This window comes from Triticum urartu, chromosome 2A, assembly GCF_056163025.1.
Source record: "Triticum urartu cultivar PI428250 chromosome 2A, HENAU_Tu73, whole genome shotgun sequence".
NCBI lineage: Eukaryota > Viridiplantae > Streptophyta > Magnoliopsida > Poales > Poaceae > Triticum > Triticum urartu.
Window position 1 is genome coordinate 247,658,985 of NC_141874.1, and position 72,089 is coordinate 247,731,073.

Here is a 72,089-nt window from a genome sequence, read left to right on the forward strand (position 1 = left end):
GGATTCGATCAATCCCGTATGCAATTCCCTTTGTCTCGCGATATTGTACTTGCCCGAGATTCGATCGTCGGTATCCCGATACCTTGTTCAATCTCGTTACCGGCAAGTCTATTTACTCGTTCCGTAATACATCATCCCGTGATCAACCCCTTGGTCACATTGTGCACATTATGACGATGTCCTACCGAGTGGGCCCAAAGATACCTCTCCGTCACACGGAGTGACAAATCCCAGTCTCGATTCGTGCCAACCCAACAGACACCTTCGGAGATACCCGTAGTGCACCTTTATAGTCACCCAATTACATTGTGACGTTTGGCACACCCAAAGCATTCCTATGGTATCCGGGAGTTGCACAATCTCATGGTCTAAGGAAATGATACTTGACATTAGAAAAGCTTTAGCAAAGGAACTACACGATCTTGTGCTAGGCTTAGGATTGGGTCTTGTACATCACATCATTCTCCTAATGATGTGATCTCGTTATCAACGACATCCAATGTCCATGGTCAGGAAACCGTAACCATCTATTAATCAACGAGCTAGTCAACTAGAGGCTTACTAGGGACATGGTGTTGTCTATGTATCCACACATGTATCTGAGTTTCCTATCAATACAATTCTAGCATGGATAATAAACGATTATCATGAACAAGGAAATATGATAATAACTAATTTATTATTGCCTCTATGACATATTTCCAACAGGTACTACCTCAACTACTTCCCGAACCCACAATTTAATTGGATCCTAATAATGCAATGTGTGAGGGTTGCTCTAATGCAATAAAAACTGGGTAGTAGGAGGTATGATCAAAGTGTTACTTGCCTTGCTGATGATCCGTGAAACCTAGCAATTCGAAGTAGCAAGCGGCGCAATCCGGGTATTCTATCACAAACAAACAAGCATACAATAAGTACTGGACTAATGTGCAGGTAAAACTCGAATAACAGATCTAACCAGATAGTTCAACCTAAGAACTCCGGTTGGCAAAAAGAACCAAATCGAACGAAGCAACGGAAGACAAATGGCAATAGAAACAGACTTCGTTTACTATTCTGGATCTAGGGCAATTTTTACTGAGGCAAAAACTTGTTTGAGTTGGTTAAACGGAAAGAGGGTTTCGAGATGAAACTCCAGGCGCTTGAATCGCCTGATTCCGATAAACGAGCGAAAAGTTAAACTAAAACGAACATCGGATCGGAAATCGCGATTAGAAAAATCGCGGATTTAATCCGAGAAAAAGAAAAACGACGAACAGGTTAACAAATAAATGTTCGTTAACAGGAACTAAACGATGAACACGTTCGTTAAAACGAACGAACGAGCTAACGCTCGCTAAATAAATAAACCGGAGAAAAACCAATCTATTAAAAAAACGAAAACTAGGGTTTTCTAAAAAAACCGAAATGACTTTTCTCAGAAAATCGGCGACGACGGGTACCTCGGCTCGGGGCTCCAGCGAAGCTCCGGCGGGGCTCCGGGCGGCGGCGGGTGGTGCGGGGCAGCGGTTCCCGGCGGCAGCAGGGGCGGCAAGTGGTGCGGGGCGGTGGCTGCGACGTGCGGCGGCAGGCGGCGCGGGCGGCATGGGGAGGCGGCGGCGGTGTGGGGCTCCAGGGGGTCCAGTGGGTTATAAAGGGGGGGCGAACTTGGGGAAGGGGGCGGCCTCGGGAGGCGTGTCCTCCCCGGACTCGGCGGCAGCGGCGATCGGGACTCCTGCCCCGATCCGGACGGGAGGCGGCGGCAGCTGGGCCGGCCTGCTCGGCTGGGCCCTTGGCCCAGTCGGGCGCGGGTCTCTTTTTTTTAAAACAATTTCGCTGAAACTAAAAAAATATTCTAGAAAAATAAATAAAAATCTAAAAATGCCAAAACAAATTTTCACCGTCTAAATAAAATATTTAAAACAGGATGAACATTTTCTTGGCCCTAAATGCAATATTTGAAAACGTGCAATTTTTCCTAAATTCAAATAAAATAGCAAATAAAACCAAAATAAAATCTTATTTGATTCTTTTATTAAATCCTCAATATTTCTTTATTTTGGGAAAGTCATTTTATTCCCTCTCTCAGAATTTTATAATAGAAATAATTGAAGATAAAATAAATAAAATTAAATGATCCTATTTTTCAAAATTTGAGAAAACTCAAATATGAAAATAACGAAATCCCCAACTCTCTTCGAGGGTCCTTGAGTTGCGTGAAATTTCTAGGATCAACCAAAATGCAAATAAATATGATATGCAATGATGATCTATTGTATAACATTCCAAATTGAAAATTTGGAATGTTACAGAACGTCTGGCGGAGCAAAGCTGATGACTACTCGATAGTTAAGTGTGCCATGCTTTACGTCTTAGAACCGGGACTTCAACGACATTTTGAACATCATGGAGCATATGAGATGTTCCAGGAGTTGACGTTCATATTTCAAGCAAATGCCCGGATTGAGAGATATGAAGTGTCCAATGAGTTCTATAGCTCCAATATGGAGGAGAATAGTTTTGTCAGTGAACATATACTCAGAATGTCTAGGTACCACAACCACTTGACTCAACTGGGTGTTAATCTTCCGGATGATAGTGTCATTGACAGAGTTCTTTAATCACTGCCACCAAGCTACAAAAGCTTCATGATGAACTATAATATGCAAGGGATGGATAAGACAATTCCCGAGCTCTTCGCGATGCTAAAGGCTGCGGAGGTAGAAATCAAGAAGGAGCATCAAGAATTGATGGTTAACAAGACCACTAGTTTCAAGACAAGAACTTCAAGAAGAATGACAAGCAAGTTGCTGCTCAAGTGAAGAAGCCCAAGTCTGGACCTGAGCCTGAGACTGAGTGCTTCTACTGCAAAGGGACTGGTCACTGGAACCGGAACTGCCCCAAGTATTTGGCGGATAAGAAGGATGGCAAAGTGAAAGGTATATTTGATATACATGTTGTTGATGTGTACCTTAGTAATGCTCGTAGTAGCGCCTCGGTATTTGATACTGGTTCTGTTGCTTATATTTGCAACTTGAAACTGGGGCTACGGATTAAACGAATATTGGCTAAGGACGAGTGACGATGCGCGTGGGAAATGGTTCCAAAGTCGATGTGATCATCGTCGGCACTCTACCTCCACATCTACCGTCTGGATTAGTTTTAGACCTAAATAATTGTTATTTGGTGCCAGCGTTGAGCATGAACATTATATATGGATATTGTTTGATGCGAGATAGTTATTCATTTAAATCAGAGAATAATGGTTCTTCTATTTATATGAGTAATATCTTTTATGGTCATGCACCCAGGATGAGTGGTCTATTCTTGTTGAATCTCGATTGTAGTGATACACATATTCATAATATTGAAGCCAAAAGATGCAAGGTTAATAATGATAGTGCAACTTATTTGTGGCACTGCCGTTTAGGTCATATTGGTGTAAAGTGCATGAAGAAACTCCATGCCGATGGTCTTTTGGAATCACTTGATTATGAATCACTTGATGCTTGCGAACCATGCCACATGGGCAAGATGACTAAGACTCCATTCTCTGGAACAATGGAGAGAGCAACAAACTTATTGGAAATAATACATACTGATGTATGCGGTCGGATCAGTGTTGAGGCTCGCGGCAGGTATCGTTATTTTCTGACCTTCATAGATGATTTGAGGAGATATGGGTATATCCACTTGATGAAACATAAGTCTGAAACATTTGAAAATTTCAAAGAATTTCAAAGTGAAGTAGAAAATCATCGTAACAAGAAAATAAAGTTTCTACGATCTGATCGTGGAGGTGAATATTTGAGTTATGAGCTTGGTCTTCATTTGAAACAATGCGGAATAGTTTCGCAACTCACGCCACCTCGAACACCACATTGTAATAGTGTGTCCGAACGTCGTAACCACACTTTATTAGATATGGTGCAATCTATGATGTCTCTTACTGATTTACGGCTATCGTTTTGGGGATATGCTTTAGAGACGACTACATTCACGTTAAACAGGGCACCATCTAAGTTCGTTGAGATGACACCATATGAACTGTGGTTTGGCAAGAAACCGAAGTTGTCGTTTCTTAAACTTTGGGGCTGCGATACTTATGTGAAAAAGCTTCAACCTGATAAGCTCAAAACCAAATCGGAGAAATGTCTCTTCATAGGATACTCAAAGGAGACTGTTGGGTACACCTTCTATCACATATTCGAAGGCAAGATATTCATTGCTAAGAATGGATCCTTTCTAGACAAGGAGTTTCTCTCGAAAGAAGTGAGTGGGAGGAAAGTTGAATTTGATGAGGTAATTGTACCTTCTCTCGAAATGGAAAGTAGTTCTTCACATAAATCAGTTCTAGTGATTCCCACACCAATTAGTGAGGAAGCTAATGATGATGATCATGAAACTTCAGATCAAGTTACTACTGAACCTCATAGGTCAACTAGAGTAAGGTCCGCACCAGAGTAGTACATTAATCCTGTTCTAGAGGTCATGTTACTTGACCATGACGAACCTATGAACTATGAGGAAGCGATGATGAGCCCAGATTCCGCGAAATGGCTTGAGGCCATGAAATCTGAGATGGGATCCATGTATGAGAACAAAGTGTGGACTTTGGTTGACTTGCCAGATGATCGACAAGCCATAGAGAATAAATGGATCTTTAAGAAGAAGACTGATGCTGACGGTAATGTTACTATCTACAAAGCTCGACTTGTAGCGAAAGGTTTTCGACAAGTTCAAGGAGTTGACTACGATGAGACCTTCTCACCTGTAGCGATGCTTAAGTCTGTCCGAATCATGTTAGCAATTGCCACTTTTTATGATTATGAAATCTGGCAAATGTATGTCAAAACTGCATTCCTTAATGGATATCTTAAAGAAGATTTGTATATTATGCAACCAGAAGGTTCTGTCGATCCTAAAGGTGCTAACAAAGTGTGCAAGCCCCAGCAATCCATTTATGGACTGGTGCAAGCCTCTCGGAGTTGGAATACATGCTTTGATAGCGTGATCAAAGCATATGGGTTTATGTAGACTTTTGGAAAAGCCTGTATTTACAAGAAAGTGAGTGCGAGCTCTGTAGCATTTCTGATAGTATATGTGAATGACATATTGTTGATCGGAAATGATACTGAATATCTGAATATCATAAAAGGATACTTGAATAAGATTTTTTCAATGACATACCTCGGTGAAGCTCCTTATATATTGGGCATCAAGATCTATAGAGATAGAGCAAGACGCTTAATTGGACTTTCACAAAGCACATACCTTGATAAAGTTTTGAAGAAGTTCAAAATGGATCAGTCAAAGAAAGGGTTCTTGCATGTGTTACAAGGTGTGAAGTTGAGTCAGACTCAATGCCTGACCACTGTAGAAGATAGAGAGAAAATTAAACTCATTCCCTATGCCTCAGCCATAGGTTCTATCATGTATGCAATGCTGTGTACCAGACCTGATGTGTGCCTTGCTATTAGTTTAGCAGGGAGGTACCAAAGTAATCCAGGAGTGGACCACTAGACAGCGGTCAAGAACATCTTGAAATACCTAAAAAGTACTAAGGATATGTTTCTCGTTTATAGGTGCCAAAGAGCTCGTCGTACATGGTTACATCGGTGCAAGCTTTGATACTGATCCAGATGACTCTAAGTCACAAAACGGATACATATTTATATTGAATGGTGGAGCTATCAGTTGGTGCAGTTCCAAGCAGAGCGTCATGGCGGGATCTACGTGTGAAGCGGAGTACATAGCTGCTTCGAAGCAGCAAATGAAGGAGTCTGGATGAAGGAGTTCATATACGATCTAGGTGTAATACCTAGTGCATTGGGTCTAATCAAAATCTTTTGTGACAATACTAGAGAAATTGTCTTGGTGAAGGAATCCAGATTTCACAAGAGAACCAAACACATCAGGAGACACTTCAATTCCATCTGCGATCAAGTCAAGGAGGGAGACAAAGAGATTTGCAAGATACATACGGATCTGAATGTTGCAGACCCGTTGACTAAGCCACTCTCACGAGCAAAACATGATCAGCACCAAGACTCCATGGGTGTTAGAATCATTACTATGTAATCTAGATTATTGACTCTAGTGCCAGTGGGAGACTAAAGGAAATATGCCCTAGAGGCAATAATAAAGTTGTTATTTATATTTCCTTGTATGCTAGAATTGTATTAACCGGAAACTTAGTACATGTGTGAATACATAGACAAATAGAGTGTCCCTAGTATGCCTCTACTAGACTAGCTCGTTAATCAAAGATGGTTAAGTTTCCTGACCATAGACATGTGTTGTCATTTCATGACTTATACATGTTCCTCTGACTATGAGATTATGTAACTCCCAAATACCGGGTGAACACCTTGTGAGCTATCAGACGTCACAACGTAATTGGGTGATTATAAAGATGCTCTACAGGTGTCTCTGATGGTGTTTGTTGAGTTGGCATAGATCGAGATTAGGATTTGTCACTCCGTGTATCGGAGAGGTATCTCTAGGCCCTCTCGGTAATTGAAATCACTATGAGCCTTGCAATCAATGTGACTAATGAGTTTGTCGCGGGATGATGCATTAGGGAACAAGTAAAGAGATTTGCCGGTAATGAGATTGAACTAGGTATGGTGATACCGTTGATCGAATCTCGGGCAAGTAACATACCGATGACAAAGGGAACAATGTATGTTGGTAGGCGATTTGACCGATAAAGATCTTCATAGAATATGTAGGAGCCAATATGAGCATCTAGGTTCCGCTATTGGTTATTGATCGGAGATGTGTCTCGGTCATGTCTACATAGTTCTCAAACCCGTAGGGTCTGCACTCGTAACGTTCGATGACGATTTGTTTTATGAGTTATGTGATTTGATGACCAAAGTTTGTTCGGAGTCCTGAATGAGATCATGGACATGACGAGGAGTATCGAAACGGTCGAGACATAAATATTGATATATTGGACTATGTTATTCGGACATCGGATGAGCTCCGAGATGTACCGGGTAATTATCAGAGTGCCGGAGGGTTATCGGAACCCCCCCGGGGGAACTAATGGGTCCAAATTGGTCTAGGGGAAGGGGGCAGCGCCCCCCTTTCCTTCCCCTCTCCCTTCCTTCTTCCCGCTTCCTACTAGGACTTGGAGTCCTAGTAGGACTCCTGTCCCCTAGCGCGCCCTATAGGGGCCGGCCAGCCTCCCCCTCCCCTCCTTTATATACGGGGGCAGGGGGCACCCTATAATACACAAGATCAATTGTATTAGCTATGTGCGGTGCCCACCTCCACAATTTACCACCTCGGTCATATCGTCGTAGTGCTTAGGTGAAGCCCTGCGCCGGTAACTTCATCATCACCGTCGCCGCGCCGTCATGCTGACGAAACTCTCCCTCGCCCTCAACTGGATCAAGAGCTCAAGGGACGTCATCGAGCTGAACGTGTGCTGAACACGAAGGTGCCTTACGTTCGATGCTTGGATCCGTTGGATCGCGAAGACGTTCGACTGCATCAACCGCGTTACTAAACGCCTCCTCTTTCAGTCTACGAGGGTACGTGGACACACTCTCTCCTCTCGTTGCTATGCATCTCCTAGATAGATCTTGCGTGATCATAGGATTTTTTTGAAATACTACGTTCCCCAACAGATACTGGGGTAGCTTCTCTGCCATCTTCTTCCTGCGCTCTGCCAAACTTCTTTCACGAATCGACTGACATAAATTATACTACTAGTACAAACATAGTACTAAGTGCAGTAGGAACATGAAGATACAAGCAGTAGTACCAACTGCAAGAAGAACCGTAGTAACACATAGTACTAGTACTACTGTATGTACTAATTAAAGAGTTCAGATAATGAGAAAGAATATAAAGTTCAAATAACGAGAAAGAACATACACATAGTTCTGCTAGGGGCTCAGCACAACACACCCCTGAAATAAAACTAAGCAACAAGTCCGCTTGACACTGAACCAGCATGAGCGACGACACTGCCACCTTACTCGTTGTCCGAGTCCACGTCCTCGACTTCGTCCTTGTCCCTCTTCCTCTTACTCTTCGTTGATGCTTCTTTGCTTGAACCAGGCACTGGGTTGTGCTTCTTCATCCAACCCTTGTAGATATTTAAATAAAGGTAGGCATCCATTGCTACGTACATGATGTGATCTTCATCTATTGTCTTCGACTCCAATGATGATGAAACTCGTGGTGAGGTTTCTTCAGTTTAGCCTAGGAAGGATCAGTCATGGCTGCTGCCAGGGTCAGCATTTAAGGCTGAGAGGCGGACACCAGGCTTGCCTTCTGGAGATCGAAGGGCTTGCCTACAACGAGGCCTATCCGACCCAGTACATCCCTATTGTTCCTAAAGTCTACAGTAACGAATTTCCCTCTTTCGTCCTTGAGGAAGTTCTTAAAATCCTGGCACTCAACATCGGCATGGCATATGTGCTAGACCAAGCACACGTTATGTACGCAAACCAGGATCATAGCGGGCTTCTTCTTCTCTTCCTCCTTTAGAACCTTCTCGCTTTCCAGGACTGTGGTGTACTCAACATCTAGCCTAGTGACCCACTCATCCTTTAAACTATTGAACATGCGTAGGAAGCGAGCAAGGCATGCTTTCATCGTCGCGGATCCACGGGTGTAGATGACGATGAACTCATCGCCGGTGATGGCTCTAACCTGGTACTCTGCGGCGACCATGGAGATTTGGGAGGCCATTGATTTTGGAGGAGGGTTACGAGAAGTTGAACTGGTGTAATGTGAAAGGACGGGACGACTAGGAGCGAACTATTGTAAGGTAGAAGACGAGGACGAGTAGGGCGTGCGAACGACGTGGGGTTGTTGGCTTGCCCGTCGGATAAACGGCCGCAAGCCCCCAAAGAGTTCTCGAGTACTATGCGGGACCCACTAGATGTCATGTCTACTAGACCCACTTTGTAGGCCTGTAGCTTCTGCCTGTTCTCATGCCATGCCGGCGCGTGGATGTAACTTCACTTAATTCTGTCAACCGTCGCGCCTCCCACAACCTTCGCTTCCCTCACGCGGTCGCGCCTTTGATACTTCGACTAGCCATAACTGAGCAATTTTTTTGCCTACTCCGCATGCATGATACTCCCTCTGGTCCTTTTTTACCTCCGTCAACCGTTTGCAGAGTTTTTGACCAAATTTATACTAAAAATATCAATATCTAAAATATTGATTATAATGAGTATAAAAACTATGTTTTATAATGAGTATAAAAATATTGCTTTGACATTGTGAATATTGAAGTACATTTTTCTATAAGTTTGGTCAATGTAGAGGTACATTGACTTCAGACAAAACTTAAATGCACAATGCATACTAGTTCCTCCGTCCAGGTGCGTGCGATGTCCTATCTCGTCATCACAACAAGGTTAGCTATTAGAGTACTGCTACATCCCTTCTAGTTTAAAGGCCTCGATTCCAAAATTTCACCTACTCTTACAAAGATAGAGGTAGTGGAATAGTTTTTGTAGTGGTTTATAGATTCTGGACTCCATCTTCAGGAACCTTCACCGCAGCCGGCAAGAATGCAAGGAGATGAACTAGAAATGAAATGAGGCTGGAATGAGTAGTTCCGTATTTTATACAGTGGCAGAGGTGGGTAAATATATGCTTTACCTCCGGTGGCAAGGCCATGTGTCTATGCACACACATCTCAGCCGTTGGTTCCAAGTAGATCGAACGACTCATGTTGTCCAGAGGTAGATAAACCATCACCACCAACAGAGATTTTTATAGGAGTGGTCATGCGTGCATGTGGTGTAATTAATGCATCGGTTTACACAATTTTTTGAGAAAAACGAGAGTACTAATTAAGTACTTTTGCAAACTATGGAATTAATTCCACCATTCATCATCTACCTTGGTTGAAGAGATTTTGAAATTAAGCCCTATAAATCGTAAAGGAGGCAGTACCACATTACCACCACTATAATTTAGTGCACCTTGAACGCCTTCTTGACTCTCCTAATCCCCCTGGCAGTTCCACCACTCCACCCCGTGTGGAAAAAATCTGCATGCATGACTCTCCTCCCCTGCACTCGTTCAATCCGTTGTGACCAGCAATATTTCCACCCCTTCCCTCACACATAATTTACTACAACAAATATACCCACATAGCTGCTTCAGTTACTTAACTGCAGGTGCACTGGGTCACTGACATGTGGGCCCAACAGGCATCTTGCCCACATGTCAATGGTGCAACTAGACCTGCAGTTAAGTCAGTGGAGCTCAGTCCATATCTTACATAGGTGTGCCATTGCTTGCTATATTTGTTGGATGGTCAGGCTTCGTCGTTCTGTTCCTTGCCGCCACTAGTCGAGGAGGACGCGTCGGTGTTCCGCTCCTTGCCGCGACGCGTCGGCGTTCCCAATCTTGCCAGCATGAGCGTCAGAGGACGGTGGGCTCCCCGCTACGAGGAGAATGTCGCGCCACCCGCCGAGCCCCCCAGCATTGAGGAGCTTTGGAAATAAATGGATGTCGCCTTGTGGGAGGTTTTGCCTCCGGTAGAGCACACCAAAATAGAGGCGGAGAAGAAGGTCGAGGAAGAGAAGCGTGCCGCGGGGCAAGCTGCCTGGCAGGCCTATGTTGTGTCTGAGAGAGTCAGGCAATTGGCGCTTTGGCAAAAGTCTCATGCGAGGGCCGTGAGGGTGGCGGAGGAAACCCGTGCCAAAGAACTAAGTGCGGTCGGGCCCAGGAGCGTCATCTACGCTTGGCGGTATGTGGACCGGGTGCACGCTTCCAGCGAGGAGGAGTACCTGTTGGCGCCAAATCACCACACCGGTGAGATCGCGCTCGCCCGCTGGCAAGACGCCAATCAGCTCCCTGCGAGTTCCGAGGCTGAGGAAGAGGTGTTGTGTCAGCGCGCTGGGTAACGGCGGCGCACCAGGGCCCTCGTGGCGCGCCGCAAGCGCTCCTGCGAGTGTCGTGGCTTTTATTAGGAATGTAATTTAGTTTTGTAAGGCGGTCTCATTAGTTTTGGGACACAAATGATATATCTCGAATGTTCGGGAATTATTAGCATCCATAATAAAGTATGTAAAAGGAAAAGTTTGGAACCTTGTGTATCCAAACGCATTTTGTAAGTACGTGCATATAGCACAAACTTTACTATATACTATCGCACTACACGTATCTCTCTATATATGATTGCAGACTGTGCTACTCCCTCTGTCCAGGTGAATAAGTCATCTTTGGTTGTGCACCGTGACCAAGGAGGGAAGACTTATACACCTAGACGGAGGGAGTACTACTATTACTTATGTATGTGCAAATGCACATTTTAACATTACAATGCGGTTTTTGTAAAAGTAGAAAAACAACACTAGTCAAGCTTGTGAAATGATTCAATGCAAAACAAATGCAAAAATGCTTGTTTGGTTGTTTACTTTTAGCTTCCTTCTCTGTGGTTATTTCTCTATCGTACTTTGTACAGAGTATCTCACTGGTCGAGAAGGCATGCAAATTCCCAAACCGCTTCCTACACCCTGTATCAATTTTTTTGCCTAACAAGTTGTGCCGTGTTGGAATTCCAACTTGAGTACTACTACTAGGAGTACCAGGGGCTAGTTCTTTTAGGCTCCTAGATTAGTAATTCCATAACTACTACCTCTATCCTGGTTTATTGGTCCCCATTGTAATCTGTGTCAAATTTTGACCATAAATTTAACTAATGAAATATTTATGAATGTCCCATGCACTAACATTTTATCAGTTAAATCTTTGGTCAAAATTTAGCACAAATTACAATGGTGATGAATAAACCAGGACAGAGGTACTAGTAGTAGTTTAGAAGCCCAAATAAATGAGTGAGGCATGTTACTGTCCACGGTGACTAGTCTAATGGGAAAAGCTGGGGAAGAGACGGCTTATTTTTTAAGCCGCCAAAAGAACTAGCCCTAGGAGTAGTATCTAGGGATACTAGGAGTAGTAGCTAGGAATCGAGTGTGCAAGATGAACCAGAGAAAGTAAATGCAGAGAGATGAAATGCAAAAAAGACGGAGGGATGTGATGGTTGCTTGTCCGTTTATTTTACCAGGCCACTTATTATTCGGAGTGGTTGGGTTTTGTGATATGAAGGCTTTACTGCCGCTCCACGAGCGGGGTGAGACTCCCTTGCAGTGCTGCCCTCTACACTAGTACTACATCGGTCATGGTTTATTAGTCCCCCATTGAATTTGACTGAAGATTTAACTCACAAAATGTTAGTGCATGTCAACAAAAACTATATCATTGGATTCGTATTTGAACATTGTTTTCAATGATATAATTTTAGGTGACATGCATGAGCATTTATCGTACTATATATAATGTTAGTTAAATTTCTGGTCGTGCTAATCTATAGTAAGGTGCCCGTGCGTTATACAGAACAGTGAAATGCATTGATCGGGGATTTGTTTATTTTGATAAAGCATGTGGGGGTCATCTCATGTGTAACGGGTATCGATAGGTTTCTTTGGATATTATTTCATCTCTAGAGCTCACTAACATCCGGGTGAAATAGATACAAAAATATTTTGCAAACAAAAGCGTTCAACTGTTCAACCTGCATCCAAAACTTGTGAAGAAATAACACTTATTGTGTTTTGCAATAAATGATCTTTAAGAATTAGTTTTTGAGTATCGATTGTTATACATGTTGGCTACAGATGACATGTCACTTTCTTATAGTCAACAGTTGGCTGTACTATTAAGTATTAACCATGATCTTATACAGCTCGACGGAGGGATTAAATCAGGATGATTTGGAAGGGGGCAGAGGAGATGTTAGAAATGGTTCGTCATAAGTCATTCACCGGTACTGTAGTAAAAATTCTCAGTTAATCTCATAAATGGCAAGCGAGAACTCTAATGGAGCAAAAGCATACATGGAAGATTTTAGAATAAACCATAAATGGATAAACTTTTATTCAAGCGCGATACTCTAATAGAGAAAGATCATGCAAGGAAGGTTCTATACTATATAAATAAGGAGTCTCCACATGCTTAGACATCATATTACATTGAGCGAAGACTAATGATCATCATTTAACTTGGCAATGCATATGTCTTGGCGAACCTCCTTGGAGTCCCCGTGCACCATGTTGGGGGGGGGGGGGGGAATCATACCATGCGTCTTCCATGTCCACATCGGCGGGAAGGTCCCAGCTCGGCACAGTCCTAGTCAGCGTCATGGAGCAGGTGTGGCCCACGTACCTCTGAGGGGCAGTAACAGTGGGCACGCACCCATACATCGGCCTCGTGTCAATGTCAGCATCAGCGGCGTCGCTCCTGACACACACTACAGAGACGGGGCGGCGGCTTCCGCGGGCCTCGCTGTCGTCCTCCTCCGAGACTAGAAGGCGGCGGTGATCCTCCAGCGAATCCAGCACGGTGAACGGTTAGCACGTCTCATACTTGATGTTCTCCGCCAAGGGCCAGTAGAGATCGCCGTACGCCAGCGTGAGGTGATGCACGACATCCGCCGACGAGCCCCAAAACATCATCGGGCACTCATAGCAGTAGAAGAAGGGATCCTTGGAGGCATCGACCAGGCCAACCATGAAACAGGAATTGTTGTAGGGGACGTTGTGACAATTGAATATATGAGCAAGTTACTACGAGATTTAGTCTGAATAAGCACAAAATAAATCATGACGGCTATAACAGAGATTAAACTAATCATGTGGACTAGCATAGTACATGAACATATCGAATCTAGGACACGGACTAGAAACATGAATTCTACCATGATTTCGAACAGGAAAGACAGAAACACATACGGTGCAATGGGAGCAGCATCGTTGGCGTTGAGGTTGTCGCCCATGTCGTTGAGGAAGAGGTTGCCGAGGTCGGGGAAGAAGTCATCGTTGGTTAAGTCGTCACTGCTAGCAGTCGCGTGAGTGTGCTCCCCAAATTTCAATAGCGCCCGCCGAATGGAGCGCAGGAGGGAGTGGCTGTAGGGGATGTTGCAGCCGCCGAATGGAGCACATGAGTAGCAAACGAAGCAGTAGATGGTGCTCCTCCTAGTCTCTATCTCTACTCTTATCTCTATATCTACTACTATTCTTTCTTTTTTATAATATACTAGTAGCTGTCTAATAGAATAGTACTGCACCGCCCGCTGCACGCCCGGCTGAACACACCTCCTCGCCTCCATCAAACGCCTCCGTTAAACCCGCATGCAAACTGAGAAACCTACTCCGGTCCGTGGGATGAAATTTGCCGGTTGCCATTGGAGAATAATAGAGTCACGTCCAATCCACTTGAGTTAATTGCGTGTATGATTCTCCCTCTATAGAAAGATAATTGCATCCTTAATCTTGTATTCTAAGTACTCCGTGGGTTCCTCTATCAGTACAGTGTCCATGACTTGCAGGCTGGCTACAAATTCATATAGAAAGTTAAAAAGAAACAAAGCCATCCTTAATCTTCTATTCTAAGTACTCTGTGGGTTCCACTCCCATTACAGTAGCGAAAGAAGTATATATTAAAAAATATATAAAAAGCTACAGTTTATGACAGAATTCGAACTCAGGTCATCGCGCTGCAAGCATCCAACCCGGACCAGTACACCAGGTGTTCGTTGCGAACGATGCAAGAGAGAGAGCTTTATAGCAATGAGCCCGTCTGTTGCAACAGATCCATAGTAGAATAGGGAATACTATTAGGTACTGTAGGGAGTACCAGTACTGTGATCACTCAAGCAAGTTGTCCGGTATCAATATGACCCTACGCTGCTAGTATGTATCTCGTAGGTCAAGCGGCGTGCTGCCGTCATCATCACCTGTCCACTTCCCGCGGCACATATTCGCTTCTCCATCTTTGTCCGCACATAATCGTCCAATCTTCCATCCCTGCTAAGGCGCCTCCCCCCTCTTCCGAAACCCAAGCAGTAACAATGGCAGAACCGAGCAATGTCCACCGAAAGAGTGGCTGGAATATGCTCCCCATAGCTCATTGTTTTGCGTGTGGACAACCTCAGTACCATGCCGCTCGCCGCGTGCTTGTCGGGGCTGTACTATTTACTCAAAGCCCTCAGTCCAGAGCTTTTTAAGCCAACTCCTTGCTTGCTAATGCCGCCTGATCTTCAGAAACGGCGTGTCATGTAGCATAATGATCGTAGGGTGGTGAGCATCAACCCTCTTGACTGCGATCTGATCCCCATCACCCTCAACTACATTAACGGTATGTACTGGGTCAGCACGAACACGTCTTGGATGGTGCTCATTGACGGTCGCGGCAGCTGGATGCTTGTGGAGGTCTACACCCGGTGATTGATCCCCCTTCCTTCGGTTAACACTGCACTACTTTGGCACCGCGGCCCAGAATACTCGGAATCTTATAGTAACCAACATGATACCAAGTTTGATTTGCTCAAGGTTGTAATCTGCCAAGGCCCTTTAAGATCTGCGAATTATAAAGACTTCAGGTTAATTGCGTTCTTCAACCACGGTATCGCCTAACTAACAGGTCACTGTGGCAAGTGGATAAATATGCACGTCCATTGCAGGATCATACATCCTCCATGGTTCTCTGATGCCATCGAACACAAGGGCTTCATTTACGCTGTCGACTCCTTCTATGGCTGGACGTATTGCCGGCCTACTCAAGTCATCGCTATATACGGCTGTTACACCGGTATGTTACTTTCCTATGATATCATGATGGCTTGCTTATATTACTGTCAACACTTACTGAAAAATATACATGCTCATAACATGTTGTTCTTAAGATTGACTACATTAAGAGCCCTTTTTTATTTGACTCCAACTTGATATGATGTTGTCGGCCGCCTGGTGTCCATACTGTTCCTAATCCCAGAACCATTCAAAGAAAAGCGGCATGACAGTTGCAGATGGTTCATGGCTCGATCAGACGATGACGAATGATTGATGATCGTCCACACGTACCGGACGTGTTGTTTGGAGGAATACAATCACAGTCACTGCAAGGTCTTTGAGCAGGATCCTAGCTTCTCTGGGCCTTCAGGAATTTTTGACTAGAGGCTGGTAAGTAGCCTTGGTACACTCTTTATTTCTTGGAATGAATTATCCGATTAATAAGGAGATAACTGACGTCAAGGATCATGATGGCAACGCGGTTTCGTTCATGAGGCAAAATTGTGTGTACACAGCGTATCATGCGTCTCTGCATGCACCGTACCCTCATATGTGCCTCCATTCTCTGCAACCCAAAGTAGGAAAGAGAGTTGCAAGTATCAGACTTCGACCTACTGGCTAGAGTTTGCCCCGTCAGGCACCCGTATGGTTCAAGTAGCCAGCCAATCTCCACAGCTTAATAAATAGTAACGTCTAACTGAGAAAGTTAGTTAGATGCATACACTTGGTGTAGTAGGATCTTTATTTAGTTTGAGGCATACACTTGTTCTTTTTTGGTAGCCCTTTTGTAATGATGGCTGATGTTTGGTTTGGAAGAGAGAGCTGTTCCTTTACTCTTTTGGCCTGCTTACTGCTTCTGTTGCACCCCCAACCCTGTTTGCTGCTTCTGCTGTTTTCAATGTACAATCAATAGTACATTTCGTCTATTGGTTGAATAAATGTGTTTTTAGAATGACAAACACAATGTTTTGGAAGTCGTTGCACGGTCCGATCCTTTAGTGCCCCGTACCGTACATAGCGCATACTATTTTTGGTACGAAACACATTTGCCACTTGTTGATAACATGCAGCCCACTGATGAAGGCCCAATAGAGGAGCCCATAATTAACTGGAGGGAGGCTCTCACATGAAACCGGCCCAGGTACATGCTCATGGTCCCATAAACATAAATAAGTAAATAAATAAAGCTAAATGCTCATGCACCAGTTCTTTAAATTCACAATTTAACAGGGGGATATTATTTCCTATGATAGTGTCATTACATTCAGTCGATAGTATTCTTAGGCAAAGATAGCTACCAGTCTTCTTTCTCCCACCATTTTCTTCCTACAACCAGCGGACCCATGCAAATCATAGTCAACGTCGTAAATAGTTCCGGTCCTTTTTTCTTTTTCAATAAAAATGTCCAACCCAGCCTAGTACATTGGCGATAACACTTTATCCTCCGCCTTGGTGCGCTCGCCGCGGCGCCGCCGTCCGGACCTGTCAACATAGTGAATCGGGAGATGACTGTAGTTGTGAGTATGACAGTACAGACCCACCAAGTCCACTCCCGAACACAAGCAAGCGCCTCTTTTACTACTCAGATGCACCCCTCATTTTTTACTCTAATCCACCCTGCTGATATCTGGGACCCACATTGTTTTCAACGTATAGTCAATTAATGATAGAATTGCACAACTTTTTTTAGGATTTGTTTGGAGGAGCAGGCTATAAACTAGGTTGTGTGGTCTCTGTGTCCCATCTAACAACATGACCAACCCAGTAGTTTTTTCTTTCAGAAAATAGCTAACTATTTCTTTTTGAAGAATACCCAAGCTAGGCCTATTTGTTTTCTCCGACTAACTGGGTTGCAAATTTTTCAAGACGAGGAGGGATGCATTCTGGCCTGGCCAAAGAGTATGGTCAGTATCTGTTAAAAATAATATCAAAGGGGTTGGAAATTCAAAAAAATTATAGCAAATGGGGAATTAGTTACTTTTTTTGTTTTTGTTCTTCACTAATATTCTATATTTCATTGGATTTTAACATGACATAATACTAATTTACTTTTAAATTTGTTTTAGTATGGCTACTAATTTTTGGATTAAAAAATTTTGTTCGCCAGCAAAAATTTGCGAATTTTCAAAATTTTGCACATTTTTAGTTCAATTTTTAACCCTAATACTGACAAGAAAATGGGCAGCAATTCTAAAAATGGAAAATGGGCTGCAATAAATTCCATATGAATTAGAAAATGAGTAAAAATATAAAAATAATAGCAAATGGGATGTACACGCCACAGATTTTGAGGTTGGCTTGTTTACGCAAGGCTTTGTCAGTCAACATACGATTCTAGCATCAGTGATTGTTGGTTGTCCATCCAACAGCTGTCATGCTTCTTCAATCTCTGATCTTCCTGCTCGTGTAGCCCAAACTAGCGCTGGCGGGACTGCTTGCTCCTTACTCCCGTGGCCGGCTATGCTGCCGCCAGGCCATCCCTCTACCCACCTGCACATCATGTTATTTTTCGGCGATGTTAGCCTCACCCCGCACCCGACCAGTCAGCGCTCGTACTCCCCTCAGCGTGGGCATCCACTGTCGCATCTTCCCCGGCTCCATGTCTTTCCCTTCCTAGGCCTCGCTGTCATCCACCGCCCTGGTGCTCTCGGCGCGGCATGGTCAACGTGGTCAATGAATGACATCCATTGAAAGTGGACGGTATGTGGAGAGGCTAACATCTGGGTCCACAGCCGCACACAAGGAAATGTCTCCTTATTACGCGCAAAATAATGATTCCTCCACCTGACAGCTGGGACCCACCGGAAGGGCCTCTGTATTTTGTAAAAAAAATGGTCCTCCCGCTGATAGCTCAGACCCGCCAGCTATATCTTCGCACGGAAGGAAGTGCCTCCTTATTACGCACAAAAATGAATACTCCCCCTGCTAGCTGGGAGCCAACATAGTGGGAGGCTGACTTGTGGGCCTACTAAGTTGACAGGGACGGAGGGCTTTGTCAACTTAGTCAATATGAACGATTCTAGATCCAGTGACCGTACGATGTCCATCCAACGGGCGTAGTTCTTCTTCATCCTCTGGTCTTCTTGCTCCAGCCGCCCAAAGCAGCACCGGTCGTACCGACCCCTACTACTCCCACCGCTGGCCGGGCCATCCGCTCACCCACACCCCCTGTTATTCTGCAGCGACGGCAGCCTCACACCATAGCCGAACCAGTGAACCCTCGTACTCCTCTTCGCATGGGCTTCCACTACCGCGTCTTCCCCGGCTCCGCGTTGTCCCCTTCCTAGTCCTCGTCGTCGTCCATCGCCCTGGTGCTCTCGGCGCGGTGTGGTCAACATGGTCAAGGAATGACTTCCAACGGAAGAGTACTGTACGTGGAGAGGCTGACAGTTGGGTCCACGGCCGCAGCAAGCAAGTGGCTCCTTATTACATGAAAAATAATGATTCCTCCACCTGACAGCAAGGACCCATCGGACGGGCCACCGTATTTCGCGAAAAAACAGTCTCCCCTGACTGCTGGGACCTACCAACTACATCTTCACACGCAAGGAAGTGCGTCCATATTACGGGCAAAAAAATGATCCGCCCCCTGACTGCTAGGATCCACCAGCTACATCTTCACACGCAAGGAAGTGCCTAACAGTCAGGACCCACCTGGTCGAAGCGTACGTAGCATTGTCATTCTGGTCATGAACGTGTATGTACATACGATCGGTGTGTCTGCAGGCTGCAGCGATGACTATGTCCATGTAAGGACAGGCACGTGTCGTAGTATAGGTGCACATGTGTTGTAGTAGAGGCGTGCATGTAGCATGTCACGAAGTCCCGTTAATATCGTGTACATGTACGTACAACGGCCAGGGTGCAAGAAAGTAAATACAGCCACGTACGTACATACGGGCGGGGTCTCGAATGCCTACTCGCGCATACATACGGCCAGGGCTCGTGTACATGGCTGGGTCGGAATGGAGAAACTGCCTTGTCCTATTCATCGGGAGGCAACATAATGCCTCGTGTTCATCGGGAGGCAACCGAATATGTCATGTACATTGAGCCAACCTGCTTGGACAGAACAGTCGATCGAAACGACGCCTTGCGTACCGCAGAACGGAGGAAACAACCTAGTGTTCGACTGTCCACAGTCGAAACGAGATCCTGTTCATCTGGAGGGGTCTGGCATACCACAAAATGGTGGAAACGGACTTCTCTTGGTCCTCCTACGGTAGAAACGGGGTCCTATTGATCGGGAGGGGTGTGGCATACCGCAAAACGGAGGAAATAGACTTGTGTTGGAGCACTACGGTCGAAACAGGGTTCTTGTTCATCAGGAGGGGTGTGGCATACCGCAAAACTGGACTCCACAGGATACTATTCATCTCCACCGTCGACCTCCTCCAGCCTCCACGGGCTATTGTGCATCCACCGTCGACCTCCTCCAGCCTCCACCTGCGGCTATTCATCCATGGGCTCCTGTTCATCCAGCCTCCACCACTCCTCCACTGGCTACTGTTCAACCACCCCTCTCCACGGGGTCCTGTTCAACCACCCCTCCATGGGCTACTGTTCATCCAGCCCTCCACCGGCTACTGTTCAACCAGCGCTCCATGGGGTCCTGTTCATCCAGCCCTCCAAGGGGTCCTGTTCATCCACCCCCAACCGGCGATCGGGGTTCTGTTCATCCAGCGGCAACAGCCTCTTCTACCATAGGGTCCTGTTCATCCAACCCCCACCGGGATCTATTCATCCAACCCCCCACCAACAATGCTCACTGTTCATCCAGAGGTAGCATCAATCGGCTTCAGTTAGCAAGAGTAGCGAAGGAATCGTTCAATCGGGTTCAGTTAACAGCCATCGATCGATCAGTCGGGTTCAGTAACGCGTAGCCTTTAGTGCAATCACTCGGGTTCAGTTAGAGCCCAATGCCTCGCACCCACGCGCGTATGTGTACGAGTGAAATGTGCATCGCTCGGCCCCCGACCACCCACCGTAAATGGGAACTCCCCGATATTTTCCTCGCCCTCGCTTCTACCACGGTTTTTTCCGTCATGGACAGACCAAAGAATGTCATGTTGCTGTGTCTCCGACCCGCCCAGGACGAAAAGCCCATTTTTCTGTCATGATTTTGTGTCATAGAAGTAGGAGCCCACCACATCCATGATGATACCGGGTTTTGTCACAATTATCATCATAAAAGTGTCATAAGCATGACAGAAAAAATTTTCTTCGTCCCAAAATGTTAAGGATGTGTCTTTTTTTTGTACTGCCTCCAGTGGCAGCAGGGTCCATATTGGAAACAGAGGGATATTAAGGCCTCCTTTTAATAGAAAACCTGAACAAAGCATTAACACATAGTAATACATGAACTCATTAAACTACGGTCATCAATAGGAGAAGTTGTCACATCCCTAGTTCTGGTATGATCTAGACTAGCTAGTCAGGTGTGCATCATGTTTGAATTTCATTTAAAATTGAAATGGGGATTTGTGAAACCCTTAGAAATCATTTCTAGAAATAACCCAGATAAAAATTGCTCCAAAAGGTCCAAGAAAATGTTCATGTTACTCTCTGAAAATATTGGTCAGAGTTAAAATTCAAACCAATATTTTTAGGAGCTCATAGATATTTATTCTGGGCATTTGGAATTAATTCAATAAATATTTGAATTGGATTTATATTTATTATATATATAAATATATGTTCAATAATTCTGAAAATTGTTGTGTGACTTTGTATAAGTCCACTTAGTTGACACAATTATTTTCATGAAGTTTAAAATTGATTTGAAAATTGTTGTGTGACTTTGTATAAGTCCAATTAGTTGACACAATTATTTTCATGAAGTTTAAAATTGATTTAGTATTTTACTAAATCAGAAACAAATGTCAGAAAATAGAAAATAGAAATAAAAGACAGAGGAGAGAGAAACGGCTTACATGGCGCTCACCTGACATGGCCCAGCACGGCCCAGCCCACCAGAGCCAGGCGCCAGTCATCTCCTTCCTTGCCAGGAGGACGACGGCATTGCGCACGCACAGGAGGCGAAGCCACCTCCTGCTTCCACCTCCTGCTGCCTCCCCCGTCCTGACTCGAGCGCCACGGAGACGCCCGCAACCCCCTGGTCACTCTCCCCCTCTCTCCCGTGCCTAACCAGCGTCTGTCCCCCTTCCCCGAGCACCACCGAGCGAAGCTCGTCGCCGCCGCTCACCGTCGCCATAGCTACTGCCAACGCCGAGCCCCGTTGCCGTGTCCCACTGGTCCGCCGTCGAGTACCGCCTCACAAAGACGAAGGTCACATCGCCGGACTCCCTGTGACGATGCCTCCGAGCTCGTCACCGCCGCATCTACCGCCGGACTTCGCCCGTCAATCTGCGTCGTCCAGTGCCTCCCCGAGCTCAACGACGGCGCCGTTTGAATCTCTGTGAGCCCCGCCATCATCCCCCCTTCTCCCCTAGTCGTGGTCACCCTCTACGCAGTAGCCCCACCATGGCCGAGAGCTTCTCACCACCATTCTCGTCCATGCTGTTGCTAGCAAGCCCTAACGACCAAACCAAGCTCGTAGACTTCTTCCACGTGCTGCGTAGATGCCTCTACGCTGCTCAGCTCCCTCGCCCGCGAGCGCTAGCCCTCCCAGCCGCAACTACCGAGCTTCGGCCGCCACTTTTGCCATCGCCACCATCGATTCCGGTGGCCTCGCAACCTGCTGCTTCTCAGTTGCCGCAGCCGTGGCCGCTAGGGTGGATGCCGCCGCGCTTGTGTGCTCGCCGACGCTGAACTCCGGTGAGATGACGTGGCCTGTCATTAGCAGCTAACAACCCCACTAATTAACCCCTCCAGTGACACCGACATATGGGCCCCATGCCCTTAATTAACCATAGTATAGTTTCTGATTAGTTTTAACTAATAACAGCGGCCCCACAAGTCAGAGTTGACGTGCTGACGTGGCCGTTGACCGGACCCACCTGTCTGTGTCACTAACTGATACTGAGTCGATGACACATGGGTCCCACTGTCAGGTTTAACTCTGGTTAGGCGTTGTTGACCTGCTGAGGTCAGCATGACCTAATGCTGACACAATAAGTCTTTTTCTGGATTAAACTTAATTCAGAAAATTCCAGAAATTAGTATAAACTTCTAAAATTCATAGAAATTCAACCGTAACTCCAAATGAAATAAGTTATATATGAAAAATTATCAGAAAAATCCAAAGAATCTGAATATGGTATTTTCATGCATGTTTGAACAAGTTAACCTCACTGAATAGGACAATTCATGATTATGGAATAAATGCTAATTGGTTTTGGAGTTGGAATTTGCTGTAGGTTTGAATTCCACTGCAATGAATATGAATAACTGTTGCACTCGGTCAATTCAGTACCTTACACTACTAGGAAAAGGCCTACTAATGGCGCACCTAATTTGGCCATTAATGGCGCATTAGTGGTGCACCATTAGTAGCACGCCATTAGTATATTTTACTAATGGCGCACCACGGGTGCGCCATTAGTATCTGGTATACTAATGGCACACCTCAGATGCGCCATTAGTATATACAACAGTGCGCCATTAGTATGCCTCCCAGGGGGCCATGTATACCCAGGTGCTTTGGCATACTAATGGCGCACGACAACGAGATGCGCCATTAGTAAGTTCGGCATACTAATGGCGCACTGTTTAATGATGCGCCCTTAGTATCCTTTGGCATACTAATGGCGCACTATGATGATGCGCCATTAGTATGAATATTAGGTTTTTTTTATTTTTTAATTTTCTGTTTTTTGCACAGGTTACAAAATGTATAATTGGACAAAATATAAACAGCACACATCAACAACAGATTCATCAAATACAATAGAAGATTAGTCTCTGAATACAATTCATCATTTTAGTCTCCGAATACAATTCATCATATTAGTCTTCGAATTGAAAAGACCGAACAAAGATAGAACATTATATTACAAGTCTCGAGGCCGCGAGTTTGTCTTCACATTACAAGTCGATATCGATCATCTAAACTACCATCACATAGAAGAGAGCTGCGGTCATCACGATGAGCATCATCACGATGAAACTCGTCTTCATCCGGTTCCTCCAACGCTCCCTCCCCTCTCCCGCTAGATAGCGGGTGTATCTAGATTCGGCCTCGGCCCTAGTGGCGTACCCTTTGTAACTGTTACCACTGAATCAGTGAACCTATCTCCGACACTCCTCCCAGTCGTCGTAGACTCCGGGAACCTTACCCTTGTACACGACATACCACGGCATCGCTATGCATTAGCCAAACGAAACGTTAGTCCAATTCACAGACAATACATAAGCAATATATAAGTATGCAACAGAACGATCGGAAGAGAAAAGCAAGACATTAATAGCATCGATTACATCTTAAGTTGAACGACTCTCGAAACCGAAGAGGCATACTACAAGTTCATTAAATTTTAATTACAACATGAGCCAATCGATGTTTCAGAACTAGACACAGCATCACTGCTTTCGACTCGACTCAAGGGACCGGAGAGTGGATGAAGCCGCCGTCTATCATGGGAGTCATGAAAGAACGGGCGTTGTCAGCCTGCATTTGTAGGATTGTGTCGATGTCACTATTGGACGGTTGATTTCTAAGGTAGAACTGCCCCGAGGTACGAACGACATCTTGATGGATGATTTCCGCAAACTCCGACTGGATGCGAAAGAATTCTTGTCTGATGTCCGCGTCCTGGATTGCCGACACGCTCGCGGCCCAATCTTTGAGTCTACTCAGTAGCAGAAGGTGATGATGGTCCCGTACGATTGCCCGCATGTGATGGATGGCGTAGTAGGAACCCTTTTGACTGCCAGGCGTCTGCTTGACGCAGCAGAACATCGTATTGTGGGAGAACACGTGCTTGCCGTACTTACGAATAGGCCTAGTGAAGGTGCCTCCAGATTTCATGTAGCCGGGGAGAACATCATCAAGAACCTTCTTGACATTTGTGTAGTCTACGTTCGACTGACGGTCCGGGTCAAAATACGTGGCCATGGAATATTTGGGTCTTAGGAGGATGAGCGTGCAATGTGTGTCACTGCAGAAAACATGGAATGTTAAAAGAAAAACGATCGAAATCTAAGAATTCATATGTTACGGGGCGGTTGAGGGGAGGACTTACTCAGGAAAGTAAGGCACGAGGAAGTTATCCTTATCTTGGTTTGCCAGAATGACGCCTTCGAGGTAAGAACTCACGACTTGCCGGTCCCCAGCACTGCCCAAGATCTTGGCACACATGTAGAATGGGTCGACTATCACGATGTCCGGGGTCTTGTCGCGAATGATCCGCATCTCCATACTCAGCAAAAATAGCCGAACGAAGGTGTAGTGCAGCGGATGAAGGTTCAACATAGCGTGGATGTCATCAAACCGCAGGACGATCGTACCCCCGATGGAGTTATCCACAAAGCCCTTGCCCTCTAGCACCTTGGCCGCAAAAACCGGGTATGCCACATCCTTCTCTCCGAGACGCCGCTTCTCCAAAGAAAGAACACTGTCATGCAGACTCCGCATAGCACCGGTTGCAGCATCGAGCATATTTCTCGGTAGCATCGGCCTACCCGCCACATGCACCCTCCTCGAGATATCCTCAGGTGAAGGTGGCCCGTCCTGAGCATGGATCGTACTCGGTGCCGGCTGGCCCGCACCCTTGTTAGTCTTTCTTTTGCGTGCCTTCTTCTTCTCCTGTAATGGGACCGAGTTCTGCTCACAGACCGCCTTCTTGAGTGTGTTGGGGCTGATCATATTTTGCACCTCACCTATCTGAGGCTCGGTGAAGTCGGCAGCTGGAGGCGTCTCCTGAGAGCTGAACTGCAGACGACGCCTGTTGCAACTTGGCTTCTCCGCGGTACCAGCTTGATCGCGCATGTCTTTTGTTGGGTTGGGTTCTTGAGAAGGAGGCCCCATGAAGTCGCCACCGTACCCATGATCGGCAAAGTACTGATCGACGTTGGCAAATGTATCGTCGTCGTCGTCGTCGTTCTGATCCTGTGCCATATGCATGTTTGGATCCAGTGGCATAGGGATGTCCGGCACCGTTGCGGCGGTCTTGCCATGGGGCCGACTTGGCGGCGGCACGACTGGCGGTGTTGTCTTTGGGGTGGTGTCCCCCGCCCCCAAACGAATCTGGCTCTTCGGCCAAAGCAGGGGCCAGCTCAGGCAAGCGCTGAGGGTCATCACGTCATCATCGTCGGCCCCGACGGGTCGAATCGGAGGTAACAACTCGTCGCAGCCTGGCAGCACCCGAACCAGTTGAACCCTAAACAAGTTGGGTGGCATCTGGGTACCGTGGAACAAGGGGTTGCCTGGTTGAACGATTTTGCCCTTGGCGACATCGACCAACTCGTTGTTCATGAAGTGCAGGAGAGTGCATGGAACGTCGGCGGCGCCCTGCGAAAACATGTAGGGCGTCAGGGATGCCCAGTTAAAGGCAAGGAGATGAAGTCCTCGGCCGAGAGAGGCTTAATTAGTTACCGTGATGATGGCATCGAGCTCGGCTAATGTCGAGGCACCGCCAACGGCGGGCGTGCAGTTGACGGAGGGGCCGCTTGCTGCAGAGGTGCCGGCCGGCGTACACCCGGGTGCATTAAGGTCCCGTGCCGCCTCCGCCGGAGACACCAATGCCGCCTCCGCCGGAGACACCAATGGCCCCGCCATTGCGTTCTGCGAGTTGCTGGCCGTGAAGCTAGGAATCGGGGGCGGCCCCTATTCGCTGCCCGCAATCCACGCACTAATCCCCTGGATCAAGGTAGGCACAATGGCGGTGATCGTCGCTCCGAGTTGTTGTTGCACTTGCTCTTGGACAATCTCTGGAATCCGCACCACCTGTGCCCTGAGTTCTTGAACCTCGCGCGCCTGGCTTTCCGAGCTGGTCTTTTTCTCCTTTCGCCCACCAATGTTATAGTATGACGACCATTTTGTCGACAAGCCTTTGCCGGCCACACGACCAGCTGACGTCGTCTTACTGAGCTTATCCTTGTTCTTCATTACATTCAACGCCCTATTTAGAGTGGTGTCCCAAGGGTTTCTCTTAGTCGACCCCGCGCTACTGCTTTCAGTCGCCTGCGGAAGGAATGTGAACCATTTAGAAATTTGGCTTCATTAATTAGAATGCAACCATATGGAGCTAATTACGCGGGGGTGTATTCCTTACCAGAACAAGCTCAAGCACCCTGGTCTTCGGATCCGTGGTAAGCTCCTTTGTTTTCGGGTCCTTCTTGTACCGGGCCCTGACAAAGTTCCTGGTCTGCTTGTCACCGTATTTATCGAAGAGGGGCGGTAGGCCTTGCTCGGCACGGTCCGCCTACTCCTTGTCCCATATAGGCTCCGCCACTCTGTAACCGCCGGGACCGAGTGTGTGTTCCCCTAAGTTCAGCTCCCGCATTTCTTTCCCCGACTTACTTGATTCGGAGCTTGTGGTGCTCGAGCAATTGATCTTGAAGTCGTTGTAGTCATCTTCGGTGATCGAAGGATTTTTCTCCTTGATCTTCTCATAACTCTCACCTTTCTCGATCATTCTCTTCACATTGCTTTTTCAAGTAGACAGGGCCGTGCTCATCTTCGTGAGGGCAGCATTGTTCACTTTATTCCCTTTGAGGCTTGTGTTTTCAAATTCAGCGGGGAACTTGTATCGTTCGTGCAGCTTCGTGAAGAGGAGGTTGCGCAAATTCCCTCGGTCAGGATGCATGAGGTTCTCGGTGTTGATCGAGACGATGCTCCGGAGAATGCACCCGAGCTGAAGCGAGTACCCCTTGACTATTCATTCGGGCGCCGTTGGATTCCCGTTGGAGTCCACTTCAGTAACTTCCTCCTTGAGGGTGCGGAGCACGATCGGGCGCCGGTCCTTCCGTTGCCTCTTTGGTTGGCTGCCATCTGTGCGTGCGCCGCCATCATCAGTGGTGGCATCCTCGGCAGCACCATCAGTGGTGGCATTAGAGGGGTCATCCTCGGCGGTACCATCAGTGGTCTCAGGATCGGTGGGGAAGGCGGCGTCCTCATACAAGTGAGGTTGTTCCTCCATCTCCTGGGACAGCTCCCAGAATTTCTTGCCGCCCGAACCCCCGGCCTCATCGTTGTTGGCCATGTTTCTCTATAAATAGGAACAAAGTTTAGTCAAAAAGTTGGTTATTGTCAAGGAACAAGATCTCTAAGTTGACCAAATAACCTAATTCTCGAGGAATGTCGCCAAAAAGTTGGTTATTGTCAAGGAACAATTGAGAGATGTTTGTGATATTGCCTAGGTGTTTTGGGATAGATACTATAAGTGTGTTGTTGCTAAGGTCCAAGTCCACGTTCTCAGGGTAACCTAGTTCTTGAGGGGTGTGTCTAGAAAGTTGGTTGCTGCAAAGATACAAGGTTGTGAGTTTGGTCAAATTGCCTATGATGTTTGTGATATTGCCTTGGATCTTGAAGGCACTGTTGCATGATGCAGTGGTATAGCCAGCATGGGACCTCATCTTTGCAGGCTAATTTTCTAGATTGTAACACTGGGATTTGTGCACAAGCTAAGCTAGCTAAGACAGTAGCTTCCTTGCAAGCCACAAAAGACAAAGGAAAAGGGGTGAAAAGGGGGAGATGGTTAGCTTTGATGAGCAGGCAACATCTTCCTAACCCCCTTCTTCTTGTCTCCTCTCACTATCTCTCTCACACACATGGCAAGCAAGGGTGTCTGAGTGTGTGAAAAAAATACTAAACTAATCCAACCACTAAAGCAAATTAATTTTTATTTCGGTTGAGAATCGGGCACCTTCTAGGTCAAGAAAATTGGGCATGACCTTTGCTAATTTTCTTGACCTTGGAGTGCCCCATTTCTCAACCGAAACGGAAATTAATCAACGTTTCAGGAGAAAGGGGTCATTTTAGAAGATCACAAGTAGCAGCAGCATCACTTGACAAAATCACAACTAGCAGCAGCAACTCGCAGATAGCAGCAGCAGCATCACTTGACAAGTAGTACAGCAGCAGCAACATGCATGCACTGGTCCATGGCACAAAGTCCATGACCCAGAACAGAGCACTTTACTAAAAATGAAGAAGAAAAAAGGCATGCATGCACTGGTTATAGCAAATCATCACTTCTGAATCAAAACACCATGCTGGTGTAGCCATAGGCCCACATTAGTCTAAAATCCTGCTTTATTTTTCACAACAAAAAGGTCAAAACAACAATAAAAAGGAGAGCCCAATCTGGTCTAATTGATCCTTGGAAATTATAGAATGTTCATCTATGCATGGAAAAACAACAATTAGGACAGAGAAATTACTATGCAGCTAATAGTCTTTAAGCATTGACACACAGCTAAGGTTACAACCCAGAAGTGATGGTTAACACTTCTAATAAACATGGCAATTTTAAATTATGACACACAATGCCATAATTAATCAAGAGTTACTACTACAGTACTCATGTACTCCATCTTACAGAGTTACTCCATCACAGCAACAACAACCTTGCAGATCAAAAATGATTTGTGTAATCTGGTTGGTACTCTTATAGTTGCATAAATTGAAAAAAATTTGATCTGGGTTACAGTATTGGCAACCTTGCATTTCATTTTATACAAAGGAGCTCACAAAGGCCATGTCATGCTTGGCAATATTTGTTTACTGAAACTAAATGAACATTTTACTAGTAGTGTACTGATAGTGTAATCTAGCTATTGTACTGATATTTTTGTTTCTTTGAACATTTTACTGTCAATAAAAATGATGTACTGCTGCTTTCAGTTAATTCAAATTAGCTAAAACCTTTTACTGTCAAATAGTGCTAATGTTTACTCTATGAAATAAACTACTCCTCCTCTCTTCTCTTCTCCAGTTAATTAGGAATAGTTTTAGAGGTAACTAACTGAAACTATTTATCATGTTGACAACAGTAGCATGTGGACCTATCATGGTGATTTCATATCAAAATAGAGGAGTACTCCTATTCATTTGGAGAACTCATACAACAATTGTTATGCATCAAACTTGGGATCAACAGTAGCATGTGGCCTTATCATTCTGGTTTTTGGATGATTTAGTTAATCAAATTCCTCAATTGAGGAACACCTGGACTTGTCATTCCGGTCTTGGGATCAACAGTAGCATATGGACTTATCATTCTTGTTTCTGGATGATTTAGTTAATCAATTTGACATCAATTGACCTGGTTTTTGGATCAATTACAGTTGCTGCTGCTGTGAATCAACTATACAAAGGCCCAAAATTACACTAATAATTACAGTGTAAAAACCATGGAAATACACAGTAATTCCACTAAAAATGCCACTAGCAAATACAGAGCAAAAATCCAGTAGAAGTACATTGTAAACCCACTAACATTTACACTTTACAGTGTAAATTCCACTAACAATTATAGAATGACAAAACAATATATTTATATTACAACATATATAAAGAAATCTCCGAATATGGAGATCTTGTAATCAGAAGTAAACACAAGCAAGCTTCAATCCAGATAAAGGCAGTGGAGGCAAAGGCACTAAATCAAAATAGACACCTTAATTGTTTGTGTCCTACATATGTACACCGAAACAAGAATATGAATTAGCAAGGTGTTCCATGTATTGGTTGAAAACAGAATTATGTTAGTGTCCTCAAATTATGCAGAAACAGCAGTTGACCACTCTACTACTCTAGTTTGTGTTCCAGAAACAACAGGTATGTCCAACCAATGGAGTGCACTGACTTTAATTTTCACGCTATATGACACCCAAACAATATTGGGGATTTAAGATTAGCTATAATCGGTGCGCCGGGAGATGGGATGGGAGGAGGGAAGGGGATAGGGGTCGGGTCGGTAGCTTACCTTGGAGGAGCGGGCTGGGGTGGAGGAGGCGGTCGGAGAGGATAAGGATGCCGGGGAGTGGGGCGCGGGGAGGATGTCGGGGATGAGGTCCGGGTGGTGGTGGTGCTCCGGCGACGGTGGTGTGGACGGGGCGGCGTCCGGGCGGCGGGGCAGCGTCGAGGTGGCGGGGCAGCGGCGTCGGGACGGGGTCGAGGCGGCGTCGGGGCGGCGTCGGGGCGGCGGGGCAGCGTCGAGGCGGCGTCGGGGCGGCGGGGCAGCGTCGAGGCGGCGGGGCAGCGGCGTCGGGAGAGGAGAGGGGAAGGGGATCGAGGGCGAGGGCGAGGGAGAGAGAGGGGATAGGGAGGGGCCGGGAGGAAATATGGATGGGGGCAATGGCACAATACTAATGGCGCACCACCCCTCGGTGCGCCATAAGTACATCCATACTAATGGCGCACCTCACCGTGGTGCGCCATTAGTATTTTTTTTGATTTCTGCTCGAGCCAACAGGTTATCTTCCACCTGACCTGATCCACACCAAGTCCCCTCTACTATCTCGACTGGTCAGCAGCCAGTTCTTACACCAAGAGGTCCTGGGTTTGATTCCAGGCTCCACAAATTTTTTTTATGCATTTAAAATGCTGTTTGATACTTATTTGTGTTTAAATATGTTCAAACTTGTTTAAATCATAACAGCAATATTTTTTTTATAAGACAGTAATAATTTTTTAAATAATATCATCAAACAGTAATGCCGGCGGAGCGGGGGAGGGTGCGCAGGGTGCGGGGGGTCGGCGGCGGCGGTTGAGTAGGGGAATCAAGGGTGTGGGGGGTCGGCGGCGGCGGCCGGTGGACCGGGGGGTGCTCGGCGGCGAGGGGGACCGGATCTGGCGAGGTGGGATAGCGATCGAGATGGAGGGGGATCGAGATCGAGTGTCCATGAAATTTAAAAATATTCATGATAGTTCAAAAAGTGCCCATGAAATACAATCGAGAAATGAAGGCTACGATTTAAATACAATCGATCTTAGCTAGCTATCTGTTCACAATCTTCTTGCCCTTCTTTTTCGCAAATGGAGTTCTTCTGTGGAACGGACGTCCTTTAGGTAGGGTGGTCCTGCTTCTTCTTGTGGTGTATGCTGCTACTTCATCATCGTCGTCATGTTCGATCCTCGGGTCGCCGTACTTGTCGAAGTCTTGCTCATTGGCTACTCCATCCATTCCGATGATCTTCCTTTTGCCTCTCCTCACGACAACACGACTGGGCTTTGACGGGTCGGTAATGAAGAAGCATTGGTCCAGTTGGGAAGCCAGTACCCATGGCTCATTTTTCGCGGTGACGTTTGCACCCGCGGTCTTGGATTTGGCTTCGGGTATAACCATGGTGGTGAAATACCGGCCTTCTTTTAGGATGCTCTTGGCCCATCTGACACGGAACATCGGGACCTTCTCTCCAGCATAGTCAGCTCCCAGATCTCCTCGATCCTTCCGTAGTATCTGTCCTTGTCGTTACCGGTGTAGGATTCCATCGTTACCCCGGAGTTCTGATAACCATCGCTCTTCATGTCCTTGGCCTCGGTGTAGAATGTGTAGCCGTTGATATCCTACGCCTCATAGGTCATCAGGTTGTGCTCGGCGCCCTGTGACAACGCGAATATGAGTTGTTCTTCCACGGAAGAATCCTCATGTAAAGGGTACGACAGAAGCTTCTGCTTGAACCAACGCGTGAAACATGAGTTGTGCTCTTTGAGTATATCTCCGTCCGTCCTCTGTTGGCCTCGGTCATTGTACGTCTTCTTAATAAAGGTTTTGTGCTCTACCACCCAAGGATCGACCATGTCTATGTGTTGTAGCACGACTAGGTTTGCTTTTTCAAAGTCGGCGAGTCGACCCTCGAAGTCGACATGCATTTCGCGACGACCCTCATGGTGACCCCATCCAGCGAGCCTGCCGAGGTGCCTGTTGACGGGCAGACCAACGGGGTTCTCGATGCCTAGATAATTCGTGCAGTAGGAGATGCACTCTTCGGTCAGAAAGCCCCTGGCTATGCTTCCCTCTGGACGTGACATGTTGCGAACGTATCCTTTGATGACACCATTCATCCTTTCGAACGGCATCATGCTGTGCAGGAACGTCGGCCCGAGTAGGATGATATCGTCCATGATATGGACCAGCAGATGCACCATAACGTCGAAGAATGCAGGCAGGAAGTACATCTCAAGCTCGCATAGTATCACCACGATCTCTTCCTGTAGCCTTCTGAGTTGCCTCACGCCAACATACTTCCGAGAGATGACGTCGAAAAAGTTGCATAGGCCAAATAGGGTTTCACGGACGTGCGTGTCCATGATCCCACTGATTGCAACTGGAAGTATCTGCGTCATCAGCACGTGACAGTCGTGAGACTTCATCCCACAGAACTTCAGCTTCGCTGGGTCTAGGTATCTGCTTATCTTCCCCGCGTAACCGTAGGGAAGTTTTACTCCTACGAGGCAGGTGAAAAACTGCTCGATCTCCTCCTGACTTAGAGTGAAGCATGCGGGAGGGTAGTCATTTCCGGTCTTCTTGGCCTTTTTTCCTTCGCGACGACTTTCTGTGTCTTGCTTCGCCTCATCATCATCATCATTATCATCATCATCATCATCATCATCATCATCATCATCATCATATATAGCGTGAAGCTCCTGCCTGATGCCCATTGATTTCAAGTCTGCCCTTGCTTTCGGCCCATCTTTGGTCCTCTCTGGCATGTTGAGCAGGGTACCAAGGAGACTCTCGCACACGTTCTTCGTGATATGCATGACATCAAGGCTGTGAGGCACACGGTGGATCTTCCAGTACGGCAAGTCCCAGAAAACAGACCTCGTTTTCCATACCTTCAGCAGCGGCTCTGGCGCCTTTCGCTTCTTTCCCGGCTCTGGCGCCTTTTGCTTCTTTCCCGGCAGTGGGCAGTCTTTCCAATTTTTCAACAGCTCGTCTATTTCCTCGCCGCTCCTCGTACGCGGGCGTCCTCAGGGTTCGGTTTCACCATCGAACAGATCCTTGCGTTTTCTCCACGGGTCATCGTCGCGAAGCCACCTTCGATGTCCCATGAAGATGGTTTTCGAAGACCCGGGATCTCTATCTAGCTGGCGATACGTTGTGTCATCCATGCACCTGACGCATCCAGAAAATCCGTGGACCACCTGCCCCGCGACATATCCGTAACCGAGATAGTCGTGCACCGTCGTGAGCAGCGCGGCTCTCATAGGGAAATATTCTTTCTCTGCGGCGTCCCACATATTGGCTGGCGTTTTCCACAGCGTGTCAAGCTCCTCTTTCAGCAGCCCCAGATACAGATTGATGTTGTTCCCTGGTTGTTTCGGTCCTTCAATTAGCATACTCATGTGAATGTACTTCCTCTTCATGCACAACCATGGGGGAAGGTTGTACATCCACACAAACACAGGCCAGGTGCTATGTGTGCTTCTCTGGCTGCCAAACGGATTGACTCCATCGGTGCTCGCGCCCAGCACGATGTTCCTTGGATCGTTCCCAAATTCTGGGTCTTCGAAGTTCAACGCTTGCCACTGGCTCGCATCCTTAGGGTGACTCAGCATCTTGTCTTTTTTATCTATCTACGGATCATTTGCGTCATCTTCTCGCTTCTTCTCCTCCCTATCCGCGTGCCAACGCAGGAGCTTTGCTACCTTAGGGTCCGTGAAATACCGCTGTAGACGAGGAGTGACCGGAAAGTACCACACCACTTTTCGAGGAGCTTTCTTCCTCTTCTTGTATCGAGTGACACCGCACACCGGACATATGGTAGACTCCGCGTGCTCGTCCCGATAAATGATGCAATTGTTCATGCACACATGGTATTTCACGTGCGGTAAATCCAGAGGACACACGATTTTCTTCGCCTCCTCCAAACTGGTCGGGCACTTGTTCCCCTTGGGAAGACGTTCGTGCCAGAATGACATGTTCTCATCGAAGCATGCGTCGGTCATTTTGTGTTTTACCTTCATCTGCAGAGCCATGAGAGTTACTTTCAGGTGGGTATCCTCGGGCCTACATCCTTCATACAATGGAGTAACCGCGTCTAACTCAAGTTGATCCATCTTGGCTTTCTCTCGGGCGGCAGCTCTTGCGTTATCCGTCTGCTTGAGAAGCAGCTCTTGAATATGAGGGTCCTGCACCCAACCCATCGATGGTCCAGCGTCGTCTGCTCCGCCGGCATCATCATCTTCATGATCATGCCCGTCGTCTGCTCCGGCATCTTCCTCATCATCAGGCCCTGCATCTTTTACATGATGACTGTGTACAGCATCACCGTCGTGATCATCTCCTTGGGATTCTTCGTCTTCTCGCCCGCCCGAGCCGCGGTGGTTGTCTTGCTGCCCTTCCTCATTTCTTGCCCGGCCCCCATGGATGACTTCGTAGTCATCTTCATCACCTTGCCACCGATAGCCATCCATGAAACCACGCAAGAGCAGGTGGTCCCGCACCTGCCTGGATTTCGGGTCTGCAATAAGGCTCTTCAGCTTGCATCTTCGACACGGACATCTTATCTCCGTCTCGTTCTTTTGAAGCATCTCGGCCTTCGCGGACCTCAAAAACCTATTCACGATGCCTTCAGTCATCATGCGGACCATGGTCGCCTGCGGGGTAGAGCAAAACGATATTTTAGAACCAAGAAAAAATTTGGCATGACTTTCCCTAAAAATAGGACCAAAAAGAATGCTTAATGCCAAAATTCTCGCCGAAACGGAAATGAATCAACATTCTGGCAAAATACCTTTCAAATACCGGTACACCTCCAAACACAAACACATATGCAACACCAAAAACATATGCAACACCACGAACATATATAGATCTAGCTAGGCCATAAAAAGTGCATGTGCACATTGTTGTAGGGAGAACAACATAAATATAGCTTCCCCCCTTACTTACCTATCAAAACAAGGTAATTTAACCACTTAAATTGAATGAATCTATGGTGGAAATGAGGTGAAAAAGAGGAGGCACCTGAGACAAGGAGCAGGTGGAGAGAATGAAGTGGGGGGAAAGTGAGTGTGGGTAGGAGAGGCTGTCCAAAATATCTTGTTGCTGCCCACTTACTAATGGCGCACCAACTCTGGATGCACCATTAGTAATCCAGGTTACTAATGGCGCACCTTCTGGTGGTGCGCCATTAGTAGTTTTGCAAAAAAAATACTAATGGCGCACTGTCCCACAGTGCGCCATTACTAGTTTAAACTAGTAATGGCGCACTGTGGGACAGTGCGCCATTAGTAGTTTTGCAAAAAAGGGAATAAAAAATATAATAGAAAAAACAACATTAGTGGCGCACTTTCCGGCAGGTGCGCCATTACTAGTTACAACTAGTAATGGCGCACTGTGTCTGGATGCGCCATTAGTTTGTTTGGACAGGCGCACTAGTTAAAAAAATATTTTTTTGATACTAATGGCGCACCCTGGGCCAGGTGCGCCATTAGTAGTTTCAACTCTAATGGCGTATCAGAAGGTGGTGCGCCATTAGTATATACTAATGGCGCACCGCTTGTCTGGTGCGCCATTAGTGTCAATCCCATCTATAGCCCTTTTTCTAGTAGTGTTAATATGACATATCATTCATATGTATGTGCATTGCATTGATTGCGGTTCCTTTTGTGTTTGCCGGTGGTTGTTCCCTCTCAGTAGACGTTCGTTCCGACGATGAGTTCGATGACACCGATGAAGAGTTATATCATCTTCATAAGTGCCAGGCAAGGAAAACCCCCTTGTTCATTCCGATACCATCCCACTCTCTCGCTCCTGCTCTCTTTTACCGCATTAGGACAACAACGTTTCAACTGTTACACTCTGCGGTAGCTAAACCCCTTTCCTCTGCATGACCTGTCATTGCCACAATAAATATATGAAACCCACTAGCATGAGTAGGAGTTGTTTTAGCCCTGATGTGCCTACTCATTCATGTTTGTTTGTCATGCCTGCTACTTCTTAGAGTTGAGTCAGGTCTGATTCATCAGGAATGAATTGGAATGGTGATGAACATGTCCTACTGTGTGTGAGCTAAGTGTGTGAACACGATTTGGTAAAGGTAGCGGTGAGAGGCCATGTAGGAGTACATGGTGGGATGTCTCATTGCAGCCGTCCTTAGGAACTGAGTTCTGTGTTTGTGATCCATGAAGAGTTACTACCACACATTGGGTTCCGGTAACTCGACCCCTCTCGACTTATTAATCTACTCGATCTCTGTCCAGGAGTTGCAACTAGTTTCTGGTGTTTGTAGGTAGTGTTAGTAGTCTACCAAGTGGCACCCGGTACAGGTGGGCTTGGGACAGACTAGGCACAGTGGCACGGTGTACCAAGTGGCACCCGGATGGTGGGCTTGGGAACCCTGCACACATCGTTTGGGGCTGTGAGCGACACCCCGGCCGGATCTCGTTGCGGATGGAACCCGAATAGGCGATAAACCTGGACTAGAGACTTGTTGGTTAGTCAGGTCGTGGCCGACTCCCTCGCCAGGCTTCCGCTTGAAGGTTGCCGAGATACACGATGTGTACATGGTGGTAAGTGGCGAGAGCGTGTGTGAATAAGTACACCCCTGCAGGGTTATCATTATCTATTCAAATAGCCGGATTCCTCGGATATGGAAACCTGGACCCCTTGCATAGTTCATAGACAAGTGAAAGTGGATACTCTAAAACTCGCAAGATAAGCGTGAGTGCTATGGATGGCGTTCTCGCAGGGAGACGGGAGCGGATCTATAGTGGTGTATTGGTATGGTGAATTTGCGGACTCCTGTGCGCCACCTCAAAAGAGTTACTTGCAGTCGTAGTTCAGGTTAGCCACTGAGTCAAAGCTGCCTTGCCGCAGTTAAACTCCACCACCCCCTTTGTTGATACCGATGCATATGTAGTTAGTTCTGGTGTAAGTCTTGCTGGGTACATTTGTACTCACGTTTGCTTAATTTATGTTTTGCAGAGAGACTTCAGTCTCGCTAGTAGTTCCACGTGGACTTAGACGTTTAGCTTGTTACCTCAGCTACGATCTTGTACCCTTGGGAGGGTCTTGTAGATAGTGAGGCTTCTCATCCTTCTTCATTTGTAGTTGTCTGTACTCAGACAAGTTAAGCTTCCGCATGTGCTTGTTGCTTGTATGCTCTGTATGTTGGGTCATGAGACCCATGTTTGTAATATCTCGCTCTTCGGAGCCTATTGAATAAATACTCTAAGTCGTAGAGTCTTGTTGTGATGCCATGTTGTATTGCACATATTGAGCATATTGTGTGTATGATTGAAATGCTTGGTATGTGTGGGATCCGACAACCTAGTTGTTTATCCTTGGTAGCCTCTCTTATGGGGAAATGTAGTCTTGTGCTTCCATGAGCTATAGTAGTCCGCTACAGCCCGGTTCACCAGAGTCCTGCTAGCCCAGCACTACTGCTCCGGAACACTTGACTGGCCGGCATGGGATTCACTTCGTTCCTCTGTTTGTCCTTCAGGGAAATGTCACGCAGTGACATCTGGAGTCCTGCCTAGCCTGCTACAGCCCAGGTTACCGGAGTCCTGTTAGCCCAGTGCTACAGGCCGGATTCGTATGTTGCTGACCAACATGCTCGATGTTGATTCATGTATGCCTGTCCCCGTAAGTTAGTGCTACTTTGGGTTCACGACTAGTCATGTCGGCCCGAGTTCTCTGTCATATGGATGCTAGCGACACTATCATATACGTAAGCCAAAAGGCGCAAATGGTCCTGGGCCATGGTAAGGCGACACCCGTGGAACACCGTGCGTGAGGCCGCAAAGTGATATGAGGTGTTACAGGCTAGATCGGTGTGACTTAGAATCGGGGTCCTGACAGAAGTCCAGGTTTCTATCACTCTAGGTTTACCGGATCATAACACGTAGTAGGTGACTATAACTTGCAAGATCGGATCTAGAACATGGATATAATTGTGATAACATAAATGGTTCAGGTCTAAAATCATCGCACCTGGGCCCAAAGTGACAAGCATTAAGCATGGCAAAGTCATAGCAACATCAATCTTAGAACATAGTGGATACTAGGGATCAAGCCCTAACAAAACTAACTCGATTACACAATGAATCTCATCCAACTCCTCACCGACCAGCGAGCCTACAAAGGAATTACTCACTCCCGGTGGGGAGAATCATGGAATTGGCAATGGAGAAGGGTTGGTGATGATGAAGAACAGAGATCCCCCTCTCTAGAGCCCCAAACGGACTCCAGATCTGGCCTCCCAATGAAGAACAGGAGGTGACGACGGCTTCGTCTCGTGGATCATGATAATTCTTTCTCCTTGATTTTTTTCTAGAAAATAGGATTTTATAGCGTCGGTTTCAGGGTCTGCGGGGCCACCAGGTGGGGACAACCCACATAGGCACGCTAGGAGAGGCGGGCGCGCCCTGGTGGGTTGTGCCCACCCAGGTGCCCCTCTCCGGTAAGTCTTGGCTCCAAAAATTCTTATTTATTATATAAAAATTCCTCGCAAAGTTTTGTTCCATTCCGAGAAATTTATTTCTGCACAAAAACAACACCATGGTAGTTCTGCCAAAAACAGCGTCGGTCTGGGGTTAGTTTCATTCAAATCATGCAAATTAGAGTCCAAAACAAGAGGAAAAGCCTTAGCAAAAATAGATACGTTTGAGACGTATCACTGAGCACAAGTTGATGCATCAGCCGTTGGATTACGAGTATTAGGTTCTTTGGGGGAAGCACGCGAGAGCTGCTATGGCAAGGAGAACGTCACCGGTTGAGGGGCAACATTGGTTGCTCTTGGCTGGGCTTTAGGGATCTTATCGATGAACGCTATTTCCTTTCGTGTCCTCTGGATGTGATGTAATAGTGTTTCTCCCAAGGTCCTTTGCTCATCAAAGTATCCTAGGGCATTCTTCAGGGAAAATTCATTGAGCCTAGGCTTTACTTCAGTCACGTAGCAATTCACACAACCCGACTTTAATGGCACATTGTCCAACAAGAGGCCTTCTTCCAAGAAGGGTGGGAAAACCTAGGCCGTTGCACATTTTAATGTACATTCATAATGTGTAAGAACGCCCTTCAGTCTGTCTTTCATTCCAGACAGATCAGATATAGCATCATCATGAGCAGCTGCAGTCTTAGTGTCGCTGGGGTCAGCTGATGCACAACTACTCTTGTGCGGTGTTGTCGTGTAATAAGCAGCATTCTCTATGCCCGCCTCCCCTCCCATCTGCTGGCTATTTATCAGTGCTAGACTCTTCTGCATCATCATTGACTCCGTAGTATCCTTTCGAACAGTTGGATACATGTCCTTCCTCAACCTTTCTTACAATTCATTCTGCTTCATTTCACTCTTCTATGTTGAGTGTGAAAGCCCTCTTGTGCGGGACAATAACACCTATACCCCTTGCACGGCCAGGGGGCTCTCTTGTTTCCAGAGCATCAGACAGAATGTCACATGGCCCTGAGTTCCTGTAGAACCTTCCAGGGATCTTGGAAGCCTTTAACATCAAGCAATATAGTTCTTTGTCACGTGAGTTTTCAAAGTATTAAGTTCCGTCATCACGCCTCCTTGCATTTTCCCACAAGTAGTCTCTAGCGCGTTTGCCCCTAATTTCACTAAAGGCCAGTTTCCCACCCGCCACTACTGCTTCTTTGTCCTCCTGGTCCCATATCAGTTTCATGTCGTAGTATCCTGCTACACCCATACGGTTGGGGTGTGTGTTCCTCTTCTGAATTTCCGATTGCTTGGCACTCATCTTAGCAAACTCTATAGTTGCCCTGGCCATTTTGAATTCTTCCCAGTCTACCTTTGTAATCTGGGGTTATGAGGGGATTGGGTCCTTGCCTTCACTCACGTACTTCTTGTACAACACGTGCTTCCAGTTTTTCCAAGCATCCCTAGCCTTCTTTAGTGCGACGTGTTCCACCTGCATTCTCCACTACTCTGGAACATTGAAGTGATCCATGATCTCCTGGACTATCCTTTGTCGTGTTTCTGTGCCAGCCTTCTGAAACCCCGGTAGATTAATGTTGAGCCTTGCACTGCCAACAATTCGACACACACTCCTGAACCTCGTGCGTGCTTTGGCTGGTTTAGTTGGAGCCCAAGACTTTAAATCGATCTCGGTTACTTCATATACATGTTTAGGCTCGTGTGTGGGCTTCCTTGGGGTGTTCCTTTGTATCCTAACCGGAAGGGTAATTGCTGCAGCTCTATCCCATTCAAGATTACATGATCCCTCACCATGTACTAAAGACCCAGGGTTGTTGAAATCAGATTAAGATACATCCCCTGAAGCATAAGTGATGTAGCTGCTGCTAGGCATCTATAGAGAACACATGCAAAACTCAGGAAAGGAGGATAAGCACAAAACTAACAACTTGGTATCAAGTTTTCTAAACATGTTATGCAATAATTTAGAAAATGTACGGCTTATTTGTTAAGTTTGTGTGACTCAGGCGCCCGCGATCTGTAAATCGGCAGTAACTTATTGGAACAAATACAGCTTATACGTACTAGTTAGGAAGGTAGATAATGAACATATATACGCTCTCCCTTATTTTGTAGCAAATTTGGGAACATACAGAACGAAATAGGAAGAGGGGTTGCGAGGAAATATGCTTCACCGCGATGGAAAGTTGTAACTAACAGGTTTCTTAATGCAAACCCAGCCGGACCACAGGAGAGGCGAGGGTTATAGGATAGATATGCTCGAGGGTGGCTGGTGAGCAAACAAAGATGGCGATGCGCTGACAGCTGCGTGTTGGGAATGGTAGTGGAGGTAGGTTTGACGCTGAATAGCGGGCACGTGGCCGGGGTGAGCACGCCAACGCAGGAGAGCGTTCTACTATGGATCTAGGGGAGGGGGATCTGGCGATGGAGATTGGGTGGACTAGTTGAGTGAAACGCGGGCGGGTGGTGGAAGGGTGTTGGCGGCCTAGGTGAAAAGGGTGAAAAAATATCCCCGGTCACCACGCGGAAAGGCCTATGAAAACAGTTGCCTCTGAGCGCTCGTGTGCACAAAGAGAATAATTTTGTTTGAAATGAAGGCGTACTAATTTTGAAATGAAGACGTGAGTTCATCGTTTCGCCTCCAAAATTTTCCCACGTTAAGCAATCACCATTATACCACGGGTTTGATTAGCTGGCACATTTCAGGTCTCGCGTGCTATATTTAAGACATTTTTTGGCATTTACCATGCATTTTGGCATATAAATCAAATCCTAGCCGGACTGCATTTGCTGTCGAAAGCGATGAGGATTGCCATTCAATCTGGCAGCATCCAACGGTGCAGACGTACGATCTGTGGGGTTTGGGTTCTGGCCAATCAGAACGCGTGACTCAAATCGCATGCGTAGCAGGGGGAGGGGGCATTGGCCAAGGGTTGGTAGGCACACGGCTTTCGTGCGTGAACCATGTGCTATTGAAAACATTTACATGAACTAACAACATATTTTTGGTTGAATGAAAACAAGAGTTCATCGTTTGGCCTACAAATTGTTTTCCACTGTAAGAAATCACCATTGTACCTTATGGTTCAATTTTCTCGTGCATTTGAGGTATCATTTGCTATAGTTGCAACTACACGTGGGTGCTAGCTAGCAAGATCATTTGTGTGTCGCTTTGGGAGTTCTCATTCATTGTTCGAGAAACGGGAAAAAATTTCAAACAGTTTGGCTGCAGGGTGCAGCCAGAGGCGTAGTCCTTGTTGGTATTCTAATTACGAGAAATGCGTATAGAGTCCGGAAAAAATGAAAATCGGTGTGTCACTATGGCGTGCTCTTAGGATCCCATGGAATTTTTTTTGGTAAAGTTGGCACAAATTTTGATGCTCACACCTTCCAAATCGGAGCATCTCACAGGAAGGATCATAGTTTCCAAAAGAAAACGCGGCACTTCGTACTCCAATCGTCAGTGACTACATCGTTCTGCCTGAATTTTTTTCATGGTAAACAATCATGTGTATACCCTAGGTTTGATTTTGTGGCCCATTTTAGGTCTCGTCTGCTATAATTAAGTCATTTTTTGCACTTACCTTGCATTTAGTGCATATAAATTCAAAACCATTCTACAACTACATGTGGATGTTAGTTAGCAAAGAAGGTGTACAAATCATTTTTGTGTCGCTTTCCGAGTTTTCATCCATTGTCCGAGAAACGGGGAGAAGTTTCAAACATTTCGGCCGCGAGGTGCGGCCACCGGCCTAGGCCTAGTTGGTATTTTAATTATTGGAAATTCAGATGGAGTCCAGACATCATCAAGATCAGTGTGTGCCCGTGGCGTGCTCTCACGACCTCGGGGAAATTTTCTGGTCAAGTTTGGCAAAAGTTTTGATGACCGCTCCTTCCAAACTGGAGCATCTCACATGAAGGACATGGTTTCCAAAAGGAGACGTGTCAATTCAAACTTCAGTGGCCGGTGCCTTCATCGTTTGGCCTCATAAATATTTCTACGGTACGTAATCACCATTATACCATGGGTTTGATTTTCTAACGCATTTCAGGTATCATTTCCAATATTTAAGACATTTTTTGAATTTAACATGAAATTTGTGGATATAAATAAAATCACAATCGGAACTGCATGTGCTATCGAAAGGGATGAGGATCACCGTTCGAGCAAGGAGAATCCAATGGTGCAGACGTACGATCCGTGGGGTTTGGGTTCTGGCCAATCAGAACACATGATCCACGGTTTAGTAGGCACAAGGATTTCATGAGTGAATCGTGTGCTATTTGGAAACATTTACATTCACTAACATCATATTTTTGTTTGTACGAAAACATGAGTTCATCGTTTCGCCTCCATTTTTTTCCATGGTAAGAAATCACGATTGTACTCTATAGTTCGATTTTCTGATGCATTATACCAGGCGGCAGGCCTGGCTAGCAATCTCAATCTTTGAATATGCAAAAAAGAGAGATCTCATATGCTATATTTGAGTCATTTTTTGCACACACACACACACACACACACATATATATATAGGGCTGGACTATTCGGTTACTAGTAACAGAATATTATTCTGTTACCCCTCCACACTATAAGGGCTTGATCTACCATTCTCGAACCGATGCAAAGGAAAATATACCCCATACCTCTCGGCCTAAAACAAACAGAAAATACACGCTCTCACGGGACTCACCCATCCTAGGGCACGCTGCCTCACTCGATCACTCCCCACAAACCCCTCCGCCTCCCTCCCTCGCACGCTGGCGCTGCCCTGCCTCGCGCCGACAGCCGCCAACACTCGCACACCGACCTCCTCCTTCCCTCGCGACCTAGATTCCTCCCTCCCTGATGCACCGGCCTCCTCCCTCCCTCTTGCGCTAGCCTCCTCCCTCACCTGTGCGCCAGCCTCCTCCCTCCACGCATTCCGGTCAACTTCCTCGTCGGGCGCTGGTCTCCTCCCTACCCCGCGCTCCGGCCACCTTCATCCCCATGCTCCGACGTCCTCCCTACCGCGCCTCCGATCGCTTTCCTCCCCAAGAACCTCCCCCCCAAGATCCCAGCGCTGCACTAACGCCGCCCAACCCTTTTGTCCGCAAGCTAGGGAACCTGGACGCCCTCCTCGCCGTGGTGTCCGTATTGACCATTAACAACAGAAACGGGTTGGCGGCCGGGACCTCATCGTGCTCATCTCCGACATCTATCAAGGTAAACAAAGTCAGTGGAATTCGTATTGTGAGCTTGTTGGCTAACCAGTCTTGGGTGTTATCTTAATGTGGGACTGAGGAATTTGACATTACAATTAGTCATCTACAATTTGGAACATACAGCTTGCAACTTATGTTTGTGTAGTTTGAACTTAAGCTGGTCTCCCTCTCGTACATTAGTTTTTTAGTATTGTACTAGTCAGTATGGTGAAGATGAAGTTCCTTTTTGAATTTCTCCGGTTAATATACATGAACTTTTTCATCTTTTCTACATGTACTAACATCAGCTCATTCGGAGTTGTTCGTGTGCTTATAAGACAAATCAGTTCAAATCTCGAGAGAAGTAAGCTCAAAGAAAAAAATAAAGAAGTTCAAACCCGAGATGTTTGCATATGTTTTGTTGAATTGAGTTCCTTCCTGAAAAAGCACTAAAGGAGGTTAAAAAAGAATGGTTGTATTTTCTTATGTGTTTTTCCCTTCATTTATAGAAAAAAGTGCAACTACATATATTACAACGTTTCAGCTACAAAAAGATACACCAAATCAATGTGAAAAAAACATCAGTTCGAAAAATATGTAAATGAGGTTGTGAGCCAAAATAACTAACTTTTTTGTTGTGTTTAATTTTTCAGCTGAAAAAGAGAACAATTTCTCTATATCTATCCTTCTTCTGAGGAAGATTGGGATGGGAGTCGACTAGGCGGGCAAAGTGTGTTGTTGCTTATACAATTTCAAACATGAATTTGACAAAAGTTATTCCTCGGCTAAGTTCCAAAAATGCCATTCTGTGAAGTTCAGCTATTCAGCCATGAACTACTAAATGGTGGAGTTGCATTTTGTTTCTTCAGTATGTACATGAATTGAATGTAATCAATGGAACATACAGTGGTACACGTCAGTGCTATACAAATGGTTTTTGACCCCTTTCTATGACGACATTTGGAACCGTCGCCTAGTGAGTGACAGTGATGGGGGGTGTCCTTCCCAGATGCCCCAGAAACTGTCAGGGATATGCCCTCCTGGCACACACGCTCGGCGAAATGAGGTTGTGTGCGACCGGCGAGCGCTCAAATATGGAAATATGTACAGTAGAGCTAAAAAATATAATTATACACGCGAAATTGTTTCCGGTCACAAGTACATCCCACACAGTCAGTCCCCACTAAACGTTTCTATTTGTATGTACATCCCACACAGTCGCTCCAAGGAAAACGTTTCCATTCATAGTTACATCACAAACAATTTTCCCTGTTAAATCGTTTGTGATAGCGTTGCCATTCCACATAATATTAACAATTTTATCATTTGCTTTATTGAATGCATCACACATGGTATGTAGAAGAATATGTGTGTCAAAGACTGTCCATCACACCCATTTTTATATGGTAAACGTTTGCGCAAGGTGGCCTAACGCAAATAGTTTTCAAGACAAGGTTATATGTGATTGTTCATTGATCCAACACGGTTTATTCCAAGAAACTTTGTGCGTTGCCTGAGGTCATCGCCCACGGTGTTTTCTCAATAACCGTTTGCAATTGGAAAACCCAATTAGCAGGCTAGTTGGCCAATTAGTAGTCTAATTTCCCTATTATTAATAATCCATTTACTAATCTAATTGACATTCATATTAAGCACATAATATATTTCATTTCCAGATTAAGGAAGCAAGATTTCATAATTGAAATACATCCGAGTACAACATGATATAGCTTTAGCACTCAGCTACCCCATTACACAACTGCACTAGCACCAAGTTTCACATGCAACATCTAGAACCTTTCGAAATTAGCATCATAGATGGTACATAGACATATGTATCTCATCTGGAAAACTGTTGAAGCGGAAGGCAAATATTGAGCCTTCATTCATGTTGAAGGTCTTTGCAACTTTAGGCCAGTGCCTATGGATGATTGACCGTCCATCCTTTGACCTCTTCAGGAACACTTCAATATTGAACCGTGGGTGTTGTATGAAAACTTTCCTCGCCTCCCGACCATAGAGGTGGTTTCAGAGGTAATCATCAGTGAACCCTGAAAACAAGGATGTGCATAAATATCTTCTCTATATTGGAAATGGGGCAATGGAATAAAAAAGGCAAGGTATAATAGTCAGTACCATCTTGTAAATGTCAATGCTTCCCATTGTTTCCCTACAACACATATAAGGTAGTTAGTCATCACGTTAAATAAGGGTTCACATGATATCAGTAAAATATGTTGATGATAAAAAAGAACTTTGTAGATTAATTAGATTAATTCAAGCCACATGGAAAACCCATTTATCCAAACCAAGCGTGATTAAGAACTAGGAAATATAGCACTTGTATATGTTTCTCATGTATTAAGTCCAACCAAATTTGATTTATTCCTCACATGGTATACAATGCAGAATTGAACCGAGCAGTTAACTAAACACCACAACAAATGAACCAAATGTTAACTGAGCACCACATTGCACAATATAACATAGTCATAATAGAAGACCAGACAATTAACCAAACAAGAATGCTTAACAACTTGGAAATATAGCAATTGTATTTGTTTCTCATGTATTTAGTACAACCAAATTTGATTTATTTCTCACATGGTATACAATAACAGAATGTAGCCACAATAATTGAAAATCGCATTGCAGAATTGAACCAAGCAGTTAACTAAACACCACAACAAATGAACCAAACGTTAACTAAGCACCACATTGCACAATATAACATACTCCTAATAGAAGATCAGACAGTTAACCAAACCAAGCATGCTTAACAACTTGGAAATATAGCAATTGTATTTTTTTCTCATGTATTTAGTACAGCCAAATTCAATTTATTTCTCAGATGGTATACAATAACAGAATGCACCCACAACAATTGAACATTGCGTTGCAGAATTGAACAAACCAGTTAACTAAACACCACAACAAATGAACCAAACATTAACTAAGCACCACATTGCACAATATAACATACTCCTAATAGAAGATCAGGCAGTTAACCAAACCAAGCATGCTTGACAACTTGGAAAATTGCACCCTGAAGAATTGACCATCACATTTGCATAATTGAACCAAACACTTAGCTGAACACCACATTGCACGATATATAGAACATATACACTAGAGTAGAATATTGCATGGTAAAAGTAGATAGCATAATTCACTAAAATTTGTTAAGGAAAGGCAGTAGCTAGCAAACTGAACATGGGTCCTTATAGTGAAGTAATAAGACAATGGAGGCCTTACGACGGTGACGGGGACCTTGCTAGGGTTTCGAGCGAGGAAGGGTGTGTGTGTGTATGTGTGCGCATGCCCGAGGAGGTTGCGGTGTGTGTGTGTTGTGTGTGTGGAGGGGGGGTGTTTGAGGAAATGACATGGGTACTAAAATTTTTACTATGCGGGAGTGAAATGCCGGGCCTATTGGAAATTTTGATGATTGTGCATCGCACACAGTACGGAGATAACAACTGTGTGTTATGAAACAGAAAAACCCTCGAGGCGGGCAGATATTTTTGAGAGGGGGAGCCTCGTGGAGCCCAATGTACTGTGCGGATGTCTGTGTGGGAGGGGCCCTAGCGTGGCACACGGTCAGTTTGAGTGACCTGTGTCTGTTGCCTCATCTGACTTGTCTAATGTTCATAAATTTGGCGAAAAATGATGCGGGAGAGGGTCAGAACACCTACGAAATGCAACTTCGATGTGACACCTCTCTCGCAAAGCGCACGGTATTGCTTGCCCCCACGCCCCCCTCATGTCGTCATGAATTGGGAATCCTAAGCTATGAATGCATGCCCCCTCCCCCCAATCGAGGTTCACCTAGCAAAGTGTGAAGTAGCTTGCATCCCCCCTCCTCCCTCGTGTCGGCACAAAGGGAATCCTAAGCTATGAATGCATGCCCCCCCCCAACAGAGGTTCACCTAGCAAAGTGCGAAGTAGCTAGCAGCCCCCTCCCTCGTGTTGGCACGAAGGGAATCCTAAGCTCTGAATGCATGCCCCCCCAACCGAGGTTCACCTAGCAAAGTGCGAAAAGTAGCTAGCAGCCCTCCCCCCTCGTGTCGGCACGAAGGGAATCCTAAGCTATGAATGCATGCCCCCTCTCCCACCCCAACCGAGGTTCACCTAGCAAAGTGCAAAGGTAGCACCCCCCCACACACACTTTCAGTTGGCGGGCCAGAGAGGCATATTTCACCAAGATGGATCGTAAAACGTACCAAGAACAATCCACCTTGGTCGTACAACCTCTCTCTTGTTGTTGGTCAAAGTGATGGTCGTCCATGCAACCCCGGAGATGTGCTAGCTTGCCAATAATCACGCAAGTAGCGAGTCCCCGAAGACAACTACTGCATGCATGTGGCCCAAACATATGTATGGAGAGGTGTGTTTTTGAGTAACAATGGAACAACTTTGATGTGGCACCATGATTTCTAACTAGAAATCCCCACACTGAGTGAGGGTTAGGTTGACGATGCATATGTATGTTACACCACACATCAAGCCAACGACGAGGATTCATGCATGCATGCGTGCATAGTATATGCGCTCAAACTTAAGGTCTGAATCTCACCATGACGTATACTACGATAACATGAACCAAATAAAGAATCTGCCATGGTAACCTATCTTATTGTTGGTCAAGGTGATCATGGATGTCCACGCGGGCCCATGAATATATAGGCTTGTCGCCGATAACCACGCGAGGGAGTGTACCGTTTGAAGGCAACCACTACATGCATATGTATGGAGGTGATGCGTGCATGCATGTTTGAATACACAATATTGACGTGGCGCATGCGTCAAAAATCGTACACTAGCTCCCCACACAGAGCAACATCGGTTCATGATGTGTCATTATACTAGCCACTTCGACTCGATGGGAGGGATTCATGCATACACATGCATGTGTGTGTGCTCAAACTATATCATGCATGTCATCCTAGAGCAAAAATAATAATCCCCTCCGAAGTAAAATTAACCTCTCTTGTTGTCAGGCAAAAAGTAGTGATGGACCAAGTGGGCCCATAGGTGGAAAGCATCGATATCACTCATAAACGCTTAAGTGCGTGTGAGAGGACAACCACCACCACTTTGCATGTGGGCCAAACATATATATATATATACATATATATATATATGTTGAATACCCAAAGTGCACAACTTTGATGTGCCACATGCCTCAAAAACCATAAACCATGCACCCACACAAAGCGAGGTTCATCAAGCGTCCTACATATGATGGTCCCCTTCCCCCCACTTCACCGCATACTATATGCTCCTTCCGTAATATATGTACCAAAAGAATCCTCATCGATGGTGAAATTAATTAACCTCTCCCAATGTAGGTCAAAGTGATGCATGCATGCATCGACGATGGCCTCGTGGGCCCACACATGGGGGCATCACACGTGAGTGTCCTCGCTTGGATATGCATGTGGCCCAAAAAGGTGTTGTCTGATGTTTGAATAGCCAATTTCACAATTTTGAAGTGGCACGTGCCTCGGAAACCAAAAAGTCCCGACACTGAGTGAGGTGTACTTGTTCACAGACGCGTACGTATATTATATATGCTAGTCCCCTCCCACCTCTTGGACGCGTACTATATTCAACCATAACACAAACAAAAAAGAATCTACCTTGCTGGTCAAATTAACCGCACTGCCAGCTGTTCGGCAAAGTGATGGAGGACGACCTCGCGGGCCCACAGAAAGCGTCACACGCGAGTATCGAGTGTCGTGTAGGACAACCATCGACTGTATGTGGCCAAAACATTTACGTATTAATGGATTGTGTAATGTTTTAAATAACGATTTCATGACTCTGATGTGGCACCGGCCTGCCTAAGAAAACGGCCAACCCACACAGTGGCTCACAACTCGTAGTGTACTGCGAGCCACCCGCCACCCCAGCCGCACATACCCACACACACACCGCGAATCCACCGCAACTACGATGCATGTTAAATTAATTATCCCGTGGTGAACATATATGTTACCAAAGGAGGGACGTTTTAATTTCAAAAAAATCACAGAGATCATTAAGACGTTTTAGTACATTGATTGATTGATTTTCTACGGGTATAATGTGCAAAAATCAAATTTGAGCTACATCCACATGTGACAGTGCACCTAAATGGATTGCAAAAACACATGTGTCTCACTGGGTGCATGTTTACTCCCCGTGCAACAAATTTTAAACATTGAGAATCTTGATTTTTAAATTCTAGTACATCCAAAACTTATTTGAAGTTCATGAAACTTATCGTGTTATCATATGGACACTAATACAAAGTGGCATTGCACTTTTTTCTAAAATTTTAGACCAGTTTTGATTTAATCTTTATATAATTATAGATGGGAGATTATTAATAATTGGGAACCAATATCACAAACGGATTATTTATTCGAACCGTGAGCGTTAGACCAACAATGGATACGTGCCATGCTTCGGTTAAGCAATAAAGCGGCAGCATTAATCATCCAAATAGAAAAACAATATACGTGCCGCCGTGCGACCCGTGTGCCGTGCGAGCAGGCATGAGTTGACAGGACGCGTCCGCCGCGCCAGCAGACAAGGAGGTGTGCGTGCAGGTGTGTGAATTGACAAAGGCGTGCTTGCCGCGCAGTGTCATTGGGAGGCGTGCGAGTAGTTGTGTGAAACTTTGGTAGGCATGGCAGCAGTCCGGTGTGCAGGCTCACCAGGAGGCAAGCCATCGGTTTGACCGTCGCCCGCCTCTCTCCCACAACTCCCACTACTCCATATTAATGGTGCGCCTGAGCAGCCACACCCCCCATGCTCGCTACTCACACATAGTCCTCTCTCTCTGCTTGCATCCTCGACGCCGCTCTCAGTCCTCAAAGCCATCAGTGTATGAGGATGCTGCCGAAGCGCCCCATCGGAGGGAGTGGCGACGTCGGGGCTGCTAAAGCACCAGAGCACGGCGTGGAGATGGAGACAGTGGTTGCCATCACCGCCAGCGAGTTATCGCTGCACCCTGATGTCGTCGACGGCATCGTGCTTCCACAGCTGGAGGTGGAGTTCCGCACCGACTCCGACGACCACTCCGATGACGACTTCGACGACCGCTCCGGTGACGACACCGATGACCACTCCGATGACGAGTCCGACGACGACGGACAGCTGGTTAGTCATCTATACCCATTTATGTGTCAAATAGATCATAGGGTTTCTCTGGTTACTCCTGCCTCCCCCATTTTGGAATATAAATCCTATGGTTATGTTCTCCCGATCCATGAAAGCTGAGTAAGTTTCATTAGGTCCGTTTAGTGTATTGATTGTTTGAATGGTACAGGTGATAAGTGATTAGTTGTTTCATCTATGCAAATGATTTCTGCTAGTAATCCGACTAGGGTTAGTGTTCATGCTAATACTTCCTAGCTAGGGCTTGACAATTGATTTTGAATGACGTACATATGTTTGTGCCATTATTTTCTTCAAGATTGGTCTGTACATAGATGACTGTGCTTAAAAATTGAACCATAATCTCTGGATATGTATAAATAAATAGCCATTAATTCCTAATCCTACTTCACGCCATGCAATCACTGATTTGAGGCCAAATTTGTTTTATTATTTGTATCGGTGTTGTCTGACGATATGGACATCGATGATGAAGATGTCTAGATGCAGTACAACAGGAAAATCCTGAGGGAGCTTTATATGGGAATGCATAACACGTGTATTAGGACCTGGAACGATGACTGTTGATGCCCATTTTCCAACCAGAAGCTTCATGACGCGTATCTAAGTGTTCTGGTGAATGCAAGAGGACGGGCCGTTGGCTCCTTCAAGCAGAAGTATTCTCACAGGGTGGCGCACGGCGCGTACGCCGAGTACTAAGAGAAGCTTCAGGATCGTGCCAACCTGTGAGATGAGGTGTGGGATGGATCGAAGTTTATATGTACGCTTGAGTATGCTTAATGCGGTAGAACTATGTACTACTTATGGTTGAACTATGCTTATGTACGTGTATGCTTATTATTTATATCTGAGTATGTTAAATATTTGGTTAAAATTAAAAATGGGGGCCAATAAACCAGGACAGAGGTAGTAGGTCAATCACACACGGTTCCCAAAATTGGAACCTTGTGCAATGACTTGCATTTTGCCTGTTGCGTCAATCACACAAGGTTCGCTCTAGCAAACCGTCGCCCCCAAAATTATTTGTGGGACAGAAAACCCTCACCACCCAATTCAAAAAAAAGAAAACCCTCACCATCCCCCCATCACAAAAACCCTCACCCCACCCTCCACCCCCTCAGCCCCTCCTGTAAGTTGCCCGTTCACACCTGCACAAGCTCCTCCACGTCTATGCCATGGCACCGCCTATCGTGGTGGTAAACACTAAGCTCGCTGCCTGCTGCCGCCAGGCTGCCAGCAAAGGCCACCATATTTCGCCACTTCTGCTTGCCGGCGCCTATCGCCATCGACATTCTCGATGCTGCTCGCGGTCGACCTAGCTCTGCTCGGTTGGGGAATCTGCTGTACTGATGGTTCTTTCTCATGGACAACAAGGTAACTAATTTAACGAGATATTATCTCATCTCTTATCCCAGTTCATTTGCCTCCTTTAATCACCCGGCGGAAATGACCGTGAATTCATTTTTATTCAAGCTGATTTGAGGGTTTTCTTTCATTCATATAATGTACAGTGCGCCGACACTTCAGGACTTTGCAACCTCCGTGAAAGATTCCATCTCACCATACAAGATAACTTGAGGACGCACGCGGTATGTTCAATATCACCCTAAATCAGTTGGCATGGCCTACTTTCCTGAACATATTCTAAATATTGCTACATTTGGATAAAAGGTGCCACATGCACCATATACGCCAAAGGGGATTTCCCCCTCTTCTTTCTATATTAGGCAAATTAATAATGTATTGTTCTTTCAATTACTCTCATATTTCCATGACATCATGTTTACCCTATCTGTTTAATTATAGATTTTTGTCTATCGATTTCAAATGTTGTACAGTTCTTTCAATTTGGGCCCATATTTGCATGTTACCAAATTTTCTTTAACAATCCTACCATTTTCTACAGAACATCCCTTGCCTTGCAACAGATTATGTAGTGCAAAATTTTTCCCTTTACATAGATGAAGGCTTCACGGATGTCATATTGCACACAAACCATGGATTTACAATCGTTGCTACTGTAAGACATGATGAACATGGTGACTCCTATTTTGGCACTGGATTTTGGAAAGAAATTGCAAAGTTTTATGTACTGAAAGCTGGCACTACAATTGCATTGCACATAAAAGGGCCTGGTCATGAGATATATGCTAACTTCCCCGACAAAATCATCCATCCAAACTTTGTTCGAAGTAAGTTTTCTTTTCAACTATCTGCATGTTGACATACCCAGCAATGTCAAATTAATTTTGTAGTATTTAAGAAACCAATTGTTATTCCCTTTTCTTACTATATTCCTACCTAATAACTTCTAGTTACAAATACACTTTTCTATTACCCTGTTTTAACTAAATATTCCCTGTACTCCCATTTCTATCAAAGAGTGCCGCTGACAAGGAGACTCTAGAGGTGGAGAACAGGGCTGCCAACAAGCAGAGGCAGGGCGAGATAGAACCGCAAGCGACTCCAGCAGGCCTAGACTTCATCAGTAGCCTCCTCGATGATATGTTGAGTGTTATCATCTCCCTTTTCCCAATCAAATATGGAGCGCAGACAATCGTCCTTTCCCAACAGTGGCACCTCCTATTGAACTCCAACTGTCTCGACCTCATCGACACCCACGAGCTCTGCCATGGCTATCACAAAAGCTTGGATGCGTTCTCCAAGATCCTCGGCAGTCACCTTGGCCCAATCAAAGGCCTTAGAATGGGCAACTTCCATTCCAACGGCAAGGAGTGAGCCAAGCTTGACGAGTGGTTCTGTTCCCCCGTCCTAGATCAGCTCGAGGAGCTCACTTTTGATGATGGGCATATGCGGTCACTGACAACGTCCGCACTCCACCTCGTGCCCACGTTGCACGTCGCCAAGTTCAGGAACTTCCATCCCCCCTTTAATGACGCGCCCGCTCTTATTCTACCACGACTGAAACACCTCGAGCTTGTTGACGTCTGCCTCTCAAACAGTGACATGGAGCGCCTGCTCTATGGCTGTACTTCACTCGAGTACCTTCGTCTTCAGGCGATCAATGGGTTGAGTACCTTCCACATCACCTCCACGACTCTCCGGACTATTTATGTGTGTTGTTGGTGCGGCAGGAAGATATCACAAGATGTGTACCACGGTATGGTCATTGAGGACAGACCTACACTTGAGAGATTACTTGTAGTTGATCAAGAAGTTCCAACAAGAATCAATGTCATTTCTACGCCGAAATTGACGGTGGTGGGCTACTCGTCTTACAAATACACCGAACTTGTTATTGGATCCACACCTGTTTAGGTACAACACCGCCTTCTACCTCTCCTTCTACAAATTAACATTATTTCTAATTTTGAAGATGTTTGTTCATCTGTCATTCAGAAAATGATTCCGACAAGCTTGACCCCGAAACAATGCAAAGTGAAGGTCTTGGCAGTAGAATCTATCGGCCCCAACCTGGAGCAAGCTGCCAGTTTCCTGAGATGCTTTCTATGCTTGGAGAAGCTATATATCGAGGTGATGTTCCTTTCCTGTTAAATGTTAACCATAAGGGAGTTCAAATTTTCTTAGGGAACTTTTCATCCACTCCAACCTCTTGTGAAGAAGGCAACATTTTTCTAGAATGTAATCAAATGCCCATGTTAATCATGTCAGATCGAAGATGGCATGTTTGTGCATTTTACAAATTCTGCAAACCAAATAGGCCTGTAGTAATGTTCCAAACTACATGTAGGCACTAACACATTTTCTTCTTTTGCAGATAAGATTAGGCCCAGTGGTGGATAATGTGATACAATATAACAATCACGTCACATGCCTAGATCTGCATCTATGAGAAATTACTTTGAACTCCTACCGAGGGACCTTACGGGAGATTATATTCGCCCGGTTCTTTGTTCTCAGAGCAAGGGTGCTGGAGGAAATGAGGTTTGCCCTACATTTATTTCTCAAAAATGAATGGTTTTTTGATTAGCGTCGGCGTCTGCGGTAGAATGGAGTAGGCTCCAAAAATGCTGAATTTCCTTTTGGAATTTCACATGACAAAGTAATCGGAAGTCATCGTGTCAACCCCATACATGACTTCTCAGTGGTTGACCCCTTTGCAAAAATTGTGAGGTTTCGAAACCAGACTTAGAAACGGTGATATTAGTTTGAACCTCTCTGATATCCATGCTCAGCGAATCAGCACGAGCGCTTGCAGCTGATGAGTTGAATTTCATTTCTAATATCAGTTTGAACCTTGTAATCTTTGAATTTGAGCCATATAACTCTGGAATTTGAACCTTGTAACATTTCGAGCTTTTGTGGTACAATCATTAAAATGGCATCATATGAGACTTGTATATTGCTAACACTATTTTGACCTTAATATGCAATGGTCTCTGGTTTTATTAGCCATTCTCTGGTTTTAACAGCACACGATCTACATAGCTAACTTGACTGCGATCTTTGACATTATTGCACACAGTTGGTTTGTTCCACCGTGTGCACTGTAGATCGCAGAATTACTTACCGCACTCGAGTGTCCATCATCACCGTTCCATGTTACTTCGACCCCTCACTACCCACGGGTAAACTTATAATCGAAGTCATTCCACAGACTTCGTTTTTACAAAGCTTTTTGCCGATAAACGCCACGATTTGTCCCTCTTCTAGCCGACGCATGGCCAAACAAGCCGGGCGGGAAGCTTGCGTGGTAAACAACACGGGAACAGGCTCACCGATGATACGTTTGGCACATCTTCAAGCCCACGCGCGCGGGGTGGTGTTGTCAAGCATGCACTAGAATCCTTCGCTATGAACGCCATGGCAAGACGTGACGATTACAGGCCGGCCGGCACCCATTTATTATAGCGACCATTTAACCCTTGTGTCTCTTCAACCTTTCGATCGCGCCCCACCATTGCCAGAAGCACACCCAGCAGGAGAAATTCTTAGAGGGTATCCTGCGCGGCTCCAATAGCGCTCCGAGCGTCTGCCGACGACGAGCAACAGTTCACCATGCGTGCCGTGGTGGACACTCACAGATGGTTCATGGACCTCTTGATGGTGTACACCAACGAACCGATCTGGGTGGAGCACTCCATCCAAATCATGGAGCTGTTGCTTGCGCGGAGAAGTACAAGGTGGTCGGGTTCGACCTCGAGTACATCTAGGCACATGCCGGGTCTCGTCACAAGGTCGTTGTCACCCAGATGTGCGTGCGCCACCACATCCTCGTCTACCACTACTGCTTGGCCACAAGGCCTTGCGAGCATTCCGCCAGGTTTTTCAAGAGCCCCCACTACATGTTCACTATGGTGGACATCACCAACGATGTAAAGGCGCTCGAGAATTCGGGCATCGCCAGCCAGAATCTTGTCGATATCCGGGGCCAATATAAGATTTGGGGCAGCAAGGAGCATGAGAAGGACTCACACTGGTTCACCTCGCCGAGGCCATCGTCGACCCCTACTACAGAGGCATGAAGGATTCGTGCAACAAGGACAAGCGTGCCTAGCACTCGGTCTGGATGAAGAAACTCGACAAAGCTCATGTCGTGTACGCACCCAAGGAGGCATACATGAGCTACGACATGTACAGGTGGATTGTTGACATGAGGAAGTGCCTCCTTCCCCAAAATGGCCAGGGATCCAGCCGGAAGCAGAGCAATGGCAAGCGTCGTCGCAACAATAAGTAGATGATTAGATCCTCGTTTATCCTACTTTAGTATGCATGTAATTGCATGCTTTGGTGTGTGGAAATGTTATGTGTGTAGTCACTTGTGTAATTGTATGCATAATTTTGTTATGCAATGCTGTCTTTTTAAGTATATATGTTGATGCTCTGTAGATAGAGCTTAGATGTTGTGCAGACAAAGAAAATCACATCGCACACGGACTAAAAAATGTTACCTGTCGGTGATGTTTTCATCAATCACTCACAATTGTATACCAGCAATCGTGTGCTCACAACACACACACGGCTTGTTAGCAGTAATCGTCTGTGTTGTTATCGGTCTTTGCACATGTTTCTGATTACACACCTGTTTGCCTTGTATCACACACATCTTGTTCATTTGAACCATTTCTACTCTCATGTCTCAACGCAAACAGTTCATCCGAGTGAACCGCATGCCATATATCGCACACACCATTGATCTGGTTGACCGTTTCTTTTGTGTTGCCTAATCACAAACTGTTCATTAGTGAATCGTATAATGTACATCGCTGACACCTTCATCTGGCTAGCCGTTTCTTTTGTTCCTCCTCATCGCAAACAGTTAATTGCGCTGAACCGTATGCCCTGCATCGCACACGCAACTAAAATGTGAACCGTGTTCGATGCATCCTCCATCGCAAATGTTTTGCAACTTTTTTGATGAATTTTTTACACCACCATTTGCGATTATGGCATCGCACACAGTTTCATTGAAGGGTCTCTGATGGTAGTGTCGCATTAGCAGCAACCTACAGTAGTGTTAGGACCCATGCAAGAAATGGGAATGAATGTCAAACACCCTTCCACCATCACTTGTCCGCAAACATTGAAATACATGGTCTTTAAATTCCAGTAAATACAAAACTCATCTGAAATTCATGAAACTTGGCATGTTATCATGGAGCAGCTTCAACATGGCGTGGTAAATTTTTTGTCCCATTTACGGCAGGTTTGGGTATATGTTTCTCACAAACCAGAACTTCTCACACAAGCATGATGGTTTCGGTAAGGAACGTCCCACCTTTGGGGACAAAATGATATAAATTGCCTTTTATTGCTTTCAAAAATTTTCTCCTGTCAACATAGAACAACAATAGTGCTGTGTCACTTTTTGTGATTTTTCGGGGTTCATTCCGACATTTTTATACATTATCTGAGTTTTCAATGCATTTATGTGCATAATTCAAATTTGAACTACATGCACATGCTCTAGTGCATATAAATTGGTTAAAAAATCAAATCTTTGTCCTTGGGTGCATGATTAGGTCCCATGCAAGCAACGAGAATGAATGTCAAACACCCTGCCACCGTCACTCGTCCACAAACATTGAGATACCTGGTTTTTAAATTCTAGTAAATCCAAAACACGTCTGAAATTCATGAAACATGGCATGCTATCATGGAGCGGCATGAACATGTCGTGGTAATGTTTTTGTCCCATTTGGGGTAGGTTTGGGGTATATGCTTCTCACAAACCAAATCTTCTCACAACAAGCATGATGGTTTCGGTAGGGAACGTCCGACCTTTCGGGACGAAACGATATCCATTGCCTCTTATTGCTTTACAAAAATTTCTCTTGTCAACACAGAACAACAAGAGTGTAGTGTCGATTTTTGTAATTTTTCAGGGTTCGTTTGGACATTTTTATGCATTAACTCAATTTTCAATGCATTTATGTGCATAATTCAAATTTGAACTACATGCACATGCTCCAGTGCATATAAATTGGTTGAAAAATCAAATCTTTGTCCTTGGGTGCATGCTTAGGTCCCATGCAAGAAATGGGAATGAATGTCAAACACGCTGACACCGTCATCCGGCCGCAAACATTGAAATACCTGGTTTTCAAATTCGAGTAAATCCAAAACTCGTCTGAAATTCATGAACTTGGCATGCTATCATGGAGTGGCATCAACATGCCATGGTAAATTTTTGTCCCATTTGGGGCAAGTTTGGGTATATGCTTCTCACAAAACAAAGCTTCTCACCACAAGCATGATGGTTTCGGTAACCTTTGGGGACAAAACGATATCCATTGCCTCTTGTTGCTTTCAAAAATTTTCTCGTGTCAACAAAGAACAACATGAGTGTTGTGTCAAACTTTTGTGATTTTTCGGGGTTCGTTTGGACATTTTATGCATTAACTTAATTTTCAATGCATTTATGTGCATAATTCTAATTTGAACTACATGAACATGCTCCAGTGCATATAAATTGGTTGAAAAATCATGTTTTTGTCCATGGGTGAATTCTTAGGTCCCATGCAAGAAATGGGAATGAATTTCAAACACCCTTCCACCATCACTCAGCCGCAAACATTGAGATACCTGGTTTTTAAATTCCAGTAAATCCAAAACTCGTTTGAAATTCATGAATCTTGGCATGCTAACATGGAGCGGAATCAACATGCCGTCGTAAATTTTTAGTCCTGTTTGGGGTAGGTTTGGGTATATGCTTCTCACAAACTAGAGCTTCTCACAACAAGCATGATGGTTTCGGTAGGGAACGTCCCACCTTTGGGGACGAAACGATATCCATCGCCTCTTATTGCTTTCAAAAATTTTCTCGTGTCAACATAGAAAAACATGAGTGTTGTGTCAATTTTTGCGATTTTTTAGGATTCGTTTGGACATTTTTATGCATTAACGGAGTTTTCAATGCATTCATGTGCATAATTCAAATTTGAACTACATGCACATGCTCCAGTTGTTGGGAAATGTAGTAATTAAAAAAAATCCTACGATCACACAAGATCTATCTAGGAGATGCATAGCAACAAGACAGGAGAGTGTGTCCACGTACCCTCGTCAACCAAAAGCGGAAGCGTTTAGCAACGCGGTTGACGTAGTCGAAGGTCTTCACGATCCAACCGATCCAAGTACCGAACGTACGACACCTCCGTGTTCAGCATGATGGCGTACCTCGAGCTCTTAATCCAGTAGAGGGTCGAGGGAAAGTTCCATCAGCAAGACGACGTGGCGACGATGTTGGTGATGTGATCTGCGCAGCGGTTCGCCTAAGCACTACAAGAATATGACCGAGGTGGTAAACTATGGAGGGGGCACCGAACATGGCTGAGGAACAATTGATGTGTCTTTGGGGTGCCCCTGCCAACGTATATAAAGAAGGGGGAGGAGGAGGCCGGTGGCAAAGGAGGGCGCGCCAAGGGGGGAGTCCAACTAAGATTCCCAATCCTAGTTGGATTCCCTTTCCTATTCCAGGAGGGGGAAGGAGGGAAGGAGAGGGAGAGGGAAAGGAAAGAGGGTTCCGCGCCCCCTCCCCCTAGTCCAATTCGGATTGCCTTGTGGGGCGCGCTCCACCTTGTGGCCTTTCCTCTCCTACTCCCTTATGGCCCATTAGGGCCCATAACTTCCCCGAGGGGTTCCGGTAACCCCTCGGTTCCTCGATAAATATCCGAATGTCTTGAAACCTTTCCGGTGTCCGAATACCTTTGTCCAATATATCAATATTTACCTCTCGAACATTTTGAGACTCCTCGTCATGTCTGTGATCACATCTGGGACTCCGAACAAGCTTTGGTCACCAAAACACATAACTCGTAATACAAATCGTCTACGAACATCTTTATCGGTCAAACCGCATAACAACATATGTTTTTCCCTTAGTCATCAGTATGTTACTTGCCCGATATTCGATCGTCCGTATCATCATACCTATTTCAATCTCGTTACCGGCAAGTCTCTTTACTCGTTCAGTAATGCACCATCTGTAACTAACTCATTAGTCACATTGCTTGCAAGGCTTATAGTGATGTGCATTACCGAGAGGGCCTAGAGATACCTCTCCGATACAGGAGTGACAAATCCTAATCTCGATCTATGCCAACTCAACAAACACCTTCTGAGACACCTCTAGAGCATCTTTATAATCACCCAGTTACATTGTGACGTTGGATAAGACACAAGGTGTTTCTCCAGTATTCGGGAGTTGCAGAATCTCATAGTCAAAGGATATGTATAAGTCATGAAGAAAGCAATAGCAGTAAAACTTAACGATCATTATGCTATGCTAATGGATGAATCTTGTCCATTACATCATTCTCCTAATGATGTGATCCCATTCATCAAATGACAACACATGTCTATGGTTAGGAAACATAACCATCTTTGATTAACGAGCTATTCTAGTAGAGGCTTACTAGGGACACCGTGTTTTCTCTATGTATCCACACATGTATAAAGTTTCTGGTTAATATAATTCTAGCATGAATAATAAACATTTATCATGATATAAGGAAATATAAATAACAATTTTATTATTGCCTCTAAGGCATATTTCCTTCAGTCTCCCACTTGCACTATAGTCAATAATCTAGTTCGCATCGTCATGTGATTTAACACAAATAGTTCACATCACCATGTGTCCAACACCCAAAGTGTTTATGAGAGTCAATAATCTAGTTCACATCACCATGTGATTAACACCCAAAGAGTAGTAAGGTGTGATCATGTTTTGCTTGTGAGAGTAATTTAGTTAACGGGTCTGCCACATTCAGATCCTTATGTATTTTGCAAATTTCTATGTCTACAATGCTATGCATGGAGCTACTCTAGCTAATTGCTCCCACTTTTAATACATATCCAGATTGAGACTCAAAGTCATCCAGATCAGAGTTGAAGCTTGCATCGATGTAACTCTTCACGGATCACCAAGGTGTGATCATGTATTGCTTGTGAGAGAAATTTAGTTAACGGGTCTTCCACATTCAGATCCGTATGTATTTTGCAAATTTCCATGTCTACAGTGCTCTGCGTGGAGCTACTCTAGCTAATTGCTCCCACTTTTAATACATATCCAGATTGAGACTCAGAGTCATCCAGATCAGTGTTGAAGCTTGCATGGACGTAACTCTTTATGGTGAACTCTTTATCACCTCCATAACCGAGAAATATTTCCTCAGTCCTCTAAGGATAATTTTGACCGCTGTCCAGTGATCTACTCCTGGATAACTATTGTACCTGTCGGAGTAAATGACCACGGGTAGCCTAGCCGGCTCCCCCTGGCCCTTCTGAAAAAATTACGAGCCGATCCGGCCCTCAAGAGTCCAAGACGTGGGGCCGCCTTCCCCTTGCCGGCTGACTCCCAGGCCGACTATCGGAAGGCGGCCCTGCTTTAGCCCTCATGAAGAAAGCCGTGGGAGGGCCGGCTCCAAGAGGCCGACACCCACAAAGCGGTCAGGATCGTACCCTCGAAGTCTGCATCCACATAACGGCGATGTTACGGGGCGTGGCTACAGTAAAGCCTGCCACCCCCAAATCCAGGAGCACGCCTGGCACAGTGCGCCGTAGGGAGTGGCCATGACCCGTCCGACGCTGCACTGTTGCCATGTTGACCCTGATGTCACCCACGACGGGCCGTCAGCACGGCCCACGGGCGGTGGGCCCCTTCGGGCAAAGAGACACCCGAAGGCGGCCAGGCCTCCCCAGTCGGCCCAAGACAGAGCCGGCTCCCCACAGCCGGCTTGCCACCTCCCTCGAAGGAGACGCCCCATTAAGGAGACAAGACGCGGTGAGGCTACAGCGATCACCCGCCAGACGGCGGCACTGTAGCCACACCCACCTCGGCGAAGCCCTCATCACTAGGATTGAGCAATAGTAACCAGCCACCGACAAGGCCCATGACAGTGGGGCCTGGCTATCGATCAAGGAGCCGGCAGCCGGCGGGACCCACCAGCCGGCGGGCCCCGCCAGCCGGCAAGCTTGGACACTGACGGCTGTGGCCCACCCCAGTCGGATTACCATTGTACCCCCGTGGGGTAGGCCTATATAAACCCCCCGGAGAACCCATGCAAGGGTGGATCTAAGCTAGTTCTAGACACCACATGGAAAGGAGAGGAGAGCTAGCCGTGCCCTTCTTCTTCCTCTCGCCAAACAGCTCAAGGAGCATCTTGTAGCCACACGTTCATCTAGTAATCATGTGGAGACCCCGCAGAGCAGCAGTAGGGGTGTTATCTCCACGGAGAGCCCCGAAGCTGGGTAAGATTCGCCGGTGTGCATGTCTTCGCCTCATCCCGCTTCCAGGCACCGGCAACGTCTTACTGGTTCCCACAATGATAAGCCACCCGTTGGCATATGTCGCACCCACCACCCAACATTTGGCGCCCACCATGGGGCCAGGTGCACCGTCGTCCGGAGACCTGTTCTGGACGGGAACCCTCTTCCTCCCCAGCGAGCGTAGCTAGCCCGGCACGCCCGATGGCACTTGCCGCGACGCGCTGCAAGGCGTCACCAACGTTTGTGCAGCGAGCGACCTTGCCGATCTCCTTGACAAGACCCTCATCTCCAACGAGCTCGCCTCTGACGCGGGCATCGACCACCTCATCAACCTCCTCGGCCAGCTCCACATCTCCGGCGAGCGTGCTATGGACTTGGAGTCTGTTGGCTCCACCGATCCGATGCCTGTCGTCTCCGACACGGCCTCGCTCGACGCTTTCCCCAACGACGTCGCGATCTTCAACGACCCGCTTCCCCGGGCCGATGGCTGCGCCGCTAAGACTACCGAGGTGATGGTCATCGGCCACGGCGGCGCTTCTGGCGAGAACGCCCACGACGCCCCGCATGCGGCGGCCCAAGACTTGTCCATCCCCCTCCCGGCCGATGCCGACGCCGAAGCACTGGAGGCTCGCCGCCTCGCCCTCCTCGCGGAGGGCCGGAAGTTGGCTTCCATGAGACGCCTCACTGAGGCCCACCGACGCGAAGCCGACCGCGCTGCCTTTGGCACGCCGCCCCCAGGTGGGCCAAGCCGGGCCGGCATTGTTAGACAGCGCGGCGCTACCCTCGCCGACATGCTAGGAGTCGACCGCCCAGTCTACGCCACTCCACTCGAGAATCTGCGCGCCGCCCAGGCGGCCGTAGACGAGTTAGACGGACTGGGGGCCGAAGAACTCCCCCACATGAGCAGACGCATCCAGCAGCTAATCGATGCAGCCGCGCAGCGGCATGAAGCTGACGCTCGCGCGGAAAGCCCTCCCCCGCGCCGAGATCACGGCGCGACGTCTCAGACGCCGACTACGGGTAAACCCTGCGCGCGACACGAGAAAGAGCCGGCTGCTAGCCGAAGCCGAACCCGAATCTCCATCGAGCGAGACGCAAAAGGCCATCCCCGGGCTATGGAGCGGCGGGGCAACCCGCCTCCGCCTCCGCCTCGTGGGGAGAGATATCCCACCCCACCGCCTGTCACGCATCCGATTCTCAGCGGCCGACTAGGTCATCGCGAAGGAGTCAGCGAGAACGACGCCCGCCATCGGATCGACCGCCTAGCGCGATCCCTGGCGCTAGAAGAAGAAGATGATGTCGGCCTACCTTGCTTCGGCCCCCGCCTCCGTGACGAGCCTTTCCCCAAAGGGTTCTCGCTCCCAAGAGACACGCCCAAGTACAACGGCTCCATGAAGCCGGAAGATTGGTTGATCGACTACTCCACGGCGGTTAGCATAGCAAACGGCAACAGGCGCGTTGTCGTGAAGTACGTGCCCCTCATGCTGCAAGGCATGGCGCGGACCTGGCTCAACAGCCTCAAGCCATACAACATCAACAGCTGGCTAGACTTCACAGAAGCCTTCGTCCGCAACTTCACCAGCACCTACAAGCGGGCTCCCAAGCCCAGACAGCTCTCCTTGTGTGTACAAGGCCCCACCGAGTCCACTCGCGACTACCTCACGCGTTGGGCCGAGCTCCGCAACTCTTGCGAAGGGGTGCACGAGGTGCAAGCCATAGAATACTTCACTGCCGGGTGCCGAGAAGGCACCCTCCTCAAGCACAAGCTCCTCTGCGACGAGTCGACTACCCTCGACTAGCTTCTGGTCATAGCGGACAAGTACGCCACCGCCAACTCCTCAATGAAGACCGAACTCCGGGTAGATGCATCCGGGAAGGTACTCAACCTGGCGCCCAAGACGCCGGCTGGGGACTCCGGCCAACGCCCACACCAGAACGACCACAAGCGCAAGGGCCCCGTGCCGCCCTCCACCAGTCGGCAGGTGGCCACAGTCGAAGACGAGCAGCCCGAAGGGCGGCCCGCACCCAAGAAGCAGAGGGGCGGCAAGCCGGCTTGGCAGCCGGCCTTCTCCTACGAGCAAACTCTCGACGCCCCATGCAAGTTCCACAGCGGCGCGAAGCCGTCCAACAACACAACCCGAAAGTGCCACTGGCTCACCCGAATCTCCAAAGGCGAAGGGCTCGCGCCGCCTCCGCCTGCCGGTCCGCCGCCTCCGGCTCCGCAGCCGCCGACCGCTCGGCCTGCAGTCGGAGCTGTTCATGATGAGTTCCCCAACGAGCATGCCGCTTATGTCGTCTTTATGAGCCAGCCTGAAGACCAGCACAGCAGACGCCGAGAGCACCAGGAAGTCAGCATGGTCGCGGCCAACCCCGCCGAGCACTTGCGTTGGTCAGAAAAACCTATCAGCTGGAGCCGGGCCGACCACCCAGAGGTGATGCCATCTCCCGGCTCTTATGCGTTGGTTTTGGATGCCACCCTTGCAACGGACAGACGCGCCGCCCGTTTCTCCCGCGTGCTGATAGACGGCGGGAGCAGCATCAACATCCTGTACCGTGACACCCTAGAGAAGCTGAACGTCAAGACAAGGCAACTCATGCCTACTCGGACTGTGTTCCATGGCATTGTACCTGGCCTGTCCTGCGCCCCCATTGGCAAGATCAAGATTGATGTACTCTGGGGATAAGGATCATTTCTGCTGAGAGGTGATCTGGTTTGAAGTGGTGGACCTGGAGAGCCCCTACCATGCATTGCTTGGCCGCCCCTGCCTTGGCCAGGTTCATGGCCGTTCCCCACTATGCTTACCTCAAGATGAAGATGCCGAGCACCAAAGGCGTCATCACCATAGCCGGCGATTACAAGAAGTCCTCCGAGTGCGTAGCAGCCAGCAGCCGACTGGCCGAGTCCCTTGTGATTGCCGAAGAAAAGAAGATGTTGGACCGAGTCGTGGCCATGACCGGCAAACAGTCGGCCTTGTCCCCCGATCCCAAGGAGTATGATGCCCAAGGATCTTTCCAGCTGGCCAAGGAGACGAAGAAGATACCTCGTGACCCCGAGCACCCAGAGAGGTTTGCCGTCATCGGGGCAAACCTAAACAGCAAATAGGGAGGCGAGCTCGCCGACTTCCTCCGTGAGAATCGGGACATCTTTGCATGGTCCCCCAAGGACATGCCGGGTGTTCCGAAGTAATTCGCCGAGCACAAGCTACACGTCCGAGAAGACGCAAAACCAGTCAAACAACCCCTCCGCCGACTATCGGAGGAGAAAAGAAGGATTGTAGGAGAAGAGATAGCCCGGCTTCTGGCGGCCGGCTTCATTATGGAGGTTTTCTTTCTAGAGTGGCTCGCCAACCCGGTCCTTGTGCTAAAGAAGAACAACAAGTGGCGCATGTGCATAGACTAAACGAGACTCAACAAGGCCTGCCCCAAAGATCCCTTTGCCCTTCCAAGGATTGATCAAGTGATAGACTCCACGGCCGGATGCGAGCTGTTGAGTTTCTTGGATGCTTACTCAGGATACCACCAGATAAAGTTAGATCCGGCTGACTGCCTGAAGACCACCTTCATCACGCCATTCAGAGCTTTCTGCTACCTAACTATGATATTCGGCTTGAGAAATGCCGGTGCCACTTTTCAGCGTTGCATGCAGAAGTGCCTCCTCAAGCAGCTCGGTAGAAATGCCCACGTCTACATAGACGACATTGTGGTAAAGACGGAGAAGCGTGGCACCGTGCTAGAAGACCTCAAGGAAACATTTGAGAACCTGCGCCGGTTCCAGATCAAGCTCAACCCCGAGAAATGCGTGTTCAGAGTGCCAGCCGGCCAGCTCCTAGGCTTCCTGGTCTCCGAACGCGGCATCGAATGCAACCCAGTAAAGATCAAGGCCATTGAGAGGATGGAAATTCCCACCAAACTTTGAGACGTCCAGAAGTTAACTGGGTGCTTGGCCTCCCTAAACCGCTTCATCAGCCGGCTAGGAGAGAAAGCTCTCCCCCTCTACCGCCTCATGAAGAAGACCACTCACTTCGAGTGGAATGACCAAGCCGACCAAGCTTTTCACGAGCTGAAGAAGATGCTGGCCACGCCGCCTGTCCTGGCGGCGCCGACTGAGAAAGAGCCCATGCTCCTCTACATTGCTGCAACCAGCCGGGTGGTTAGCACCGTCATCACAGTCCAGTGCCCAGAGGAGGGTCGTGCCCAGTCGGTCCAGAGGCCGGTGTACTATTTGAGTGAGGTGTTGTCTACCTCGAAGCAGAACTACCCGCACTACCAGAAGATGTGCTATGGCGTGTACTTCGCCGCCAAGAAGCTGAAGCCCTACTTCCAAGAGCATCCCATCACGGTTGTATGCACCACCCCGCTGGCCGAGATCATAGGCAGCCGGGATGCATCCGACCGGGTGGCGAAATTGGCCATCGAGCTGGCCCCCTACACGGTCTTCTACCAGCCTCGCACTGCCATCAAGTCCCAAGCATTGGCCGACTTCCTTGTCGACTAGGCCGAGACCCAGTACCTGCCGCCAGCTCCCGACTCCACTCATTGGTGCATGCACTTCGATGGGTCCAAGATGCGCACCGGCTTGGGAGCCGGCGTCATCCTCACCTCTCCCAAAGGCGACAAGGTCAGATACACGCTGCAAATCCACTTTGCCGCCTCCAACAACGTGGCCGAGTACGAGGCGCTCATACACGGGCTCCGGCTTGCCAAAGAACTCGGCATTCGCTGGATCCTATGTTACGGCGACTCGGACTTGGTAGTCCAGCAGTCATCCGGCGACTGGGATACCAAGGACGCAAACATGGCAAGCTACCGCTTCCTCGTTCAGCAGATCAGCGGGTACTTTGAAGGATGCGAGTTCCTCCACGTACCGCGAGCTGACAACGAGCCAGCGGATACCCTGGCTCGAATAGGCTCCACTCGGCAGGCGATACCAACCGGTGTCTCTCTACAACGCCTTCTCAAGCCGTCTATCAAGACATCTCCAGAGTCCGATTCCATCTTCGTGCCGCCTGACCCTGACGCGGCCGGGTCCGGCTCGAAGAACCAAGCAGGTAACCCAGGGACTTCGATAGTCGGCCCGGGGACGCCAGTAGGAGGCTCGGGGACTTCCGTAGTTACGCCCGACCCGGAGAATGCCACACCCGGCTCGGGGACTGCAGTAGTCGTCCCGGAGACTGCACCAACACAGCAGCCGGCGGCCGACTCCAGCATTTCACCACCCAGCCCGCCCGCCCTGCTCGCAATAGCCATGTTGGCAATAGAAGAAGTCGCAGCTCCATCATGGGCCCAGACCATCCTCAATTTCCTAATAAATCAAGATCCGCCGGCTGACGAAACAGAGGCAAGACAAGTCCAACGCCGAGCCGGAGCATACACAATCGTCAACAGGGAGCTCGTCAAGCGCAGTGTCACTGGAGTCCTCCAGCGGTGCATTGAGCAAGAGAAGGGCATTGCAATCCTCAGAGACATCCACCAAGGAGAATGCGGCCACCATGCGGCCTCAAGATCACTCGTCGCCAAAGCTTTCCGCCATGGTTTCTTTTGGCCGGCTGCTTTGGATGACGCCAAGGAGTTAGTTAAACATTGTAAAGGGTGCCAACTCTTCAGCTCCAAGCAACACATGCCGGCTTCGGCACTCAAGACCATTCCCCTCACTTGGCCCTTCGCCGTTTGGGGACTGGACATGGTGGGACCATTCAAGACGGCGCGCGGCGGCATGTCACATCTGCTTGTCGCCGTGGACAAATTCACCAAATGGATTGAGGCAAAGCCGATCAAGAAGCTGAATCGGCCGACTGCCGTGACATTCATTGCAGATATGACAACTCGGTACGGCGTGCCACACAGCATGATCACCGACAACGGCACGAATTTCACCAAGGGAGCATTGGCACGTTTCTGCGCGATGCAGGGCATCCGGTTGGACTTAGCGTCCATTGCCCACCCGCAGTCAAACGACCAAGTCAAGCGAGCCAACGGCCTCATCCTTTCCGGCATCAAGCCCCGACTGGTCGTACCATTGGAACGTTCTGCCGGCTGTTGGCTCGATGAGCTGCCGGCCGTCCTCTGGAGTCTGCGCACTACCCCAAACAAGTCAACCGGCTTCACTCCTTTCTTCCTCGTGTATGGTGCCGAGGCGGTCATCCCAACTGACATCGAGTTCGACTCGCCTCGGGTAACCATGTACACGGAGGCGGAGGCCAAGGAAGCACGAGAAGACGGCGTCGACCTGCTGGAAGAAGGCTGGCTGTTAGCCCTTAGCCGGTCCGCCATCTATCAGCAGGGCCTGCGCCGCTACCATAGCCGGAAGGTCAAGCCAAGATCCTTCCAAGAGGGCGATCTTATGCTCTGGCTGATCCAGCGAACAGCCGGCTAGCACAAGCTCTCGGCCCCTTGGGAGGGCCCCTTCGTCATCAGCAAAGCTTTAGGTAATGACTCCTACTACCTGATCGACGCGCAGAAGCCGAAGGCACAAAAGAGAGACGACTCCGGCAAGGAGTCGGAACGACCATGGAACGCCAACCTCCTCCGAAGATTTTACAGTTAAAATGCAGTATGTATCACACTAACTTTTGTACTAAGTACGAGACAATAGGCCCCCCGAGGAGAGCTCAGGGACTGCCGTCTTTTACCTATAAATGAAGAGTATCATGCTTATGATCATGTCATTACATTCACTTTTTTCGTCCGGCGCCGGGTTTGACTAGTTGGCCCGGGGACTGGCCGCCTCGAGTTATATTAGAAGTCCTACTCACGGTCAGACAAGTAGTGTGCCGGCACCCAAGCCTTCTCTTGCCACAAGTCGTCGTTCAAAGAAACCGGTTGTCCGGCTGGCAAGAGTTAAAGGCAGGAAAGGACACCCACACGAAAAACTGCTAGGGACTAACGGACTAAAATAACAAAAGCCGGTTTTTCTCCCACCACCGACCGACTACCAGAGTAGCCGGCCGGCCGGCTTCCATTCACCTCGCTTCAATCTAAGAAAGCTCGAGTACTTGCCTTCCAAAAGGGGAAGGCGGCAAAGGAAACAGCCTAAGGATAAAAAGCATACGCGAATGGAAGCCAAACACAGACACGATCATATTTACACAAAAGACCTTCGAAAGGCCAACATTCAACATAGTTTGAATACACCCCAAGTGAGTGGAATTGCGCAAGTTTAATAAAAATTGTTCAAAAAGTAACAAGCAGGAAAAGCAAGGACGGTAGATTAAGCCAAGGGAGCGACTGGCGAGTCAGGCAGGTCAGTAGAGACGGTAGTGCTGGCTGGAGGAGTGGCCGGCTGGCGAACCTCGGCATGATCACCACCTCCCGCAGAGGGCGCGCTAGCACGCGCCTCGTTGCTGGAGGCACGGTCAGGCTGAGGCTGGCTGGGCGCTTCGTCGGCCGGCTCGATGTCTTCGCCTTCCTCTCCTTCGTCGTCTTCGCCTTCATCGCTGGAGGCGATCTCCTCTGCCTAGTCCTCGCCCTCTGCCGGGTTCAGCCCAAACCATTCCTCTGGCTGGGCAACGCCGTCGTCATTTATCTCAGGAGCAAAGGTGCTGATGTCAATGCACTCGGCGATCGTCAAGGCACGCTGAGCGATAGCCGGCCGCACCTCCTCCATCTCCTCGTCGGCCTCCAGCCGCCAGGTGCGCAGCTGGTCCAGGTTCAGCCCGGGATACCAGGCTCGAACGAACTCCAGCACCCGCCCAGCTCCAAGCCGGGCTGCCGATGCCTTCCAGGCCTCGAGGCGGCCAACCGCAACCTCCAGCCAGTCGGCAGTCCGACTCGGGGTGCGGGGAATCGTCTCGCCTGGCCAGAGGGCGGCCAACACCTACGCCCCGGCGTGCTGGAGGCGGCGGAGCATGCGGTGAGCCGGCTGCAGCCGGGCTTGGACCGCCAAGAGTTGCTCCTCAAGCGTCCGGCGCGATTTCAGCCCCTGCCTGCCGGCGCGCCTCGCGGTGGGCCTCGATGGTCTGGGTGGCAAGGACGGAGTAGCCGGGGAAGTAGTCTGCACAAAGAACAAAAAGCAACACAAGTCAGAACACAAATCTGGGGGCAAGGGGCAAGCAAGGAGTGAGGAAGGCGGCTTACCATCGATCAGATCCTCAATCCGGCCGTAGCCCTTGCTTAGCGCTTGTTTTGCCTCAGCCCAGCCCACCGCTTCGGTCTCGAACTCAGCTTTGAGGGCGTCCTCGCTGTCCTGCACCTTCTTCAGGGCAGCCTTGTGGTTCTCCTCCTGGTCGGCCAGCTTCTTGGCCAAGCGGTCACACTCCAGGACTAAGGCGTTGCACTCGGCTTCCTTAGCGCGAAGGGCGGCCTAGGCCCCGCTGAGCTGCTCCCTCAAGTCGGCATTGGCTCCTGCAAGCACGAAGACAAAGGAAAAATCAATAAGGAAGAAGTCGTCGGGGAAGATCCGACCCGACTGCTCAGCAGTCGGCCCGAATCTCGGGGACTACGCCCAGTGGGTGCGCTGACGCGCCCCCACAGGAGATGAACGAGACTAAGCATGCACTCCGGCTGTTGATCAGGTCCTCGGTCTTCTGGCCCAGCTCCTGAGCCTGGGAGTTGAAGGCAGCAGCACGGAGTTTATGGTATTCCTAAAAGATCAGACAGGATGCAAGAATAAGATAGCTGTCAGGACCTAGTAAGTTCCAAGCCGCCTGCTCAGCAGCCGACTCGGAACTTGGGGACTACACCCAGTGGGTGTGCTGACGCGCCCCCACGGAAGAAATCAAAAAATCAAAACAACCAAGGCCAGAAGGCTCACTCGGATGACGACCCGCGTCATGAGGAACTCTTGGGTATATCGCTGCAGCGAAGCGGCCTGGGCTTGAAGCCGGTTCCGGACCTCCTAGGCCGCCGTGTTCAGCTCGGTCGTCCCCCTGCTGGGTGTCCACTCGGACGTGCTGGCGCTGGCCGCCTCCAGGGCCTCCGCCGTCCGGCGGGCGCCTGCAGCTCTGTGCGGCTCCGACGCGGAGATAGCTCCCTCTACGCGCCGACGAAATGCCGGCTGCACCTCGAGGCCGGCTACTGCCTCTGGCTCGCCCCTGGCCGGCTGCTCTGGCGCCGCGGCTGGTCGGCCACCTTGGCCCGCTCTAGTCGGCGCCGTCTGCGGTGCCTCCTCCATGAAGACCACATGGTCCTCTCTCCTCTCCATCACTGGTGGATCTCGGTTGACCTCCTCCGACGGGGGCACGGGAATGTCAGGGG

At 47.5% G+C, this 72,089-nt stretch overlaps 1 pseudogene; it reads right to left on the reverse strand.

The window, feature by feature from the left end:
* Positions 1–22,236: 22,236 nt before the first annotated feature.
* Positions 22,237–35,043, reverse strand: LOC147984712 (uncharacterized; annotated as a pseudogene).
* Positions 35,044–72,089: the final 37,046 nt, after the last annotated feature.